This window comes from Adiantum capillus-veneris, chromosome 13 (assembly GCF_014529385.1).
Source record: "Adiantum capillus-veneris isolate H3 chromosome 13, ASM1452938v2, whole genome shotgun sequence".
Taxonomy (NCBI): Eukaryota; Viridiplantae; Streptophyta; class Polypodiopsida; order Polypodiales; family Pteridaceae; genus Adiantum; species Adiantum capillus-veneris.
This window is the reverse complement of record NC_140943.1, coordinates 41,440,467-41,512,555: the sequence shown is the minus strand read 5'-3', so window position 1 is coordinate 41,512,555 and position 72,089 is coordinate 41,440,467.

Here is a 72,089-nt window from a genome sequence, read left to right as displayed (position 1 = left end):
CTTGCTTGATTGGTTTGCATTAGTGTGATGTTCTTTTGTAGCCTAATAGGACACTCGGCTACACGATGTGGACCTCCACACTCATAGCATTGAAGAGGTGGTATCTTAGCAGTGTAATTGATATTTTGGCCTCTTGCCGCAAGAGCAGCTACTTGATATGCAGGTTTGATTTGTCCCCAATAGTCCTCCATGTAGTATTGTGGACTTTCTTCAAGCACATCCATCCCATAGGCAATATTAGGATCTATATCTTCCTCACAGCCTTCCAAACAAGAAATAGATGACTCACAACCCACTTGATTCACAGAAGTGATTCTCGGATGTGGTGGTTGCGGTCCTAGTACTGGAGGTGGTAAGGGTGTTGTTTGAACAACATTATTTAAGAACACTCCATCTAGGATTGAAGTGCTAGGGGTGTCCTTTGAGCTAGATGCAATGTTGCTTAGGGGTTGGCCCCTAGCGGTTGTAAGTGTGGAGCACTCGATTGTTCTCTTAGCAAGGATATTGACATAGGGGCTTTCGCTTTTAACTCTCTTCGTTGCTCCACCTTACGTATGCTCTCGACTTCCTTTTCCCTCATTGCAAGGATATACTGCTCAACCTCTTGCACTTCGGCAAGGCTTCTACCATCGGGTAATATGACCTCAGAGGGAAATAACTCTGAAGAGTCAGGAGGTGCAGTAAATGAAGTATTCACGTGCACATTCTCTAATGGTATAGGGTCTACGTTGGTCACTAATGGAGAATTTACTTCCCCACCCCCCTCATTTACATCATTAGCTCCATGTTCGGAGCGAGTGGCTCTACTAAAGGTTTCCTTCAGGCGGCTAAGCACGCTCGGCCCGGACCGTGGGCCCATGGCATGCATGTCTTGGCTTGAGCTATTTTTCCCACTGATGTGCCTCCTAGAGGTATTCTTTGTGTTTTCTAGTGTGTACATGAGCGTGTTGATGTTGTTAGGATTTGGACCTTCATGGAATCTTTATCTCGACTCACTCTTCAAATCAAGTGCAATTATCAACGCAAATAGGTGTTTCTTGTCCATTAGCATTGCCCCTTATCTTTTTTCATCCATGTTTGTCTGCTTTAATTGTGATTGGTAGCATAATATTCAGCACATTTGCTTAGTATCAAACATTAAATTTAATGTAATTTTTTGTCATAATCACTTGTCTAGGTTTAAAAATCAAGCAGTCCGACTAAGCTAGTTTGACCAAGCTAGGTGTTAGATATCTTCTTTTAATACCATGGAAAATGCCTTCCTAATTATCAATGGTTACTTAGGTTCTTAATCCAATTTAGGCAGCATAATGTGAAATGTACTATGGCTTTCTAGTGGGCTTAGTCCCTATTGACCTTTAGCTTAAGTATTATAAAGGGAGTTTACTAGTGTGATGAGCCTGGGGAGGTGTAGTAGTGTTATATGACCCCCCAATAGTTACAAAATTAAAATGCTAAAAAGGGACAAACAAAAACAAATCAAAGTGCCACAATGTAAAATCTTAAGCTGGAAGAGAAATCTCAGCTTGATTTGGTACTTCACTCACATGTATTGCTTATGGTACTAGAGCCCTAGAGGTTCCCAGTGTGGGCTCTTTTCCTTGAAAAGCAAAAAACCCAAGGCATACAAAATAAGCACACACATCAAAATTGAATCACTGTGACAAGACTTTGGGGGGTCAAAGAAAAGAAAATAAATCAGGCGATGATTTCATGAGCAATTCCTTTTATCGTAGCTTAAGTACAAGGTCTTCTAGGTATAGCCTCTAGTCAGCCGTCGAACATAAAATACTTGGCTCTCACGATTAAACAACTTAATTGACCAGAGAAAATTGAGAAGCTTACCCATGGTATTAATAGTCGATCTTTAGTGCCTTTCGACTGTTAAATTAGCAACCCCATACTTGTTTCATTTTTTACCTTTACAGCTGTTTATGCCTCTGATTAGCACCAAACATTAAATTCAATGTAATTTTTTGTCATAATCACTTGTCTAGGTTTAAAAATCAAGCATTCCGACTAACATAGTTTGACCAAGCTAGGTGTTAGAGATCTTCTCTTAATACCATGGGGAATGCCTTCCTAATAATCAATGGTTACTTAGGTTCTTAATCCAATTTAGCCAGCATTGTGTGAAATGTACTAGGGCTTTCTAGTGGGCTTAGTCTCTATTGACCTTTAGATTAAGTATTATAAAGGGAGTTTACTAGTGTGATGAGCCTGGGGAGGGTAAGAGTGTTATATGACCCCCCAAAGTTACAAAATTAAAATGCTGAAAACGAACAAACAAAAAATCAAAGTGCCATAATGTAAAATCTTAAGCTGGAAGACAAACCTCATCTTGATTGGGTACATCACTCACATGTATCGCCAATGGTACTAGAGCCCTAGAGGTTCCCAGTGTGGACGCTTTTCCTTGAAAAGCAAAAAACCCAAGGCATACAAAATAAGCACACACATCAAAATTGAATCACTGTGAAAAGACTTTGGGGGGTCAAAGAAAAGGGAATCAGTTAGGCGATGATTTCATGAGAAATTCCTTTTATCGTAGCTTAACTACAAGGTCTTCTAGGTATAGCCTCTAGTCAGCCCTAGAACATGAAATACTTGGCTCTCGCGATTAAACATCTTAAATGACCAGAGAAAATTAAGAAGCCTACCCATGGTATTAATAGTCGATCTTTAGTTCCTTTCAACCTTTAAATTAGCGACCCCGGACTTGTTTAATTTTTTACCTTTACATCTGTTTATGCATTTGATTATATTGCAATTTAATGTTTATTGTTGACAAATGGTTTAAAATTCTATTACCAGTCACATTTTCTGTCTACAACTGCATATGCTTTTTAATTCTATATGAGAATGCAATTACTGTGCCAATGTTGTTTGATTTTGCAGTGTGACTGAAGAAGAGTAAGGACATTCATCTCAAATGCTCTTCAACCTCGACGAACGAGCTTCAACTCAATAGCTTTCAAGGATGGAATCTACATCAGGAAGGGGGGCATGTTAACCCTCACGGCTCACGGACACCATATCACCTACGACAGACGTTGTATTATTTACTTGGTAGAGTCAGGTACCGAGCTTGTCAGTCGAATAGGAAAGGGTAAGAGTGATCGCCGATGAATGGGGCAAGCTCATATAAAAGTCAACTAAACCTAAAATTCACTCATTCTCTCATTTGTGCAATTGAAGAGTGCTCTTGCTCCATCTCCATCTTCTTCTTCTTCATCTCCTTGTGTGTGTGTGTGTGTGTGTGTATGCGTGAGAGAGAGAGAGAGAGAGAGAGAGAGAGAGAGAGAGAGAGAGAGAGAGAGAGAGAGAGAGAGAGAGAGAGAGAGAGAGAGAGAGAGAGAGAGTGTGCGATCGAGCATTGCGGCGGCACGACGGCGGTGAGGCGGTTGAGCGCGGCGTAGCGGCATCTCCCTCTTCTTTGTGGCGAGGAATCCTCCACGACAAGAAGCGTAGAGCGGTGAGTGACACACCAACGCCATCTTTGAGCTTACTAGTTTAGGCTTGTTGTGTGCTTGGAGCCATTTGTGGCTCGCACACAGTGTATCGGCAAGTTCCTAGCTGGTAGGTATTCTATCCTAAAACCAACCAAGACCTAGGTCATAATGGTTGTGTGGGATACCCCCTACCCTAGAAAATCCAGTTTCAAGCCGTATCTCCTAAGGAAAATTTTCTAAAGACTAGGTTCTGGTGCCATAGGTCTAAGACCCAAAGCACCCATGTGCTTAAGGAGAGAGTGTTTAATTCATCTATTTACAATATACATAACACATGAGACTGACTACAAAGACCAATGTCTACAGTCGAAAGTACAAAATCATGTATTCCTTTTGACTGAATATCCAAAAAAAATACATCTCAGTATCAAGCCATATTAGGGAAAGAAGGTCCTGATTAATGTTACAGTATAAGTGTACAACATTTCATCTTCTCAAATAGCAGCCAAGGAAAGGACACCCTTACCTACATCCATAGTAAGAAAACAAACTTTTAATTAGCTTCCAGACAGCATTGCAAGTAACTAGGGTGACCCACTTGTCATCCATGTCAACGAGGTACCAAAAAGAAAAATCATGCTGCTAATAAATATAGTGAAAAGTAATTTTTTGTATTCCATATGCCAGAATTTTTTTATGTTTCTAACAATATATGAAACTTCCTTGAAAAAAATTGAAGGTTTTAGTTCAAAAAATCCAATTTTAAAGTGAAGTTTTAACAGGTCAAGACAGAGTCCTGTTATAACAATCATTTTTTATAAAAAAACTACTGTGAATTCAAGCCCTGATTGGGTTCATTCCTTCAGGATTAATTCCTGGCAAGAACAGCTTGCTTGTTGCCAAAAAACTTCTATCATTAAAAAGTTTCCCCAGAAAGTAGATTTTCATGAGTGTAAGCAATCTGAAAGTCACATTCCCTTTGAAACCAACCACGGTCAGCAGATAAAAAACCACATGTGTCAGGAACGGGCTAATCCACGGAGTTCCAATTGGTTGGTAGTGAATTATTCACCAACACCTTTCTCTGATTCCTTTAATTGAGTTGGTAGAAATGGTCATAGAAGAAAATACCCTCGTCTGCAAGGCTTTTGCTAGTTCTGCCCGCATATTGCAAGACCCCAATATGAGCAAGGGTCATAGATATGAGACCTATAATGCACTCCAGTGGCTCCCATTCCTCATTTGAGGATGTATAAACATCTGTGAATGTAACAGAATAGAAATAAGTACAAACATCTGTATAACCTATTTAAATATCTGTAATAAGAGAAGAAAAAAACAGATTCACATTTGAAATGTAAGATAGCATTTATAGAGGAGTGCTAAATAATTAACTCAGTTGCACCATGGATACATCGCCGCCTGTGCGCTTCTGTCACACGTGTCAATGCAAGGAACTTGCTGATACACTGTGTGCGAGCCACAAATGGCTCCAAGCACGCAACTAGCCTAAACTAGTAAGCTCAAAGATGGCGATGGTGTGTCACTCACCGCTCTACGCTTGCTATCCTGGAGGATTCCTCACCACAAAGAAGAAGGAGTTGTTGCTACACCACGCTCAACCGCTTCACCGCCGTCGTGCCGTCGTCGCAATGCTCTCTCTCTCTCTCTCTCTCTCTCTCTCGCATACACACACACACGCACACAAGGAGATGAAGAAGAAGAAGATGGAGATGGAGCAAGAGCACTCTTCAATTGCACAAATGAGAGAATGAGTGAATTTTAGGTTTAGTTGACTTTTATATGAGCTCTCCCCATTCACACTTGGGCACCCATGCTTAGCCAACTAATCCCTTGAATGTTCCAGTTAGAGTGCACCTCTCATCGGCTATCACTCTTACCCTTTCCTATTGGATCGACCAGCCTGGTACCTGACTCTACCAAATAAATAATACAGCGTCCATCTTAGGTGATAGGAATGTGTGTGAGGGTTAACTCCCCCCCTTCCTGATGTAGATTCCGTCCTCGGAAGCTATTGAGTTGAAGCTCGTTCGTTGAGGTGGAAGAGCATTTGAGATGAATGTCCTTAGCCTCCTTCAGTCACTGCAAAATCAAACAACATTGGCACAGTAATTGCATTCTCATATACAATTAAAAATCATATGCAGTTGTAGGCAGACAATTTAATTGGTAACAGAATTTTAAACCATTTGTCAGCAATAAACATTAAATTGCAATATAATCAAATGCATAAACAATTGTAAAGATAAAAAATTAAACAAGTATGGGGTCGCTAATTTAACGATCGAAAGGCACTAAAGATTGACTATTAATACCATGGGCAAGCTTCTCAATTTTCTGTGGTCAATTAAGTTGTTTAATCACGAGAGCCAAGTATTTCATGTACGAGGGCTGACTAGAGGCTATACCTAGAAGACCTTGTAGTTAAGCTAAGATAAAAGGAATTTCTCATGAAATCATCGCCTGACTGATTACCTTTTCTTTGACCCCCCAAAGTCTTTTCACAGTGATTCAATTTTGATGTGTGTGCTTATTTTGTATGCCTTGGGTTTTTTGCTTTTCAAGGAAAAGCGCCCACACTGAAAACCTCTAGGGCTCTAGTACCATAGCTGATAGATGTGAGTGGAGTACCAAAACAAGCTGAGGTTTCTCTTCCAGCTTAAGATTTACATTGTGGCACTTTGATTTTTTGTTTGTTCGTTTTCAGCATTTTAATTTTGTAACTTTGGGGGGTCATATAACACTGTTACCCTCCCCAGGCTCATCACACTAGTAAACTCCCATACTTAAGCTAAAGGTCAATAGGGACTAAGCCCACTAGAAAGCCCTAGTACATTTCACACAATGCTGCCTAAATCGGATTAAGAACTAAAGTAGCCATTGATTATTAGGAAGGCATTCTCCCATGGTATTAAGAGAAGATCCCCAATGCCTAGCTTGGTCAGACTAGCTTAGTCGGACTGCTTGATTTTTAAACCTAGACAAGTGATTATGACAAAAAATTACATTGAATTTAATGTTTGATACTAAAAAAATGTGATGGATATTATGCTACCAATCACAAATAAGCAGACAAACATGGATGCAAAAAGATGAAGGGCCAATGCTAATGGACAAGAAACACCTGTTTGTGTTGATGGTCGCGCTTGATTTGAAGTGTGAACAAGAGAAAGATTCCCTGAAGGTCCAAATCCTAACAATAGCAACACGTTCCTGTACACACTAGAAAACACAAAGAATACCTCTAGGAGGCACATCAGTGGGAAAAGGTACCAACACTTATTGAACACAATTAAAAAACATAAGGAACCCTAACCTAATTATTTGCACTCCCCCTAGAGAATTAAAGGAATAGGATATTATAGAGATTGGGGGGAAACCCTAGGGCTAAACCCCTATCCTCGTCCTCAAGAAAAACAAAGTCATCATCCATGAGACCATATGTGCCATCCGTATAATCATATCAATCTTCTTCATCATCAGAGGCACCAATGTTTACTAAGAAGGTCACTAGACGTCTATAGTCATCTTCATCAAAAGGATAGGCTTGTGCAATGGGAGATACACTCTCTACTAAGTATGGATCAGTTGTGGTCAAGAGACGTATCAACCATTCTAACTCCTCCAAATTCCTCTCACATGCTAGCGTACCTACCAAATCCCATTCACAGGCAAGCACCGGAAAGACCATGTGAAACATTTGTGAAAAGTAACGAGGGTACCTCTCACCCAAGGCAGGAGTGGATGACTCTAGCGTACTAGCCATATCTATACACGCAAATAGATGATGGCTAGAGTGCAAATATTACAAGGATCATGTTCTTGTGCATAATGTGTTTTTATGATTTTGTGTTATGGCTCTTGCTCTTTTACTTTTTTATCTTGTTTTTGTAAGTATAAGGCTTTATATATACATTCCCTAAGATTGGAGATTAAAAGGTCAGGGAGGAAGGTCGAGACGGAAGCAAGTGAATGATGGATGTCAGTAAACACTCCCCCCTTCCTTGGGTAGATCATACCTTTTGGAATGATGTCGTCACCTTTTAAAACCAATTGTTCCAAGTTGTTATGGGTGAAGGCTTTAACCAACAGTTTCCGACCGCCCTATGCGTTTTATCTAGTTGCAAGGGTGGTAAGGTACTCTTCCATGATTTTATTTGCAACATTGTTGTAGGTAGCGAACTTACAACGGGAGGTGCAAACTCTTTCTTGCTTGTATGGATATGTACAATGGTAGGTGGAGGTTGTGTTGAAGCTTCTATTTCCATATAGGAACTACACGAAGAGCAAGAAGCTTCATTTGATTTTGTTGTTCCTAAACTAGGTGAAACAAATCGTTCTTTCTTCAGTACCCAAACTAGCTCTGGAGCAGGCGTGTAGCATTCCGTGATTTTTTCCTTTCCGCGATCTTCAATTTGTTTTGGAGCCACAGGATTGAGCTCATATGGGCCCGGTGACAAGTAAGAGCACAATTTACGTTTTGGCACCCAGATTTGGTCATTTCCTTTATAGTAGCCTTGGGCTTCCAATAGTCTTTTAGGAATCCAACGCAACATTTCTTTACATTTCTTGGGGTGACTGGGATGTTTCTTACAAGGCTTCTGTTTTTCAGCACTAGCTATGGCTGCTAAAGAAGCTTTAGGGACCCACTTGTATGTTTTCTTTGTTATATTGGGATGGATCTTGTGTGTCTCAAGATTTATTTCAACTACATCAGTTGAAGCTCTAGAGAGTTGGGCAGGACATATGGTTCAACCTCTTGGACATGCAATGTTTTGGGTTTTATTTCCTTAAGAGGCAATATCTGAGGGACTATGGCTTGAGTGGCAGGGCTAAAAGTTGGTTTATGTGTTGTGACACCCCCTGTCCCCCAATCAATAGTGCATTTGGTCGCTATCATCCACGTGAGTCCTAGGTTTATATTACCCTCCATAGTTCCAAAAGGCATGACCAAAAAGTCTTGAGCTACAACCCCATTGTCATAACTGACAGAAGTGTGCCAGATTCCAAAAACCGAAGTTTTTTTCTTGTTGACACCCTTGACTTGGATAATACTCTCAGATAGGTGGCTTTCCTAACTGACACCACACCCCGTATGATAGAAGATTATATTTAGCAGCCGTGTCCAATAAGGCAATATATAGCACTTTTCCATAGGTGTTGTTTATCTCAATAGGGTATCGTAGAGGTGTGCCAGAGTCCAACCAATCCTCGTTGGTTTCAATGTGGAATGCATGTGTGACTCCAAGGTTAGCCTCTCGTTTTTGTCTTATGCGTTGTTGTCGCTCCTTAGCCTCAGCTTGAGCTTGTATCTTCTTCAATTCTATTTGTGCCTTGGCTGCCTTTTTTGTATGGATGGCACATAGCTCCTCTTGGCTTAAAGGATCATAGTATCTTTTAAATTTTCTCCCCTTGAGGAATCCAATGGTTTCAACTCCATCAAGAGTCTCCACACGAATGGTTCCTTGTGGGGTGATCTCACATACTCTATATGGTCCTTTTCCCGCATATTTCAACTTTTTCTTTTTGTTACGCACTCCATACATAAGGACTTTATCACCAACATTGATATCTTTGTCCTTTAGATGAAGGTCAAACCATTTCTTCCTCCTATCTTTATCCACAAGTGCATTTTTCACAGCTAATTGCCTCTCTTCATCTAGTCTTACAAGGATATATAATCGCTCAACTAAGGGGTTACCAACCAAACCTTCTTGGGAAGCTACTCGAAGACTAGGAACGATTAACTCCCATGGCATACTCGCTTCTTGGCCATACACCATCTTAAACGATGTGCAGTTAATTGCAACTTTGTACGCAGTACGATAAGCCCATAGAGCTTATGTAAGCTTTAAATCCCAATCTGTGCGATGAGCTTCCACCGTTTTGGTTAAGATAGAGATTAAGGTCTTGTTGGTGCTCTTAGCTTGGACATTTGCTTGTGGATAATAAGGTGTGGACTTATGGTGAGCTATCATAAAGTTGGTAGTGAGTTCTTTTATTACTCCATTTATAAAATGAGTACCATTGTCACTCATAATCTCAAAGGGACAACCAAATCTTGTAATAATGTTCTCAAAGAGAAACTCGGCAGTTGACCTCGCATCGGCCTTACTTATCGCCCTGGCTTCTGTCCACTTTGTAACATAGTCAGTGGCAACGATAATATATCGAGATTGAGTGCTACGAGCTTCCGGACTAATTGGGCCTACAAAGTCCAAACCTCATTTTTCAATGGTTGAGTCACCTTAACAGGATGTAAGGGCATCCTATCCTTTCGTTGTGTGATCTTGTAACGTTGGCATTCATCACATCCTTTTGCAAAAAGTGATGCATCCTTAAATAAAGTTGGCCACCAATAGCCTGATTGCAACACCTTTCTAGCTGTTAGTTTCCTTGAGAAATGTCCTCCGACTATACCCATGTGGGCTTCTTGTAGTATGTATAAATACTCATCCTCACGGGAACAACGTCTAAGAATATCATCTTTCCCTAGCCTGTAGAGAGTTTCTGCAATGAGAGAGTAAGGTTCACATTCTTTTAACAGTTTTCGAGCTATGTCTTTACGAAGCTCTTTGGGTTGAAAAACATTAACTAGAAAGTTCACAATCTTCTCACTCCATTCAGGTATGGTTTCGACTAGGAATAGAGAAGTATCGGGCAACTCATCATGGACTCCAGTAGGGGCTTCACCATTGGGTATGCGAGACAAATGATCCGCCATGACATGTCTTTTACCATGTCTCACCACAACGGTAAAATCAAACTCAAGGAGAATTAACAACCATCGTGTAATTCTTCCCGTGGAACAAGGTTTATTTACTAGATACAACAATGCTTGATGATCAACATAGAAGACAAACTCATTGGCCAGAAGGTAGTAGCAAAATTTCTTCACTTCATAAATCATACCTAAACCTTCTCGCTTTGTAGTGGTGTAGTTTCTCTCGGCATCATTCAATTGACGATTTGCAAAGCTAATGGGGTAGTCCAGTTTATGTTCTCCTGGTTGAGCTAGAACACACCCAATAGCAAAGTTTGATGCATCAATGTGCACATGGAAAATTACATTCCAGTCGGGCACTCGTAGAATAGGAGCGCTAGTCAAGGTCTTTTTCAATGACTGATAAGCATGGTCACACTCCGCAGTCCATTGGAACTCAATAAGAAGCTTGTACAAAGAACAAGCTATCTCGACAAAGTTTAAAATAAACCATCGGTAATAACCAACATGGCCCATGAACCTTTGAACTCCTTTATAGTTTGTAGGTGGTGGCAATTCAGCAATGGCTTTAATTTTTCTCTCATCTGTGGAAATCCCATTTTTGGACACTAAATGCCCTAAAATGACTCCCTGCTTAACCCAAAATTGGCATTTGAAAGGGTTTAAGGAGATACGATACAATCTACACTTCTCAAACACTTTTCGTAAGCATGATAGATGTTATTTCCAAGAGGAATAAACACAAAGGTCATCTAAGAAAGGTTCACAAAACTCCCTCAAATATTCTCTAAAAGCAGTGTTTAGTAATCTTTGAAAGGTAACAGGGGCATTGGTTAAGCCAAAAGCCATAACACGAAATGCGAACACTCCAAATTTGGTTATAAAGGCTGTTGTAGCTTGGTCCTCCAGCAATTGTGATTTGATTGTAGCCAGAGTATCCATCTAAAAATCTATAAGCTTCCTTCCCTGCAACTCTTTCAAGCACATGTTCTGAATATGGCAAGAGGTAATGGTCCCTCCTAGTGGCAGCATTGACCTTCTTGAGATCCACGCACACTCTGAGTTTCCCATTCTTTTTTTGGCAAAATCACTATTGGAGACACCCATTTTGAGTGCTCAATAGGGTATCCGCATTCCACAAGCTTTTCAATCTCTTCTTGAACGATTTTTGCATATTTAGGATTCATTGGGTAGGGTCGTTGCTGAACTGATTTAGCCATGCTATTCATGGGGATTGTATGCTGCACCACGAAAGGTGGAACACCTTTCATATCATGATATGTCCAGGAAAATATATCCCTAAATTCCTTGAGAAGTTCTTTAAGTACACACTCCTGAGTCTCTGTCAGATCTTGGGCAATGAAAACAGGTTTGGACTCTTCTCCTGGGTCTGCTAACTCTATTTCCTTAACTATCGTTGGACCATCATAGACTCCATTGCTTCCATCGATAGGTTTTCTTTGAGCCTTTGTATACACAACCTAACGTTCCTCTGTGGTGTAGGATTTGAAATGTTTAGGTGCAGGGTGTAAGTCTGTGGGGTCCTGTTGTTCTGTGGACTGTGATTTCACTTCCGATTCCTTTTGTTGTTGAGCTAACTCTTGAGTTTGTCGTCTCCTTACGGTACGGCTCAACTTTGGCTTCTCTGTAGCCTCTAATTGTGCGATGTCAATGGGTTGTGGACTACACCACATAACGCTTTGAAGGTACTCACCCCATTTATCTATCAACTTCCGATGAGCATCACATGCCCCTGTATAATTAATCCATTCTGCATTAGATTTATTTTCATTTATTCTAGCATGCACATTTGCTCGATATCGTCACCTCTTATATCTCTTGCTCTTCTTGTCTAATTTTCGATTACAACAGATCTCGAGTGAAGAGTCACTAGATGAACCGCTTCTTGTGTCTTCTGCTCCCTTGGATAGATTGTCATATAGGGTACCACTGGGCCCTGAATGGTTTGTCCCCACATTCATACTAAGATTCAACTTAGATTCTTCGTCCTCAGAGTCAATTTCAAGTGATGATTCTGACCCCAAATCGTGTGGGCTATAGTCTTGTGAGGCGCTAATGGTTCCAATGCCAGTCAAACTTTCATCTTCTAGGTCATCAGAAGCTATATGCATTGATTCTAGCATATTTAAGGGTACGAGTGGTGGCATTTCATCCCCCTCAGGTGTTACCCAGGTCGTCCCCCTATTTTCCCAAGTGTCTATGGTTTTTGCTAGGTGGACCCAATCCACATTGTCCGACTCAGTCATCCCAGGTAGTACATCCATATAAGGAGAATCTTCCTTAACATCAGTGTCCGCTTTATACGTGTAACAATACTGCAATGCGGCCGAGTGAATTGTGGTGTCAGATCTATCATCAATTATAAACATGTGTCCTAGGGGATGTGCTCGACCAGTTACAATATCCACTCGAATGACAGAATCTTGGAACTGCAAGTACACATGGTTTTTAGACCAGTCATGCACCATTTTTGCTTCCCTCATGAAAGGACGTCCTAAGATCCTCTCCGATTCCATAGTGTGTTTGGAGAAATCCATAACCGTATGAAGGTAATCCTTATTTTATGTCCAAAGACCTTGATCTTGAGATCTTCTAGCATCCCAATAGGTTTAACAATAGACCCATTGGCCATCTTCACTACCATAGTTGTGGTCGCAAGGTGAGGTCTTCCCATAGTTTCCCAGCAATTTTTAGTCACGATGCTAACCCCGGTGCCACCATCAAGGATTCCCTTCACAATTAATCCCTTAATAGTGATTGGTATGGTCGCATTGGATTCATCACCCTCAAAGTATTGTCCCAACTTGTTAATAGGTATTTCTATAACAAGGTTCTCATTTGGGTTGGGTTGTGGATCTAAGTATTCCTCCTCTATTGGCATCTCCCCACCTCCATCTATCTGTGCAACTTGTGGTAGCCCAAACTTTAGTTCTCCATTGAGGAAGGCTCAAAGAGCTGAGACTAGCTCAGGGTCTTTATATAGTTTGGACATGATGGTGGTTCTATCTTTTGAAGACATGAAATCCATCAATTTGACAATGTTTAATGGCACCTTTTGGGCTTCATCCCCTTGACGTGGGGAAGATGGGATCTCCATTTCTTTGATAGGATTAGGTAGTCCCTCTATAAACATTCTTTCTCCATCAAGAAGTGCGTACGTCCACTTTCCCATGACTTTAAGTCACTTTCTTCTTGGATGACCCTAGGTATGGCTAAGGGTCTATGGACTTGGTGAGGTTGTTGTTGCGTAGGGAACACGGTGTCTGTAATCTGGATCTGCCTACGTGTTGGTTCTAGATCCCTTTGGGTATCTTCTACCAACTCCTTAATTGCTTGACTCGCTCGATCTCCTGTGTAGGGTTTGGATAAGTTCCTATCTTCTTCTTGGATCCTGACCATTGTGGCCCACGAAGATCTTCCTTGTTGGTTTCTATCTTAGTGGTCTTTTTGGTCTCCATGGTTTCACCTAAATCAGAATCCTCTTCAATGTCGTTCATATATACAACTCGTCACCAGTCCCTATGTTGGTCCCTTCACTGCTTTTTGCGATCTCTTCCTTCGTGTTTTCTTCTTTTTTGAGGTTGGGCAATTGATGCCGTGTCTCTTTCCTCAAGAATATAATGTTGTTTTTGGAGCATCGATCGTGTGAGTACGTTTACTCGTACCACATGTATACTTTGTAATGGCTCCTCGATAACCTCAATCAAGTTTAATGGCGTGATCTTCTGTGCATTTGGATTATTTGGACATTGGCAATCAAATGATCTATGCCACATCGATTACACATGAGTATCGGCATTGTATATGTGCTCGCTTGATTGGTTTGCATTAGTGTGCCGTTCTTTTATAGCCTAATAGGACACTCAGTCACACGATGTGGACCTCCACACTCATAGCATTGAAGAGGTGGTCTCTTAGCAGTGTAATTGATATTTTGGCCTCTTGCCACAAGAACAGCTACTTGATATACAGGTTTGACTTGTCCCCAATAGTCCTCTATGTAGTATTATGGACTTTCTTCAAGCACATCCATCCCATAGGCACTATTAGGGTCCATATCTTCCTCACAGCCTTCCAAACAAGCAATAGATGACTCACAAACCACTTGATTCACAGAAGCGATTCTTGGATGTGGTGGTTGCGGTCCTAGCACTGGAGGTGGTAAGGATGTTGTTTGAACAACATTTTGGGCCCTAGGGACCATGTGTTGTGACGTTTGTTCAATAGGTGGGGCCGGCATCAATGCAGGCACTCGAGGTGTGTCTGTCCATGCTAATGTTCGTCTATTGGCCATCATACGCTTCAATAATATGCAAGCCTTAGCTTGATGACCATACCTTCCACAGGCATTGCAATTCCCATTGAATTTTACTCTAAAAGTAGGGCATTCACTGGTACTATGCGGTCCATAGCATACTGAGCACCATTGTTGCTCCCTTCTTGGATATATATAATTGTTTTGCGGAGTACGATTGTCTCTAAGACTCTCTTGAATAGCCTTGGTGAGATCTGCTAAAGTCATCTCAGATATCCTTGGCTCCTTAGCAATAGGCTTTAGGGTCATTGGTTGATGCCTCGATGCTTGCGAGCTAATAGATTTAGGCTCAACAGACACTCTTTCTTCTTGAATCATTAAATTATCCTCCAATTGGATCGTATTGGTGGTGACTGCTTCCCAAGTGGTGATACCTCTAATGACTAGGCCATTGTAGATATCCTCATGTCGTAATCCCCTAATGAATCTATCAAGAAATTGGTTATTGTTGAAGCGTTCATTTGGATTGCAATGAGAATTTAAATGCTTTAAGCGACTAATAAAGTCTCTCACCGACTCTCCTTCCTCTCGTTGGGCTTTCTGGAGCTAAGAGGCTACACCCCAAAGCACTCCCTCTCGTATGTATTGCATCAAGAACAGTCTCCTAAGAGTAGGGTAAATCATTTTTTCTTCCACCCTTAGGGTTCTATACCAATCCCCTGCCTTCCCACTTAAGGTTAGGCTTAAAGCATTACTCTTATGCATGTCATTGTGTTCTCCTAGAAAATCGCATAATTGTTCAAACACTTCGATATGATTTCTCACATCCCCGTTTCCACTAAATTTTTGTGTGAGCTTGGCTATTTGTACTGCTTTACTTCTAGGCTCTCTATGAGGCGTGTTCGTACTCCCAATTATCATTTAAGAACGCTCCATCTAGGATTGAGGTGCTAGGGGTGTCCTTTGAGCTAGATGCAATGTTGCTTTCTAGGGATTGGCCCTTAGCGGTTGCTAAGTGAGGAGCACTCGATTGCTCTCTTAGCAAGGATATTGACATAGGGGCTTTCGCTTTTAACTCTCTTCGTTGCTCCGCCTTGCGTAAGCTCTTGACTTCCTTTTCCCTAGCCTCAATGATATATCGCTCAACCTCTTGCACTTCGACAAGGCTTCTACCATCCGGTAATATGACCTCGGAGGGGAATAGCTCTGAAGAGTCAGGAGGTGCAGTGAATGAAGTATTCACGTGCACATTCTCTAAGGGCATATGCTCTACGTTGGTCATGAATGGAGAATTTACTTCCCCACCCCCCTCATTTACATCATTAGCTCCATGTTCAGAGCGAGTGGCTCTACTAAAGATTTCCTTCAAGCGGCTAAGCATGCTCGGCCCGGACCGCATGCATGGCTTGGCTTGAGCTATCGGAATTAGGAATTGGGAAACCCTCCATGACATCGTAGTCAAAGAAAGAGTCACTAGCCGCTATGTTCGGGTCTTGGTTTTGTACTACCTTGGGTCCCCGCCGAGGGCCTGGAACGAGGAAGAGTCACTAGCCTCTATGTTCGGGTCTTGGTTTGTACTACCTTGGGTCCCCGCCGAGGGCCCGGAACCTAAAGTAGGTATATTGAGAACTCGCATAAGTCAAAATTCTCTCTAGTTGCTCCGTCTCTAGCACACGACCAGAGCGCAGATGCATGTGCCTTTGGCACCCTAGAAGCGTCGCGGCGAATAACCTCGAAGGTTAACCGCTTACCTTTTTTAAGCATCCGTTTTCACTCATGTTTTTTACATTTTTAATGTTTGATTTTTTGATTAAAGTGTGTGATAGCTCGAAACGAGCGTATGACTTAGAGGGTCGCTGTGTGCTTTACAACACAATTTTCGGGTATCTAAAGTTCCGTTGGTCCTCAAAAAATCGATTTTTAGCTACGTGTGAAGCTAAAATTCGTAATTTTAAAAGGCGACTGAGGCCTAGGCCTTAGCGTGAGCTTGGGCTTGGGTCTAGGAGATATTCCCGATCCCGGTCCTACCTTTAAAATGTTAATTTTTTTTTAATTTTAAAAAAATAAAAAATAGTTTTTTTAATTTTTTTAATTTTTTAATTTTTTAAATATAAATTTATTATAAAGGATAGGTCGCCACGGCCTGCGCGAGAGCACACACACACACACACACACACACACACACACACACACACACACACACACACACACACACACACACACACACACACACACACACTATCTACCTACTTCTAACTAATACACCTACTGTTACACACTAACACACTCTATTAGCTCTCACAAATCTACTTCCTACTTACTGTACACAGAAAACTAACAACCTTAATACACAGAGAATAAACACAATACCTTTGAAAACTCCATTAACAAAGAAAACTAACAACCTTAATACACAGAGAATAAACACAGTACCTTTGAAAACTCCATTAACAAAAAAAAATACACAGTATAACACGAAATCCTTCTTCTCAACGCACACACCCTCCTTCCTTACCTTTCCTACAATTGAAATTGCACCACAAAAGAAGCACAGAGTGCCATTCAAGCTTAGTGTATGGCATTCCCCGGCAACAACGCCAAAAATGTGCGCGTATGTCGCACGTGTCAATGCAAGGAATTTGCCGATACACCGTGTGCGAGCCACAAATGGATCCAAGCACGCAACTAACCTAAACTAGTAAGCTCAAAGATGGAGATGGTGTGTCACTCACCGCTCTACGCCTGCTGTCGTGGAGGATTCCTTGCCGCAAAGAAGAAGGAGTCGTCGTTGTGCCATGCTCAATCGCTTCGTCGCCGCCGTGCCGTCGTCGTAATGCTCGATTGCACACACACACTCTCTCTCACGGATACACACACACACACAAGGAGATGAAGAAGAAGAAGATGGAGATGGAGCAAGAGCACTCTTCAATTGCACAAATGAGAGAATCAGTGAATTTTAGGTTTAGTTGAATTTTATATGAGCTCACCCCATTCACACTTGGGCGCCCATGCTTAGCCAACTAATCCCTTGAATGTTCCAGCTAGAGTGCGCCTCTCATCGGCAATCACTCTTACCCTTTTCCTATTGGATCGACAAGCCCTGTACCTGACTCTACCAAGTAAATAATACAATGTCCGTCGTAGGTGATATGGTGTCCGTGAGCCATGAGGGTTAACAGTTTCATTAAAGAATGGAGAGCTTCTCCTTAGTGAATATTTTCTGCAAAGTGTGTTACCTCCTTCTGTCAAATTTCAAGGGTTGCAAGAAATTGTACAGACAGAAGGGTCTGTGACCAAGGTCAATGTGTTGCTAAGATTGGATCATGAAGACCAAAAACATTACCTCCTTGATCGTAGATTATCCTCTACTTACCACATTTTGTGTTCAGATGACTGTGTTTATGTGTCTGATAGTTTGGAAACAATGGAAGATGTTGTCAATGATTCTTTTTATGCTACTCCATGTTCCAAGAATTCAACTCCATTACATTTTAACATTGACATAGATGAAGAGGAAGATGCAGTTGTTATGAAGAGGTTTTGGGTGAGCACACCAGGCAGGAGTGCTCAAAGGATACACCAATCATTGCATGGATAAAAGGCAGAGCCACACACTGTAGATTATCCAAACTAATAGAGATTTTAGGACCTCCCAAAAGGGTAAGTGAGCTCCCAAATGTGTACAATGGCAATGTTTGTTTTGAGCTTCTCCCAAGACGCAAAAGGAAAAGGATGCTCTTCGTCATGGAGCAGAAGTACTATGGTCACCTATAGTCTCAACCTTCATCAACCAACATGGTTATATCATTCATTCATGGTCATTTGGATAGAGAAGTCAGCATGTGCAAACATGAAAGATACACATGCAAACACACAAGATTGGGGAAAACATGCAAGACACACCCTATAGTACAAAGAACCTATGGAAAAACAAAGTGGAGAGCTATGCATAGAAGGAGTCATCCTTATGTATGAGTTGTACAATCACTTCTCTCCACCCTTTGAAGTCTTTTTAGAGTCCCCTCTTGTTCTCCTCTTGTTATAGATGTATGCTTTGCGGTTCATATCTTGACAGATGTTTAAGCTCAAAGTTAGAACTTTTGGAAACTTATGCATGCTTGTTGGTGTGTATCGTATGAGTAATGGCTATTTTTTTGTTTAGCTTTTTTGTGTCGCTAGAAAAGCTTCCAAATTTAAACTTAAAAAGCTCGCAAAAATGGTTTCCAAAATTTAAACTTAAAAAGCTCGCATTTTAATGGTTTCCATTAAAATGCTCAAAATCATAAGCTTGCAAAAAAAACACACTCTTTAAAACTCATAAAATTGAATGAAGATTCATTTTCCAATTAGTTCTTCTCCAGCTTACAATCTTAGTAAGCATTGAGATCAAGATCTTGTTCGTATGTTCAGCTTGGGTATTTCATAAATATGCACTCATATAAAAATGTTGCCGTGTTTCAAGCATTGTTCTTCTTAGTGGCTCTTGCTTCTTTCCATTTGATCAAGTAATCTATGGATACAATAATGTATTGAGCTTGAGTCTTGTATGCAAGTGGTTGTATTGGACCAACAAAGTCTATACTCCACTTAGCAAATGCGCATGCTCCCATCATATGTCACAATGGCATGTTGTCTATTCTAGTTGGCATTTTTGCTCATGTTGACAAGAGTCGCATTGTTGAACCAATTCCTTCGCATCAGCGAATAGAGTTGTCCACCATATGCCAACCATCAATATAGCTTTGATCATGGTTTCATGGGAGAAATGACCTTCTGCAAGCCCGGTGTGTGCTTGATCTAAGATAGGAAGATATTTATCCTCGTTGGCACACAATCTAAGGTGTTGGTCCTTTCCTCGTCTATAGAGTTGATGGCCGATCATCACATAGTTGGCTACTTCAGTCTCGATCGCTGTGTGTCTTCATTTGCTCATGTCTTATGAGAATTTCCTATTCATCAAGTATTCAACCAAATATCTACTCCACCTTGGTCTGATGGATATCTAAAATAATATGGCATGCGGAATGGCTGCTTTTTCTTTGCACTGGGAATAATTGGTCACATGAGCGATGTGAACATTCCTTTTCATGGTAGGCCAATAAACGCCTAACCAAGTCAATTTTTGCAAAGTTTGGTCTTGAGAAAAATGGTTCTCTACTACTGTGGTATGATCTTGATCTAAGTACTTTGCTTGTTCCTCAAGGCTTAGGCATCCTTGGCTTAGGCATTTGTTTTCCCATGGGTGGTCTAGATCCCTGGTTTGCAATAAATTAAACCGATGTTGTATCAAGAGGTGCCTGATAAACTTATTCTATCATGGCAGGGGTTGACTAAGTGTACCGCTCGTCCTCTACTCCCTAGTTCTCACTTGCTTCATTATATGGTGTGGTACCAAGGCCTATTCATCCCCTTGCCCTTCAGGAAGCATAGACTTGACCGGCACAACATTATTTCCTGGCAATGGTGGTTGTTGACCCAATATCGGTTGTGATCTCTCCATAGCCATAGGCGGTTTTTGGATCGGTGCCATATTAGGTGGATACCTATACATTGGCTATCCCTGCTATCTCATTGGCACATATGGAGATTTTTGTCATATTTAGGCTTGTAATAGCACTTGTTTCTCTCATGGTTTGTCCATTTTCCTTCAATGGCACACCATTTTGATGGTCTAGGTTGTCCCATAGGTTGTCCCTGCCCTGGCCCTCACATCAACATGCATTTGAGCATGTCTTCAATAACATTCACATGAGCTGCCACAGTTGGTCCTGCCTATGCTAGTACAGTTGATGTGGTTATCTCATTTGACCCTAGCCTCCAATAAGATCTCAAAATCTATTTTTCAGCTTTCAATTGATCATGTAATACTTCATGATTTTTTGATTAAGTGCGTATGTGAAGTGTGTGGGTCTTTTCTTTGAACGTGTGTGGGTGAGTGTCCTTCAAGACAAAGGATCTCTTCACTACTCATTGTGCAAGAGTCATTGCCATTGGGACCCTCATCTTCACAAGTGGCAAAGGTCTTTTGTTTTTCCTTTTCTTTGAAAGTGTCGTCAACTTTTGAAGTTGCCCGTTGTCATGTTCCATTAATCTGCACCTTCTTGCCGAGGCCTCTGTTGGAATTAGGGTTGTAGGGAAACACACACAAGCTCAAGGCACACAATAGAGAGTGTATTACTTAGTGTACAATGGAAAGATAAGATAACCCCAGAGTGATGGGCGTATATACAATGCACGGTAAAACCTCCTAGCGAGGGAAGGGGATGGGAAACCAGAGAGCTTTTGGAGGGAGATTTTGAGTGAGCTTTTTTAAAGCCTTGTACTTTACAAGTGTTTGCATGAATAAAGCTTTTCGCACCCTGTGTGGAGAAAGCTTTTTGGAGGGAGATTTTTTTGTTATTTCCCATTCAAATTGAACCCTGAAACTAACATGTACACCATAAAAAATAATTCTTTGAACACGGGAGAAGGAGAAGAAGGCACCATATCAAATCATGAAATTCTCCAAATAGAATTACAATATCAATTCAGTAGCTCACGTGCAATAACCAAAAAATATGCTTTGCACAAGCCACCTTCTCCAATCATGAATTCCCTAAAAAAGAATTACTCCATTAAATGTGCAGTTATAATTACATTTCTACACTAGGAGATGTGAGTGAAACAATTGAAGTATAATTTTTTTTAATGCCGTACAATGACAAGTGAACAAATGAAGCAAATCTTCATTTGTCACCTTGCTCTGATGGATAAACATATTTTGGTTTAAATCCAGACCAAAGAAGTGAAGAAAGATGAAGTTAATATGCTTGCAAGCTTTATATGGTTTGCTTTGTGCCACTCGTTCTGCAAAGTCTTCACATGTACACATCGAGCTACTTGCGATATGAACCTCATACCTTCCCCCCGGAGTTGTGAAGAAGATGTCTCCACCATGAATTTTTTATGCATGCATATCTTCACGACAATGTGCTGCATAATCCGAACTTCCATAGTTACTGCCTATTCAATGCTCTTGGATGCTTAAATTGATATTCCTAGCCGATAACACACATTGCTTGTTTTCGTAACTGTAGTCTTCTTCACTGTGAAGCCTCCTATCTCTAATGCCAACAACTCTGAAGCAGTCTTGTTTGTTCCCTTTTCTACTGGCCATATACTCAAAATTGTTGCATGGCTTTGTGTGATTGTGTTACAGAACTGTCATGTGTGATCCACATTATGACTACAAAACCACATGAATTGTGCCTTTGAACCAGTATCATGTGCACTATCATCCCCTCTTTTCCATGTCCAAATACCCCAAAAGGATGGTGCAACAACACCTGTTCCTATGTTCTTCAAGTTTTTTTTTTTGCATTTTCCCACTCTAGATCCCAACCACCTGTGACATTGAACCCTACTTCCCTTTGGTATACGGTGGATTGCCCACATTGTCTTATGAATGTCTGTTTCCTCAACCACTAGCCTACGTTTGTGCTCTTCAACTTTTTGACCGGCCACTCTAGTAGTTGCTTGTACACCTCCATGATTTCATGGGATGTTCTGTGTGAGATACTCACGTCAATGTGATGCATTCTCCTCCTCATAGCTTACTATCCCAGCCTGTTTTTGCTTCCTCGCAACTGTAATATTATCTCCCGCCATTGTCGGTTGTTGCTGATAGAGTGGTGTACCTCCTACTCCATCCTCAATCTCTTTAGCAATTGTAGCAGGGCCTGGTGCTTGACCTTGTTGTGTCCAACGAGTTAGTTTTTCTGTAGAAGGCCTAGCTCGGTGATATCTACCCTCGACAAAAGCAACCATCTTCACACTTTGTAGCAAACCATTTGATAGATTAGACACAAAGGAACAAAGAAGAAGTTGGAAGTTGAACCAACAGGTTGTATGGAGGATCGTAGACATGTGCTGCCATTGTTGTCCACCCCGCTACTCTACGTACGTGATAAAAACAAACCCAACTTCTTCTCAAGTCTCCACTCTCCTCTCTCTCTCTCTCTCTCTCTCTCTCTCTCTCTCTCTCTCTCTCTCTCTCTCTCTCTCTCTCTCTCTCTCTCTCTCTCTCTCGTCGGCTCAACACAGCGAAACCCTAAGCTCAACACACCCCTGTGTCCCTCCCAGGATCAAGGGCAGCCTGTGGAGGGGCGTCAAGCCTCCAAGCCTGCCTGCAAACAAGCTCCACGACCTGTCTGCTCGCGCTGCGTCTCACCTCCCACAGAGTTCTCATCGTCGCCCTTGCACAACTCGACATTCCCTGCACAGCCCGCACAGCTCTCGCCTTCTCTGCACAGCACTGCCTTGACCCCGACTTCTCGCCCTCGCGGCCTGGTGTTCCTCCGCCAGTAGCCCCATTTGAGTGTTAAGTTGCAACCTGAGAGAGTGGTGCTTTCCCACCACTGCAAAAGCTCGCGGCGACATTCAGCCATGGTTTCACTGTCTGTTATCTCCTAGCCGAAGCCCACCCACGACAGGAAGCTCGCTTTTTGTCGGTTACCCCTAGCAGAAGCCCACCCATGACAGTAAGCTTTTGTCGGTTGGCCCCATTTCCACCAGTGCAACCCCGAACAACAGTCATGGCTACCCGAGCTTCATCCCGCAGCAAGGCCACCTTTGCAGGGATTGTGGCAACGCCTCCCAAAATGGACAGCACCATCCGACTTCAGAATGAAGTCGAAAGACTCCGCAAGGAAAATGACGAGCTGAAACAAAGGCTCGTAGCAAGCGTGACTCGGCTCACTGCAATGTAGAACTACAAGAAGGAAGAAACGGAACAGCTGGAAGCCAAGCTCAACAAAACAAAAGAAGAAGTAGAAACCACCCTCACCAAGGCGTTCAAAAATCAAGTACAGGAGGTCATTCTCCACAAAGTTGACGATCGCGTGGCATCCACGCTACGCGAACAACAACGGCAAGAGAACCTCACCCTCAATGTTCGCATTGGCGGGCTTCCAAGTGATTGGAAAAGAGAGGGAGACCTCAAGTTCCAGGAGTGCTTTACTCGCATCCAAGCAACAACCCCCATGATAGAGTGGGACCCAGCCACAATCACCTTCCTTACACATGAGCAACGCACCAACCATGCGATCTTCACTTTCAAAACCAAGGCGGACCGAATCAAAATCCTTGAGCAATCAAGGCTCCTCAAGGACACTAAAATCTGGTTTGCAGAAGACCTCACACCCACCCAACTCAAACACAAGAAGGTAGAACTACAAAAGGTACGAGAAGTGCGCGTGGCAGGAAAATGGGCAGTCTATTGAGGAGGTAAAGCCATTATCCAGGAGTTTCGAACTCCCAAAATGGCTTCCCCCTCTCTCTCTCCCCCTTAGGGTTTTTGATTTTGATTCTGTTTATCCTTTATCCCTCCACATCCATTCTTCTCTGTCTCTCTCTCTCTCTCTCTCTCTCTCTCCATGTTTTTCAATATCAATGCCTTTAATTTCTCATTTTCTATCTCGCTCTATCTCTATCACCCTCTCCCTCTATTTATCTTTCTCTCTCTATCACTCCTCCTCTTTGGTTTCTTAATCTCTCCCTCTTTGTTAACATCTCTCCAATCCTCCTCTCTCCCCCTCTGTCTCTTTCCCACTCCATCCATTCCTCTCTCTCTCTCTCTCTCTCTCTCTCTCTCTCTCTCTCTCTCTCTCTCTCTCTCTCTCTCTCTCAATTTGTTCCCCCCTCTCTCTCCTTTTCTATCTCTCCATCTCCCTTTCTTTATCCCTCCACATCCATTCTTCTTCTTCTTCTTCTCTCTCTCTCTCTCTCTCTCTCTCTCTCTCTCTCTCTCTCTCTCTCTCTCTCTCTCTCTCTCTCTCTCTCTCTCTCTCTCTCTCTCTCTCTCTCTCTCTCTCTCTCTCTCTCTCTCTCTCCCCCCATGTTTTTCAATATCAATGCCTTTAATTTCTCATTTTCTATCTTGCTCTATCTCTATCACCCACTCCGTCTATTTCTCTTTCTCTCTCTATCACTCCCCCTCTTTGGTTTCTTAATCTCTCCCTCTTTGTTAACATCTCTCCAATCCTCCTCTCTCTCCCTCTGTCTCTTTCCCACTCCATCCATTCCTCTCTCTCTCTCTCTCTCTCTCTCTCTCTCTCTCTCTCTCTCTCTCTCTCTCTCTCTCAATTTGTTCCCCCCTCTCTCTCCTTTTCTATCTCTCCATCTCCCTTTCTTTATCCCTCCACATCCATTCTTCTCTCTATCTATCTATCTCCCTATTTTCCCTTCATCTCTCTCTTCTTCTGTCTCTATCTCAATCACTCTCCAGTTATCTTTCTCTCTATATCTGTCCATATTTAGCCCTTTCTCTCTCTCCATTTCCCTCCACTCTATACCTCTCTCTCTATCTCTCTCCTTTTTCCCTATGTTCTCTCTCTCTCTCTCTCTCTCTCTCTCTCTCTCTCTCTCTCCATGTTTTCAATATCAATGCCTTTATTTTATAATCTTCTCTCTATCACCCTCTCCCTCTTTTTCTCTTTATCTCTCTATCACTCTCCTCTTTGATATCTCAATATCTCCCTCTCTGCTAAACTCTATCCAATCCTCTCTCTCTCTCTCTCTCTCTCTCTCTCTCTCTCTCTCTCTCTCTCTCTCTCTCTCCCCCTCGCTCGCTCGGGAGAAAGACCTATTGTATGTACCATGGCTGATGAGGTAAAGAGAAAGATCATCCTTGACAATGGTTGGATCTACTTCAAAGGAACGGGTTGTAATGTATATGAGGATCGCACTCTTATGCAACAAAATGTACGTCGCAAAGCATACGAGGAAAGAAGCAAGAAGGTTAAGGTATCATCTCAAGAAGAAAAGGCACTTGAGGAGGATGCAAGTCCACCCAAAAAATAGGGACACATGATCTATGAGACCAACTCACGCTTGCGAATAAGCTTTTGGAATTGTAACGGGTATCCATGGAATGCGGGAATTGGCATTGATGAGCTTACCAATGACTCCGATGTGATACTTCTTGTCGAAACATGGGAGCATGATGCGCAACGAATTCTTGGATTTGACAAATACGATGTGCATTCTTTGATGTGGGCCAAAAATTCAAAGCAACGAAGAGGCCAAGGAGGCGTAGCATGTATGACCAAAAAGGGTTTGAAAGATGTTTCCATTGTCAAAGAAGATAAGTATAAACGCTACTTATGGCTGAAAATCAGCCCACCAAATGGTCAAGTCATGTTTGTGGCCGGCTGCTACATTCCTCACTATGACTCCAACTTTTATGCTCGCTTGAATATGGATAGAGATCAGCCCTTTGTTGAACTAGAGGAAGACATTGCTCATTACAAGGATCAAGGTGAAGTCATTGTTTTTGGAGACATGAATGCTCGCACAAATATGTTACAACACGACACACAACAAGTCGACATGCCGCATGTATCAAGAAGAGTGGATGACTCATACATGTATAATCGAAGTTCTAATGATGCAAAAGACGTGGATCACTATGGAAAGTCACTTCTACATATGTGCAATAGTACCGGAATGCTCATTGCAAATGGTGTATCTCTATGGCAAGGCACCAATGACTTTACATGTAGAAAGCACAATGGGGCTAGCGTGATTGACTATATGTTATTCTCAGAAGCCACTCTAGAATGCATACAAAGCTTTACACTTGGTGAATGGAATCCGGAATCGGATCATAGGATGTTATGTATTGACCTCAAGTGTGGTAAACGGCCCGAGCATGTAGCCTCCAATCATGATGTGAATCATTTGTACCTACGTCTAGACTTCAAACGAGCACTTATATATGCTGATATGGTGGACCAAATGTTAAGCATGATAGAGCATCAAGGGAGCCCAACATTAGAATGCAAGTGGAAAGTTTTCAAAGAAGTAATTTTCTCTTGTGCGAAGGAATGCTTTTCGGCGAAACACATGTCTTGCAAAAGGTCTAAGAAGGGTAGCACCAAGAAGAAATGGTTTGACATGGAATGTAGTCAAGCCCGAAAACACTTGCTAAGATTGGATGCAATCAAAGACAAGGAAGTTTACTTGGAATGTTCACACACATACAAAGCACTTGTTCAAAAGAAGAGGAGAAGGTGGGAAGTCGAAAAACAACTTCTTTTAGCACAAGAGAAAGCACATGCATGTGGCAAGTTTTGGCAAAATCTAAAAGGCAAGCGCGTTGAGAGCTTTGGTGACTTGACTCTTGAGGATATGTATATGCATTGTAAGAACCTCTATGAGCAACCCAATGTTGATAAGATGGAGGGTTGTAGCTCCCTTCCATTTATGTCTCCCTTCTTTACCATTGAAGATGTATGCCGCGCGCTTGAGAAACTTGCTACTCGCAAGGCAGGTGACCTTCAAGGTGTCAAGGCTGAAATGATTAAATGGACAAGCAAGAAAACACGATATTGGATATGCGATATGTTTAACCTTGCACTTCAGTATGGCATGCCTCATGATTGGAGTGCAAATTGGATCAAACCTTTGCACAAAGGAGGAGATGTAAACAATGTGAACAACTATCGCACTATAATGGTTGGTTCTTTGATGGCAAAGTTATTTGGATGTATCATGGAGATGAAGATAAGTGAATGGGCTGAAAAGAATGGCAAACGTGCGCTTGGCCAAGCAGGTTTTCGAAAGCATCATAGCACTATTGATCACCTTGTCACTCTTCGAGTTCTTATGGAAGCGTCTCGATTGAAAGGAAAAAAGTTGTATTGTTGCTTTGTGGATTTCAAGAAAGCTTTTGACATGGTACCGCGAGGAAATCTTTGGAGACGTATGCAAAGCCTTCAAGTGCCGAGAGAATTTATGCATGCAGTCTTTCGCATCTACCAAAAAGTGATATGTCGATTACGTATGGGAGATGGAATTTCAGAATTTTTTGCAAGCACTATTGGTGTCAAACAAGGATGCCCACTTTCCCCAACCCTCTTTGGGCTACTCATTGATGAATTGGAATACATGGTTCTTGATTTTATGCAGCAAGAAGGCATAGAAGAGGTTAAGATTGGAAATGCGGTGATCATGCTTTTGCTTTATGCCGATGATGTAGTGCTCTTGGCACATACCTTAGAAGATGCACAAAAGCTTATGAGTGTCTTGGAACGCTTTTGCCTACATAGCGGGCCGATCGTGAATGGATCCAAAACCAAGGTTATGCTTGTAAAGACCCTCAATGACGAAAATCCATGCATTGTATACAACAATGAGAAACTTGAAGTGGTAGATCACTTCAAGTACCTTGGCCTTGAGGTTCCATCCAATCATAAATGGAAGGATTGTGCAATGCGTCGCTTGGAAGCCGGAAAAAGGGCTTATTATGCATTTGAGAACATGTGCAATGCAGGAGAGATCAAGTGTTGGGCTCTCAAAAAGTACCTCTTTGACACATTGGTGACACCGGTGCTTCTTTATGGAGTGGAGGTGTGGGGTGGAAGCATCGGGAAGTCTACTTGGAAAGAGTTTGAGAATGTCCAAAAGCGTTTTCTCACCAACTTTCTCCAAGTCAAGACACAAACACCCTACATGCTCTTACTTCTTGAGTCCGGATCGCTTCCCATTGAGGTCTTGGGCATGGAAAGGGTTATGGAGTACATGCGTAAGACACAACGTAGCCCTTTGCATCGACTTCCTAGAATCGCATATGAAGCAAGTCAAAAGGTTCAAAAGACATGCAAGAGCAAAATACTAAGTTCGGGGTGGATGCTTGATATCAAGAAATGGTTTGGAAGATGGGATGCATGTCACTTGGTCAAGGATGCGTCGATCGACTCCCAAGTTAATGAGGCCTTCTTACAACGCCAATGTATCATGGCTTGGGAGAAATCCGGAGGTTCTCGCTTCAGCCATTACACCACACACGTTGCCCCAAACTACAAATCTCTCTTCTTCTCGGAACGAGGTAACCGAACCCATTCCTACATCCTTGAGCCCATCCCGTTGAGTGCGATCCGCACCATTGCCTCCATTCGTCTTAGCTCCCATTCTCTACGCTGTGAGACAGGACGTTGGGGCACTGGCGAGGAGTGTCATCGACTTTGCACCTTATGCCCTCGTCAAGTGCGAGGGAGTGAGTACCACACACTACTTGAGTGCTCAGCTTTTGACCACATTAGGTCCTCTTTTCCCCATATATTCAGCCATGAGCTCTCCCTACATACCTTCCTCTCCCAACCACGATGTGGACTCTCTATTGCGACGCTCATTTCAACCATTTTTGAGCATCGAGAGTCACTTATGAACTCCACTCACACCACGTGACATGTTCATTTGGTCCCATAGGTCATATTTGACCTCCCAAGACGATAATAGAACTATCTATCTATCTATCTATCTATCTATCTCTCTCTCTCTCTCTCTCTCTCTCTCTCTCTCTCTCTCCCTATTTTCCCCTCATCTCTCTCTATGTATCTCCCTACTTCCTCCGCATCTGTCTCTATATCTCTCACTTTATTTCTTCCTCATCTATCTCTATCATTTATTTATGGAACAATTACCAAAATACCCCTCTAATATGTGGAAATTCCCAAAATACCCCTCTAATGTGCTCACTTGCATCAAAATCAAGTGAGAGAGAGAGCGAGATGGAGGTACGGTGAGAGAGAGGGAGAGAGTGATTGCTTCTAAATAAGCTCAAGAGGTCCCTTTGTCGAGAGTGAAACCAAGATGGAAAATATCATTCAGTGAGCGCTAGTGCTCAGTTTGTTGAGCGCATGAGATGGCATTAGAGAGAGGAAATTCCATCAAAATCAAGTGAGAGATCGAGATGGAGGTACGGTGAGAGAGCAAGAGAGAGAGTGTTGATTCTAAACAAGCTCAAGAGGTCCCTTTGTCGTAAATATCATTCAGTGAGCGCTAGCGCTCAGTTTGTTGAGTGCATGAGATAGCATTAGAGAGAGGAAATTCCATGGCGATCGCCTATTCACCAGCCAACACCTTGTTAGTGTTCTACATTTGTCATACTTCATCTTCCCATAGTGAGCACTAGTGCTTATATTAAAGGGGGCATGCGCAATAGATTTAAATAAAGGAGTGTCCTCACTTCATTTTCTTATAGTGATCAGCGTTAGCACTCATATCAAAGTCGGCATACTTCATCTTCCCACAGTGAGCGCTAGCGCTCATATTAAAGGGGGCATGCACAACAAATTTAAATAAAAGAGTATCCTCACTTCATCTTCCCACAATGATCAGCGCTAGCACTCATATCAAAGTCAGCATGCGCAGTATATTAAAATAAAGCACTTAACTCTTTAAATAGAGGGTGATGCCAACAGAGGGTAATGCAATAAGGAGCTAGTGCTTAGGAAAATTGTGCTACTATCCCTGCTTGTCTCCCCCAATTGCAAGCGCTAGTGCTCATTGTCCGATGAGATTACCCACAAGCTAAAAAACTGCCACTTGAGCTGTGTACATCTTCATGACGTCAAAAAGGACTACAACGCCTCCAAAACAAAAATGTAATGAAGCAAGACTAATTCAATCATCAAAAATATACAAAACAAAGCAATGTTTACTCAATAATGAAGTCGTGACTAGATGAGTAGTGACTAGTTAGACAAGCTAGTTGAGATAGAGAGAGAGAGAGAGAGAGAGATAGATAGATTTTATTATCGTCCTCGGAGGTCAAATATGACCTATGGGACCAAAGTTACATGTGATGTAGTATGTGTATGGCTGATGAGTGACTCTCGATGCTCCAAAATTGTAGTGATGAGAGTCGCAATGGAGAGCCCACACTTTGGCTGGGAGACGAAAGTGTGTAGGTCTAAGTTATTGCTGAAAATGTGAGAGAAGCAAGTTCGGATGTGATCAAAAGCTGAGCACTCTAGTAGTGTGTGGTACTCAGACTCTCGAACTTGCATTGAGCATAATGTGCACAATCGATTTGACTCTTCTCCATTGCCCCAACGCCCTATCTCGCATCGAAGGAAATGGGAGCTAAGCCGAATTGCTGCGATAGTGCGTATCGCGGACAAGGGAATAGGCTCAAGCATGTAAGTGTGAGTACGGTTTCCTCTCTCAGCGAAGAACATGGTTTTGTAGTTGGGGGCAATATAGGTGGTGTAATGTATGAAGCGTGACCCACCGGATTTCTCCCAAGCCGTAATACATTGGCGTTGTAGAAAAGCTTCATTCACTTGAGAGTCAATTGAAGCATCATGTAGCAAGTGTAATGCATCCCATCTCCCAAACCACTTCTTTATGTCTTGCATCCATCCCGTGCTCAAGATCTTGCTTTTATGTGTCTTTTGAACTTTTTTGCTTGCTTCCCATGCAATTGTAGGAAGTCAATGTGAGGGGTTTTGACGCATCTTTATCATGTACTCCACAACCCTTTCCATGCCCATAACCTCAATTGGAAGAGATCCCGACTCAAGAAGTAGGAGCATATATGGTGTTTGTGTCTTAACTTGGAGAAAGTTTGTAAGAAAACGCTTTTGGACATTCTCAAACTCTTTCCAAGTAGACTTTGAGATGCTCCTGCCCCACACTTCAACTCCATAAAGAAGAACCGGTGTCACCAATGCATCAAAAAGATACTTCTTGAGAACCCAACACTTGATGTTTCCCGCATTACAAATGTTCTCAAATGCATAATATGCTCTCTTTCTCGCTTCCAAACGACGCATAGCACATTCATGCCACTTGTGATTGGATGGAACCTCAAGGCCAAGGTACTTAAAGCTCTCAACAACTTCAAGTGTCTCGTTGTTGTACACAATGCATGGCTTCTCCTTATGGCTGGTTTTCACAAGCATAACCTTTGTTTTGGATTCATTTACAATCAGCCCACTATGCAAGCAAAATTTCTCAAGGACAACCATAAGCTTTTGTGCATCTTCTAAAGTGTGTGCTAGAAGCACTACATCATCCGCATACAACAAAAGCATGATTACCGCATTGCAAATAGTGACCTCTTCAATGCCTTCTTCTTGCATAAAGTCAAGTACCATTTGTTCCAATTGATCGATGCATAGACCAAAGAGAGTTGGTGACAATGGACATCCTTGTTTAACCCCAATAGTGCTTACAAAAATTTCTGAGATTTCTCTTCCCATGCGCAATTGACAAATCACCTTCTCATAGATTCGAGAAACCGCAAGCATAAACTCACTTGGCACTTGGAGTTCTTCCATCCTTCTCCACAAATTGTTACGTGGAATCATATCAAAGGCTTTCTTAAAGTCCACAAAACAACAATACAATCGCTTGCCTTTCAACCGACTTTCCTCCATGAGAACACGAAGAGTGACAAGATGATCAATGGTGCTATGGCATCGACGAAAACCCGCTTGTCCCTTTGCACGCTTGTCATTCTCTTCAGCCCAATCACTCAATTTCATCTCCATTATGCACCCAAACAACTTTGCCATAAGAGACCCAATCATTATATTCCGGTAGTTGCTTACATTCTTTACATCCCCTCCTTTAAGCAAAGGCTTAACCCAATTAGTACTCCAATCATAAGGCATACCATGTTGAAGTGCAAGGTTGAACATATCACACATCCACTCATGGGTAAAATCTCCCGTCCATTTGATCATCTCCGGCTTGATACCTTGAAGATCTCTCGCTTTGCGAGTGGCCAACTTTTCAAGCCCACCGCATACATCCTCAATAGTAAAAAAAGACGGCATACATGGGAGTGAACCATAAAATGACATTTTTTCAGTATTTGCTTGCTCATAGAATTGCCTACAATGTGTGTACATATCCACTAGACTCAAGTTACCAAAATTCTCAACCCGCTTGCCTCTCAAGTTTCTCCAAAATCTTCCACATGCATGTGCCTTTTCTTGGACTTGAAATTCTTGTTGCTTTACTTCCCATCTTCTTCTCTTCTTTTGAATCAATGCCTTGTATATATGCAAATGACTTTGATAGTTGTCTTTGTCCATAGTTGCATCAAGCTTTATCAAGGACTTTCGAGCATCTTGACATTCTTTATCAAACCACCTTTTGCGTGATCTATCTTTGTTGATACCATGGAGATGCTTTATGGCAAAGCATTCTTCCGCACAAGAACAAATAGCTTTCTTGAAAGCTTCCCATTTAGTTTCCCCTAGTGCATCACATTGAAGCTTTGTCATCCATAATTTTTGCTCAACCATTTCAATGTACATTGGTGCCCGTTTGAAATCCATACATAGTGATAACTTCTCTTTCCTTTGGCTGAGATTATCATGCTTAGTTGCTTCTCCACATGAAAGGTCAATACATAAGGTGCGATGGTCGGATTCCGGGGTCCATTGACCAAACATAAAACTCTTTATGCGATACATGATGGCTTCAGAGAGTAGCATATAGTCAATCACACTATCCCTATTATGTCTCCTACATGTAAATCCATTGGTTCCACTCCACAAAGATACACCATTGGCAATGAGCATACCCGTGCTATTACACATGTGTAAAAGTAACTTTCCATAGTGATCCGGCTCTTTCTCATCCATTGAAGTACGATCATACAAGTGAACTTCCTCCAACTCCCTTGAAATGTATGGCATATCAAATTGTTGAGTATCATGTTGCAATGTTTTTGTGCGAGCATTCATATCCCCAAATACAATAACATCCCCTTCACCTTTGAAATAAGCAATTTCCTCTTCCAAATCAGAAAATGGTTGATCTCTATCCATGCAAGCATAAAAGGGAGAATCATGATGAGGAATGTAGCAATCGGCTACAAAAATGGGTGCTCTTTTTGGTGTCATAATTTTCAGCCATACATAACGTTTGTACTTGTCATCTTTCACAATTGATACAAAATCTTCCAATCCTTTCTTAACCATACATGCTAACCCTCCTTGTCCTCTTCGTTGCTTGAGATTCTTTGACCACATCAATGAATGTACATTGTAATCCTCCAAGCCGTTAATCCTCTGTGTATCATGCTCCCAAGTTTCAACAAGAAGTACAACATCGCCTTTGCTTGTTAGTTCATCAATGCCAACCCCCGTATTTCATGGGTATCCATTACAATTCCAAAAGCATATTTTCAATTGTAACTCGGTCTCATAGGTCACGCATCCCTATTTGCTTGAGAGACTTGCCTCCTCCTTGGGCACATTTTCTTCATGAGAGATCTCCTTGTTTTTATTATTCTTTTCCTCATATGCCTTGCGACGCATATTTTGTTGCTTAATAGTGCGATCTTCACATACAAAACATTTTGTATCCCTCAAATAGATCCAACTATTATCAAGGATAATCTTTCGCTTGGTCTCATCCGGCATGGTGCATACAATTGGCCGTTCTCCCGAGCGAGGAGCTCCTTGCTTCCCCACTCTATGTGCTCCATAGACCATAACTCCGGACATGCCAAAGTGGGTTTTGAAGAAATCTTCAATAACAATGGCAAGAGAAGGAGGTGTCTCTAGCTTCTCTTCGGGAATTCCACGAATAACAATGTTCTTGGAACGTCGTTCCCGTTCCTTCAACTCCTCCACATCCACATTCTCAACATTCTTTGTTTGAGCCATAGCTTGCATGAGTGAGGAATTAGAAACCACATTGCTACCACATACATCAACCCAAGACTTGTTTGTGCATACATTTTTCATGTCGCATACATCCCGGCTCATAGTGTCAAATTTCTCCTCTTTCAATACATGGTCATGCTCTACTTTGCTCATCCGCTCCTTCAAAGCATTCAAGTCCACAAGAGAGCGTTTACATTCCTTGACTTCCTCTTCAAGTTGCATCAAACGTGTTGTTTGCATCTCAAGTGTCCTCTTGAGATTCTCATTCTCAACCACAAGTACCCTTAGTGTGCCATTCTCCATTGCAAGTGATCGTAAGTCTTCGCCTTGTTTGTTTATAGTCTCTTGCAATGATACCAAGTACGCCATGATCATGGTTTCCGATGTCGTTGGTTGGGTGGTTGTGTTGCTATCTCCATACTTAGGAGATTTTGGATCATTTTCCACAATGGTTGTGGATCTTGTTGAAGAAGAAGAACCCTTGCGAGTGCCGGAAGACATTGTATGTAAAATAGGAGATGAAAATCAATTTTGTTGAACTTGTTCACTTCGAAAATGATGCTACAGAAACGCCTTCCATAACTCTGAAAATTTCTGTCTTTACATCAATGCGTAGAGGACTTCGTGCTCTTCGATTGAGGCTAGAGAGAGAGAGAGAGAGAGAGAGAGAGAGAGAGAGAGAGAGAGAGAGAGAGAGAGAAGAGAGATGTTTTATACCTTGAAGGCCAAAATATCTCATCTGGAAGTGCTAGTGCATGTTGTCAGGTGAAAGGAGTATCCTATTGCAACGCGTACTCTCTATCTACGCCTATATAAAGGCATAGTTGGTACTTTTCCAACTCTCTACCTGAAGTTGAGGGAGACAGGGGGAGAAAGAGGGAGATAGAGAGGGAACAAGATGGATATGGTGAGAGAGCCATAAGATTTGGGGTCACAAGCGGCTTCATGGGTTAGTAGGTGGCCAACTTGATGTTGGTCCATTCCACTTTTAAGCTTTAGCTAAAGGGCATGCGGTAGGTCACCATATATTTTAGGAAACCTTGGGCGATTTGGTGAGCATGGGCAAGTTAGGAAAGAGCAATATAGAGAGAGATACATTAGTAAATGGGGATTGGATAGAGCAAGGGAGAGAGCCAGAGAGAGAGAGAGAGAGCCGAGATGGACACTCAATGTACTAGGGAAATAGATAAAGAGTGACTGAGAGAGAGAGAGATAAAGCAATAGAGTGGGATGGAGGGAGAGGGAGAAATTGGAGATGCAAAAAAAAGAATTATCAAGAAAATGTGATTTTAAATTTTCCAATCCGAGCATTTGTGATTTGCTTTAGTGCTCAGACTAAGGATGGCCAAGAAATCTGATATTGGTGCCTACCTTGAATTTGTTTACAATGGAGAGGTGATTGGTGTGGGTCAAATAGAGAAAACGTTGAACTTGGCTAGGCTACATGGTAGTAGATTGCCACTTGGTTGATTCTCTGTTGTTATGCTGCTGGAAGTATATGCTGGCAAGGATGCTCCTCTACCACATGTTCCTTTGCTTATGAGTTGGGTCTTATGAAAAAGGGATTGCAATTGAGGTGTGCAAGGCGTTGGCGGATGCAGGGAAATGATGTCTTTGCAGGCATCCACACCCCATCCACAGTGGATAATTACATTAAGTAAATGCAATATAAATTTGGTTCTTGCAATACTATTGCTTTTGTTAGGTGGTTGCGAAAGCGCAAGTTCAACATAAAAGGTGTCAAGAGCTTACAGACAATGCTAGAAATTGAGAGAGCAGACCATGTTTTTAACCCAAATCAAATAGCCCGCAACTTCAAGGGCAAATTTTACCAGGATTTTCCTTGGTTCTTGGAGTATGATGAGGGGTGCTTCCCTCTGAACAAGGACAAGGCACACAATGACGCTATGAGACGATGCCTGGTTTCATTCGCTGCAAGAGGACGATTGGACGAGAGATGCACCTATGTGAGGTACAATTCAACACCTACTATCTATGAATATACTTTTTTTGCATCCTCTAGTTCTCCACCAAACTATGCAATGTTTTGGAAATGCAAGCCAAGACTGAGATACAAAAGCGAGACAAGAGACATGCTGATGAGGTGAAGTGTGCTCTGAAGGCAACATCTCTGTTGGAGCCGCATCCAAAAATTGTAGAGTTGGATTTACCGGCCCATGACTTAGAGTAGATTTTATAAACATGAACTTGCATTATGTTAGCGATGATCTTTTTTGTGGACCTTTGTAGACGGTTTCTTTTACCCGTCTTATGAACAAAATATATGTGCTTATTTGCACGTACCCTGGTCTTGTTAATAAGTGGATTTTTTATTCTCATGTGAACCTTTTCGTGAACTATGAGAGAGATATATGTACTTGTTTGTTTTTTCAATTAGGTGTACATTTCGTATTCTCCACCAAACTATGCAATGTTTTGGAAATGCAAGCCAACCGACAGCGAGAGATACAGGAGCGAGACAAGAGACATGCAGATGAGGTGAAGTGTGCTTTGAAGGCATCATCTCTCTTGGAGCTGCATCCAAAAATTGTGGAGTTGGATTTACCGGCCCATGACTTAGAGTAGATTTTATAAACATGAACTCGCATTGTGTTATTAACGATGATCTTTTTTGGGGACGTTTGTAGACGGTTGCTTTTACCCGTCTTATGAACAAATAGATGTGCTTATTTGCAAGTACCCTGGTCTTGTTTATAAGTGGATTTTTAATTCTCATGTGAACCTTTTTGTGAACTATGAGAGAGATATATGTAATTGTTTGTTTATTCAATTAGGTGAACATTTCGTATTCTCGGAACCCTTCTCTATAAACTTGTAGTAATGTAGGGTTAGATGACTTTGCTCTTGGACATTGTCGAGAAATACTAGAGAAAAACTGAAAAAAGCAATTGTGCATGTAGCATGAAAATCCTACTACAACATGCCAATTGATGTGTGATTTATCTCTTGAATTGTTAATTACAACTCGAACCCTCTCCCTGCTGCATCAAAAAAATTATTTGCAGCACCATTTGCTTTGATCCTTGTATTTTGATTTTTTTGTGTATCCTGTCATATTTTGAGCCTTATTGTAGCTTGTGTGCAAGCACATTGTTATAAGTGCACATAAGACCTCCAACCACCCAACCATCACTCTATGAGTTGTCTTTCAATGTGGTGGTACAATTTTGTTTGACGGCAACCGACATCAACCAGCTTTTGGTGGAGGGAGCTTTTTTCATAACATTAAGGAATCCAGCACAAAGTTCTTAGAGAGAGCTTTTTCAATGGATTTTCCAATCGGTCCATTTTCAATGAAAAGATTCCTTGAAATCTCCTTCCAAAATCTCTCTCCACTCCCCTACTCGCGAGGGAAAAAATGGCCCGATAGTCCTAAGCGTGTTCATACACATCACTACCACATGTATATGGTAACAAATCCCCACTGGGAGTGATGTGGTGAACGAAAGCTGGCACATAGAGTATAGGGAAGTGCCATGCCCTATGAGGACATGATCAGTCCACAAAGGGGATTAAGCCGAAAGCAAAAAGCTTTGAACTTCTCACGAGACAATGCCTTTGTGAAAAGATTGGCAAGGTTGTCCTATGTTGGCACATAAGCCAAGCTGATCTCTCCTACTGAGAGCCTCTCCCTGACATAGTGGTAATGCACCTCAATGTTTTTTGTGCGAGCTTTAAAAACTGGGTTCCTCGCAACTGCCAATGCACTCTCACTTCAATGTAGATAGTGTTGGCAGTGTCCTGCCAACACCCAAATCAGCCATAAGGCGTTTGAGCCATACCCACTCAATCATACCTATGAGAAGACTACCTTGTACTCAACCTCACAATAAGAAGTGGACAGAGTAGGTTGCTTCTTGCTCAACCATGATATGCATGAACTGTCGAGCATGAAAAAAAACCACTCGTGAACACTTACGTGTTAAAACAACCATCCCATTCTAAGTCCAAAAAAGCATGTAAATTTGACAGCAATGATCCCCCCTTGGGATAAAACAACCCAAGATGTAGAGTGTTGCTCAAGTAGCATTGACAACTTGCCAATGCTTAGACCCTGGGATACACATAAATATGCTGACCTATGAGACTGCAAACCATATATCTAGCCTCGTGCTGCATACATAAATGAGGCATCCAACAACAATTTGGTAAATCAACATGATCACCATCATTTTGAACACTCAATTTCAAACCTCTTTCCATGGGAGTGGAAATAGGTTTGCAATTCTCAAGTCCAAACTTACATAGCAATGTCTCTATGTAACTTGTATGATACAAGGCAATACCACCATCATATTGCTTAAACTGTATGCGCAAGTAATGATGCAACAATCCCAAATCTTTCATCTTGAAAGTAGCATTCTAGTCACCCTTAAATTCATCAATATGTCTTTCATTTGGTCCAGTGATAAGCAAATCATCCATATAGAGAACGACAACAAGAAGTACATCACCCTCACGATTTCAATAAAATGTGATTTCTATTGGAATGTTACAAAAGCCTCGTTTGACCAAATGAGTAACAACTTTCTCATACCAAGCATGAGAAGATTGCTTCAACCCATACAAAGCTTTCTTACATTTGCACACTTTATCCTCTTGTCCTTTCTTGACAAAACCGCGAGGCTGCGTTACATAAACTTTCTTAAATATTTCACCATTCAAGAAAGCAGTAACAATGCCTGAATGATGTATATCCCAACCAAAATGAGGTGCCAATGCACATAGAAAACACACAGTAGTCATACGACAAGTGGGAGCAAAAGTTTCTTCATAATCTATGCCTTTCTGTTGTACATAGCCTTTTGCAACAAGTCGAGCCTTATAGAGATCAATCTCACCTTTTTGAAACTCCCATAGGATGTACATTTGCCTCAATTGGATTTACATTCAAACTTCCACCACTAAAAAGAGGCAACAAACTATCATAAATGTCCTATGAGCTTACATGATTGTCTCTAGTACATGACAACAATGGCTGAATAAAATCTTCCACAAACACAAAATCCCATGAAACTAAAAATACGCTTTTTTTGTGGATGGTAGAAACTATAACCTTTGATTTTAGCAGTATAGCCAATAAAAATACATTTGACAACCTTATCATCCAATTTTCTACACTGCGGAACCAAAGCATACGCCAAACAACCAAAAACATGCATGTGCTCGATATAAGGCTTTCTATCATGCCATGCTTCATATGAAGCCATAGACTGCAAAGATTTTTTAGGAAACTTGTTAAGTACATAAGTGGCAGACATGATGGCCTCAAGCCAAAACGAATGCGGCAAAGTTTGACTTTTGACCATACATCGTGCCATTTCCATAAGTGACCTGTTTTTCCTCTCAACAACACCATTTTGCTGAGGTGTATACGGCACTGTACATTGGTGTTTTATCCCACAACTAGCAAAAAATGCATTAAATTCATGAGATATATACTCCCCCCTCGATCCGAACAGAGGTGCCCATAGTACATTTTGAGACATTTTCAGCCATAGCCAGAAATTGCTTGAAGCACAAAAACACTTCGGACTTCGCCTTAAGTGGATACACCTATGCATGCCTGAAGTAATCATAAATGAAAGTCACAAGTAAAGGTAATTTCCCATGGACGGAGTTTGCATGGGCCCACAAACATCACTATGCACAAGCTGCAACCTGCATGTGTCCCTAACTGAACCATCCTTTGAAAATTTTGAACGATGCATCTTACCCAAAATAAAAGCTTCACAAACATGTTTGATAGGTGCTTCAAGAGGCGGGAAAGAAGCAACCATATCAGATTTTTGCAAGCGCAACAAATTGACAAAACTCAAATGCCCAAATCGTGTATGCCAAAGTTTTGCATCGAAATAGCCTTAGAATCGACAATTGCATTTGCAAAATTTTGCCCACACTTCTGATACAAAGTGAGCTTATACAGCCCATGGCATAAAATGCCAGATGCAACAATTTCATCACCAAAACTAAGATAATGTACTATACATTTGTTATCCACAAATTTGACTACAAGATCAAGTCTAGAAAGTGCAGATACAAACAAAAGATTCTTCTTGATCCCAGGTACATACAATGCATCAAGAAGTGTGAAAGAACTGCCATTTGCAACAATAATCACAATCTTTCCAACTCCTTGAACTAGATAAGAGGCATTGTTGGCACAAGTGACATATTTCCATGAGGGATAGACTCAAGAGAGGTAAACAAATCACAATGTGAGGTAATGTGCTTTGTAGCACCACTATCAAAATACCACACATGTGAGTATGCATCAACTGACATGCATGCATCATGGACAACAAGATCATAATTACACTCTACACTAAAAGCCCACTCTACATCTACATCAGCATCACAATCTCTTTTCATAGAAGACTCTACAATAGCTGCACTTGTATTGGACCCTATAGTTGATCTAGCCTCTTTTGCCTTCAATCAGACACTTCTTGATCAAGTGATCATTAGCTTTACAATAATGGCAACACATCTTATTTTTGCCCTTATCACCAGAATTTCCACACGAACTAGTGTTGCCAGTAGAAGCATTAGGAACATAAGCTTTTCCACTCGCAAAAGAACCATGAGAAGTGGTTACATTATTGTTAATGCCTTCTCTTTGAATAGCAATACAAGCTTGTTTAATTGCACGCTATATAGCCTTGTTTTTTTTTGAAAGTGACTCTTGCAAAATCGATGTGCATAATGCATCAAACTTAACAACTTCAAGATTTCCTTGTGTTATAAGTCTCAAGTACTAGCAAAAGTCTGGTAGGAATCTGGCAAAGCATCAAGAACAATTTGCACAATGGAACTATCAGAAATGATTTTGCCTCTAGAAATAAGTTACTCATTTATATCCTTGACACCAGCAAGGAAAGCGTCCATTTCATCTTCCTCATGCATGATCTTTGATTCCAACTCTTTACGCGTCAATGCAATTTTTGCCTCATTGCGACTAAGACCAACCAGAATATCCCAAGTTTCTTTTGCATATTTTGCTGAACAAATGTGAGGAGTGATGGTGCGCTTCACAAACAATGCGATCAATACATGAGCTTGTGCATCTCTTACATCCCAACGAGCTTGCTCATAGGCAAAATAGTTCTAATAGCAGCCGCTCCTTGCAAAACCAGCAGCATCCTCAACATCGTCTGTGTCCACAGAACCATGGTGTACATCAATGCCCTGTGAAATATTCCAAACGCCTTTTTGTTGCATTCTTCATCGTTGCAAGAGCCAAGATATCCGCTGCTGAGAGTCGTTTGATTTATGTGATTCGCGGCCCCCAGAGGGAGCCACCTCAATCCAAGATTTCGTTCAGCTATGTGCGTCCCCCCTCAGCCCCCCGTCCCCCCCATGGTGCGGGGAGGGGGAGGGGCAGAAAGGTTGATCGAGCAGCCCCGTGCCTCACGGCACGGAGGAGGGGGTCCATTCGCACGACGAGGCGAAGGGAAAGCATCCCTGCCCCGCGCCCCGCCACGCGGCCGATGAACGACCCGGGCCCGACGCCTCGCTCATTGTGTCTGAACATGTTGCATCATATAAACCCACATAGAGTAATTGTCCCCATCTTATCTACCCTCAGCAGTAGCAAACATCTTGAATACATTTGTGTTGTTGTCAGCCATGGCAAATGATGCACGTGATGTGATAATTGCCCGAAAAGAGGAGAAACAAAGAGGGAACAACATGTACTATATAGCACAATCGTAGAAGACTATAAGGGACCTGTTATGCAAAGAAAAAAACACTGACAAAAATTCTGCACAAAATGACAAAATAGCATGTGGAATACTGCTTGTAGTGGAAATGGAGGCCAAAATGAGCTCGAACCAAAAATCTGAGCAGACGAAGCTCTATAGTCCTTCCCAAAGTATTTGTTGACCTGCTGATGCTCGCCAAAGCTCACATATTTCAAAGAAATTGAGTAGGCATGAATTGGAGCTGCTCGCAACTAAGCCTGGGAGGATAAAATCTACTCTGATACCGATTGTTGGAATTAAGGTTGCAGGGAAACACACATAGCTTGGAGAAGACAAAGGAAGCTCAAGGCACACAACAGAGAATGTATTACTTAGTGTGCAATGGAAAGATAAGATGGCCCTAGAGTGATGGGCGTATATACAATGCATGTGGGAAAAAACCTCCTAGTGAGAGAAAAGATGCCCCGACAGTCCTAAGTGTGTTCACACACATCACTACCACATGTATATGGTAACAGCCTCCATACTCCATTCACTTTACCCTTGTCCACACCTCTGCCATCTCAAGCATCCCGCTTGCACTACTACACAGCAAGCTGCCCGACACATTACTTAACCTGTCAATCCTGAATGATTGATGGTCTCTACCTGCACACCCTACCTCAACCTCCCCTTCAGGTCCATTGGTACAAATTCCAAACCTCCACTTCACGTCGTCGCCCCCAGAGCGTCTATCATCTTGTCCCATGTACCCATTCACATGCTCGTCCTAGCTCTTGACACTCTCACGTGCTTGTCATTCTCGATACCTCCAACACAGTGGCCAAGCTCAACGAAGCACCATTCCCATGGAAATTGTCATTTCCCTCCATAAGGGTCTCTTCCCACAACCTTGCTTCCATAAATGGCTTCTTTGCACTAAAGCCCTTCTAAGGATCTCTTCCAGCCACGAAGCTTTTTTGATCTACAAACCTAAAGGAATTCACTCCCACTACCACCAAGAGTTTTGAACACCAAATAACATATGTATGCACACTCTAGAATGTATGAATCACATATCCATGAAGCTCGCATTGGATTGTATGCAAGTATCCATGCTTTGACATCTATGCACACTTTTGTAAACGGGTTCCGACACTTCCTACATACCGAGTGTACGATAAGACCGTCCATCATGGTGAGCGCACACACAAGCATCATAAGCATCATAAACATTGAAATGTATGTGTACTTTGCACTATAGCCAAGAAGGGTGCATTCTCTACAAATGGGACCAACGAACAACATCGACATAAAGATCATGACATGATGATGAAGAAATACAATGACATCAATGACATGAAGATCAAAACAAAGGTCAACAACGAACGGGGCAACAACAATGACCCTACTTCATTTATGGATTAAATTTCATGACATGAATGATGTATTAACCTAGGTCTTTAGAGAACCTATCTTAAGTCTCACTTGTGAACCATAGCAAAGTATCCGGTAGAGAGCCACTATGATGAATCATGAGGCATTCAACCATGGTGATTAAATCTTATGATAATCGCCATGATGTATCCAATTGTTGAGAACCGTGAGTGTTAAATTTAGTGAGACCCGACATGCTGAATCAGGGTAGCTAAATCCTATAAACCTAGGAGTAACTCATGACCAAAACAAAAATTTGTGTTTTTCCCTAAGCTTGGCTTAAGGGGGTGATTGTTAGGGTAATCCCACGCTTGTGGAACCACGTGGAAAATCCCCCTAGACAACTAGGATGGATAAATGATGAGATGGTCCAATGAGAAGAGTTGTGTAGCCTCTCTAGTCAATGGATGTAAAGCAACACTAAGCCTATTTGAGAGGCTCTTTTCTAATTAATCTTTGCACTTTTGAGTTCTATCAATTGGTCTATACTCTACCCTTATGTTCTTGCGCTAAGCTAAAGACTAACCCTAATCATAATAATCACTCTAACCCTGACCCTAACACCATGACCACATCCACCATAGCTTGACAATCTATCATTTGTGATAGGGAAGCTTTGTGTGTCTACCCTTGTGTTTGGGAGACTTGTGTGCTTACCCTTTGTGCCAGGGGAGGTTTATTAAGGTGCAGGGTTTGTTGCACCATAAGAACTCACCGTGATGTGTGTGTGATGTGCACGTATGTCACACGTGTCAATGCAAGAAACTTACCGATACATTGTGTGCGAGCCACAAATGGCTCCAAGCACACAACAAGCCTAAACTAGTAAGCTCAAAGATGGCGTTGGTGTGTCACTCACCACTCTACAATTCCTGTCATGGAGGATTCCTCGCCACGAAGAAGAGGGAGACGCCGCTACGTCGCGCTCAACCGTCTCGCCGCCGTCGTGCTGCCGCAATGCTCGATCACACACACTCTCTCTCTCTCACGCATACACACACACACAAGGAGAAGAAGAAGAAGAAGATGGAGATGAAGCAAGAGCACTCTTCAATTGCACAAATGAGAGAATGAGTGAATTTTAGGTTTAGTTGACTTTTATATGAGCTCTCCCCATTCACACTTGGGTGCCCACACTTAGCCAATCTTACCCAAACGTTAAACGTTCCAGTTTTAGAGTGCGCCTCTCATCGGCGATCACTCTTAACCATTCCTATTGGACCGAGAAGCCCGGTACCTAACGTTACCAAGTAAATAATACAACGCTTGTTGTAGGTGATAGGGTGTCTGTGAGCTGTGAGGGTTAACATGCCCCCCTTCTTGATGTAGATTACGTCCTCGGACGCTATTGAGTTGAAGCTCGTTCGTCGAGGTGGAAGAGCATTTGAGATGAATGTCCTTAGCCTTCTTCATTCACTGCAAAATCAAACAACATTGGCACAATAATTTCATTCTCATATACAATTAAAAAGCATATGCACTTGTAGGCAGACAATTTCATTGGTAGCATAATTTTAAACCATTTGTCAGCAATAAACATTAAATTGCAATATAATCAAACACATAAACAGCTGTAAAGATAAAAAATTAAACAAGTCTTGGGTCGCTACTTCAACGATCGAAAGGCACTAAAGATCGATCATTAATACCATGGGTAAGCTTCTTAATTTTCTCTCGTCAATTAAGTTGTTTAATCGCGAGAACCAAGTATTTCATGTTCGAGGGATGACTAGAGGCTATACCTAGAAGACCTTGTATAGTTAAGCTATGATAAAAGGAATTTCTCATTAAATCATCGCCTGTCTGATTACCTTTTGTTTGACCCCCCAAAGTCTTTTCACAGTGATTCAATTTTGATGTGTGCGCTTATTTTGTATGCCTTGGGTTTTTTGCTTTTCAAGGAAAAGCGCCCACACTGGGAACCTCTAGGGCTCTAGTACCATAGGCGATACATGTGAGTGAAGTACCCAATCAAGCTGAGATTTCTCTTCCAGCTTAAGATTTTACATTGTGGCACTTTGATTTTTTTAATTTTTTTTTTGTTTGTTCGTTTTCAACATTTTAAGTTTGTAACTTTGGGGGGTCATATAACACTGTTACACCTCCTCAGGCTCATCACACTAGTAAACTCCCTTTATAATACTTAAGCTAAAGGTCAATAGGGACTAATCCCACTAGAAAGCCCTAGTACATTTCACACAATGCTGCGTAAATCGGATTAATAACCTAAGTAACCATTGATTATTAGGAATGCATTTCCCATGGTATTAAGAGAAGATCTCTAACGCCTAGCTTGGTCAAACTAGCTTAGTCGGTCTGCTTGATTTTTAAACCTAGACAAGTGATTATGAGAAAAAATTACATTGAATTAAATGTTTGATACTAAGCACATGTGCTGGATATTATGCTACCAATCACAATTAAACCAGACAAACATGGATGCAAAAAGATAAGGGGCAATGCTAATGGACAAGAAACACCTGTTTGCGTTGATAATTGCACTTGATTTGAAGAGTGAGTTGAGGTAAAGATTCCATGAAGGTCCAAATCCTAACAACATCACCATGCTCATGTACACACTAGGAAACACAAAGAATACAGCTAGGAGGCACATCAGTGGGAAAATGTACCAACACTTATTGAACACAATTAAAGAAAACATAAGGAACCCTAACCTAATTATTTGCACTCCACTTAGAGAGTCAAGGGAATAGGATATTGTAGAGATTGGGGGGAAACCCTAGGGCTAAATCCCTATCCTCATCATCGAGATAAACAAAGTCATCATCCATGAGACCATATGTGCCATCCGTGTAGTCATGTAAATCTTCTTCTTCATCATAGGTACCCATGTTTACTAAGAAGGTCACTAAACGCCTATAGTGATCTTGGTCAAAAGGATAGGCTTGTGCAATGGGAGATACACTCTCTACTAAGTATGGATCAGTCGTGGTCAAGAGATGTATCAGCCATTCTAACTCCTCAAAATTCCTCTCACATGCTAGCGTACCTACCAAATCCCATTCACATGCAAGCACCGGAAAGACCATGTGAAACATTTGTGAAAAGTAACGAGGGTACCTCTCACCTAAGGCAGGAGTGGATAACTCTAGCGTACTAGCCATATCTGTACACACAAATAGATGATGGTTAGAGTGCAAATATTACAAGGGTCGTGTTCTTGTGCATAATGTGTTTTTATGATTTTGTGTTATGGCTCTTGATCTTTTACTTTTTTATCTTGTTTTGTGAGTATAAGGCTTTATATATACATTCCCTAAGATTAGAGATTGAGAGGTCAGGGAGGAAGGTTGAGAGGGAAGCAAGTGAATGATAGATATCAGCAAACACTCCCCCCTTCCTCGGGTAGATCATACCTTTTGGAATGATGTCGTCACCTTTTGAAACCAATTGTTCCAAGTTGTTATGGGTGAAGGCTTTAACCAATAGTTTTCGACCGCCCTATGCGTTTCATCTAGTTGCAAGGGTGGTAAGGTACTCTCCCATGATTTTATTTGCAACATTGTTGTAGGTGGTGAATTTACAACGGGAGGTGAAAACTCTTTCTTGCTTGTATGTATATGTACAATGGTAGGTGGACGTTGTGTTGAAGATTCTATTTCCGTATAGAAACTACATGAAGAGCAAGAAGCTTCATTTGATTTCCGTGTTCCTGAGCTAGGTGGAACAAATCGTTCTTTCTTTGGTACCCAAACTAGCTCTGGAGCGGGTGTGTAGCATTCCGTGATTTTTTCCTTTCCGCGATCTTCAATTCGTTTTGGAGCCACATGATTGAGCTCACATGGGCCCGATGACAAGTAAAAGCACAATTTACGTTTTGGCACCCAGATTTGATCATTTCCTTTATAGTAGCCTTGGGCTTCCAATAGTTTTTTAGGAATCCAATGCAACGTTTCTTTACATTTCTTGGGGCGAATGGGACGTCTCTTACTAGGCTCTTGTCTTTTAGCACTAGCTATGTTTGCTAAAGAAGCTTTATGGACCCACTTGTATGTTTTCTTTATTTCAACTACATCAGTTGCAGATCTAGAGAGTTGGGCTATGGGGACATATGGTTCAACCTCTCGGTCATGCAATGTTTTGGGTTTTATTTCCTTAAGAGGCAATATCTCAGGGACTATGGCTTGAGTGGCAAGGCTAAGAGTTGGTTTCTGTGTTGTGACACCCCCTATCCCCCAATCAATAGTGCATTTGGTGGCTATCATCCACGTGCGTCCTAGATTTATATTACCCTCCATAGTTCCAACAGGCATGACCAAAAAGTATTGAGCTACAACCCCATTGTCATAACTGATAGAAGTGTGCCAGATTCCAAAAATCAAAGTTTTTTTCTTGTTGACACCCTTGACTTGGATAATACTGTCAGATAGAGGTGGCTTCCCTAACTGACTCCACACCCCATATGATAGCAGATTATATTTAGCACCCGTGTCCAATAAGGCATTATATAGCACTTTTCCATAGGTGCTGTTTAGCTCAATAGGGTATCATAGAGGTGTGTCAGAGTCCAGCCAATCCTCGTCGATTTCAACGTGGAATGCATGTGTGACTCCAAGGTTAGCCTCTCGTTTTCACCTTATGCATTGTTGTCGCTCCTTAGCCTCCGCTTGAGCTTGTATCTTCTTCAATTCTATTTATGCCTTGGATGTCTTTTTTTGTATGGATGGCATATAGCTACTCTTGGCTTAAAGGATCATAGTATCTTTTAAATTTGCTCCCATTGAGGAATCCAATGGTTTCAACTCCATCAAGAGTCTCCACACGAATGGTTCCTTGTGGGGCGATCTCACATACGCTATATGGTCCTTTTTCCGCATATTTCAACTTTTTCTTTTCATTACGCACTCCATACATAAGGACTTTATCATCAACATTGATATCTTTGTTCTTTAGATGACGGTCAAACCATTTCTTCCTCCTATCTTTCTCCACAAGTGCATTTTGCACAGCTAATTGCCTCTCTTCATCTAGCCTTTCAAGGATATATAATTGCTCAACTAAGAGTTTACCAACCCAACCTTCTTGAGAAGCTACTCGAAGACTAGGAACGACAAACTCCCATGGCATAACCGCTTCTAGGCCATACACCATCTTAAACAGTGTGCAGTTGATGGCAACTTTGTACGCAGTACGATAAGCCCATAGAGCTAATGTAAGCTTTAAATCCCAATCTGTGCAATGAGCTTCCACCGTTTTGGTTAAGATAGAGATTAAGGTCTTGTTGGTACTCTCAGCTTGGCCATTTGCTTGTGGATAATAAGGTGTGGACTTATGGTAAGCTATCATAAAGTTGGTAGTGAGCTCTTTTATTACTCATTTATAAAATGAGTACCATTGTCACTCACAATCTCAAAGGGACAACCAAATCTTGTAATAATGTTCTCAAAGAGAAACTTGGCAGTTGACTTCGCATCGGCCTTACGTGTCGCCCTGGCTTCCACCCACTTTGTCACATAGTCAGTGGCAACGATAATATATCGAGATTGAGTGCTACGAGCTGCCGGACTAATTGGGCCTACAAAGTCCAAACCCCATTTTTCAAATGATTGAGTCACTTTAACAGGATGTAAGGGCATCCTATCCTTTCATTGTGTGATCTTGTAACGTTGGCATTCATCACATCCTTTTGCAAAAAGTGATGCATCCTTAAATAAGGTTGGCCACCAATAGCCTGATTGCAGCACCTTTCTAGTTGTTAGTTCCCCTGAGAAATGTCCTCCGGCTATACCCATGTGGGCTTCTTGCAATATGTATAAATATCATTCCTCACGGGCACAACGTCTAAGAATATCATCCTTCCCTAGCCTGTAGAGAGTTCGTGCAATGAGAGAGTAAGGTTCACATTCTTTTAACAGTTTTCGAGCAAGAAACACATGTTTGTGTTGACGGTCGCGCTTGATTTGAAGTGTGAACGAGAGAAAGATTCCATGAACGTCCAAATCCTAACCACAGCAACACGTTCCTGTACACACTATGAAACACAAGAATACCTCTAGGAGGCACATCAATGGGAAGAAAAAACTTTGCTAATCACTAAACTCTAAAACAAAAACATTCCTATCGTACTAATTCTACCTACCCTCCATCACTCGAGTGATGAGTATCAAAGGTGTTTGATGACATAGGTCTTTGTTTTAGTGTACCGGATGTGAATGTGTACGTCTGGGTCAATGTTTTGACTTTTATTGTGCATACTCGTTTGCTAATTGTTCTTGCTCTTTATTATTTTTGTTTTTTGTGAGTATAAGGCGTTATATATACATTTCCTAAGATTGGGAGATTGAGAGGTCACGGAGGAAGGTTGAGAGGGAAGCAAGTGAATGATGACTGCGAGCAAACACTCCCTCCTTCCTTGGGTAGATCATACCGTTTGAAATGAGCTTGTCACCCTTTGAAACCAATTGTTCTAGTTGGTACTAGGTGATGATTTTTGCCAGTAGTTTTCTCTTACTTTGCCTCATCGAGTTGCAAGGGTGGTAAGGTACTCTCCCATGATCGAACTTGAAGTGGTTCATCAGGTGATTTTTGAACACTGGGAGGTGTGGATTCTTTTGTAGCTTTATGGAGGTCCACTATTGTAGGTGGAGGCTGTGGAGACGTTTTTACCTCTATGGATGCATTACATGAGGAGCTAGAAGCTTCATGGGACTCCCCCCTTCCTGAGCTAGGTGGAACAAATCGTTCTTTTTTCGGTACCCAAACTAGCTCTGGAGCGGGTGTGTAGCATTCTGTGATTTTTTTCTTTCCAGGATCGTCAATTCGTTTTGGAGCTACAGGTGTTAAGTATGGAGCCTGATTTACCCTTGTAATTTTCTGTGGTAAAAGCGCACATTTGTAAGGCCCCCATTATGAGGAGAAGCCATCGTGCGTGATGAAAAATCACTCGCCGAAAACCAAAATTTCCACTGCCAGCAATTAGGGGCAACTTTTTTTCACGGAATTTTTTCCCCTCGCCGGAATATTCCTTTTCTCTGGAATATTATGGCCGGACGGTGGCCATAATAGTCAATGGCCGGTGGCCGGTGATCGGAAGTCAATGGCCGGTGGTCGGTGGCCGAATTCAAAAGCGGACTTGTCTTCTCAAGGGGGGCCACACATGGGCGGATTGGAGGGTCCGATTTGGAATTATCTACACAAGGGCGGCTACACAAGGACTTATCTACACAAGGGTGGCTACACATGGCTACCTCTCATGAGAGAGGGCAACCCTTTTGGCCTATAAAAGGAGGCCATTTCTACACACATTTCGTAGTGTGTGAAGTTGATGCAGCAAGGAGAGTGTGAGGTGGTGAGAGTGAAGCAAGGCGGGAGCTCCATTAAGGGTATAATCCCTTTGTAAACTACTTCTTGTTTTGAAGTACTAAATCCATTGAGTGGATGCTTTCCCGTGGACGTAGCCCACATTGGGTGAACCACGTATATAGTGTGTACTCTCTCTCTCTCTCTCTACTCTATAATCCCGTCTATGTAAATCTGTCTCTCTTCATTAAGTAATCTACTCAATTATCTATTTAGCTACGTCTGATTTCCTAATAACTGGTATCAGAGCAAGGTTTGCTTGTAGCTAAATTATCTCAAGGAAAGGATTCCTTGAATTGAGTGGGAGTTATGACGGAGGAAGGGAAGCTCAAGATTGAGAAGTTCAATGGCAAAAACTACCAACATTGGAAGATGCAAATTGAAGACTATCTCTACCAGAAGGACCTCTATTTGCCACTAGGCGGTCTTGCGAAGAAGCCTGCAACAATGGCAGATGAAGCATGGATTGTCCTTGATCGAAAGGCACTGGGAACAATCCGGTTAAGCTTGGCGTCAACGGTGGCCTTCAATGTTTCGGAGATGAAGACCACGGAGGACTTGATGAAGTCACTTGACGACTTCTACGAGAAACCATCGGCATCCAATAAGGTATTTCTTATGAAGTGCTTGTTCAATCTAAAGATGGCAGAGAATGGTTCAGTTGCAGAACACCTAAATGACTTTAACACAAACATAAGTCAACTTGGATCGGTGAAAATCAATTTCGATGACGAAGTGCAAGCTCTCCTTATACTATCATCTCTACCGGATAGTTGGGACAGCCTTGTGAAGGCTGTAAGTAATTCTATCTCTGGTACAAATACTCTTAAGTTTGATGATGTTGTGGGTGTTCTCCTAAGCGAGGAAATACGAAGGAGAAGCACAGGAGAATCATCAAGTGCTGCATTGTCAGTGGAAACAAGAGAAAGGCCTAAGGAGAGGTCCAAAAGCCAAAAGGGTCGTGATCGCTCAAGACAGAGCAAGTCACGCACAAAGTCAGTTCTTGAATGTTGGAACTGCGGCAAGAAGGGCCACGTCAAGAAGGATTGCTGGTCCAAGAAGAAGAAGGAGACTGAGTCTCAAGAAAAAATAAAAAACTTGAGTTGGTTCATCCTGATGTTTGGGGTCCTGCAAGTACACCATCACTCGGTGGCTCATTCTACTATGTAACATTCATAGACGATGCGATTAGAAAAACATGGGTTTATGTCATGAAGAAAAAATCCGATGTATTTTCCATATTTCAAAGGTGGAAAGCCTTTGTGGAGAATGAAACAGGTACCAAGGTAAAATGCCTTAGATCCGACAATGGAGGCGAATATTGCAGCCAAGCTTTTGAAAGCTTTTGTGCTAGCAATGGCATTCAGAGGCAAAGGACAACCCCAAGGACACCTTAACAAAAATGGGATTTCGAAAAGGATGAACAGGACAATCATGGAGCGAGCACGAAGCATGCGGCTACATGTAGGCCTACCGCTTGAGCTTTGGGCGGAAGCTGTAAGTACGTCTGTGTACTTAATCAATCGGTCGCCCTTAACGGAATTTGATGGGGGAGTTCCAGAAGAGGCATGGACATGTAAACCGGTGAATTATGCATTTCTCAAAGTGCTTGGGTGTGAGGCTTTCATGCACATAGATAGAAGTCTAAGATCAAAGCTAGATGCAAAGTCCAAAAAGTGTTTCTTCATTGGCTATGGAGAAGGTGACTTTGGGTATCGCCTATGGAATCCTGAAGATGGTAAAATCTTAAGAAGTAGGGATGTAATTTTTAACGAACAAAATATGTACAAAGATTACTTGAAAAGAAAACAAACAAAAGAAACAGGTGATGAGTACATGGAGCTTGAGGACGGTGAAGACTCAAGGACTGCAAACGGTGACAATGTGCAACAACGTCAACCAAATGAGGAGCCTCAACCTATTCCCCGAAGATCTACAAGAGCAAGTAGACCTCCAGAAAGGTTTGTTCCTTCCTTCAACCATCTCTTGATCTTAGATTCTGGAGAGCCAGAATCATACGAAGAAGCTATGCAACATGAATCCAAAGAAGAATGGACGAAGAGCATGCAAGTGGAGATGGACTCACTACATCGCCACCAAACATGGGAGTTGGTTGAGTTGCCTAAAGGTAAGCAGACACTTCAAAACAAATGGGTGTACAAGCTGACGGAAGAAGAAGGTGGGAAGAAAAGGTACAAGTCTAGGCTTGTGGTAAAAGGGTTTTCTCAAAAGAAAGGTATTGACTTCAATGAAATATTTTCTCCTATTGTAAAAATGAACTCAATTAGGCTTGTCTTAAGCCTTGTGGTTGCTCATGATCTAAATCTTGAGCAAATGGATGTAAATACGGCATTCCCTCACGGTGACTTAGAGGAGGAAATCTACATGCTTCCACCAAAGGGGTATGAAGTAAAAGGTAAGGAGAAAATGGTTTGCAGATTAATGAAGAGCTTGTATGGTTTAAAGAAAGCATCAAGACAATGGTACTTGAAGTTTGATCGATGGATGTTGGATCATGGATTCACAAGATACAACTTGGATCACTGCGTCTACACGCAGAATTTGGGAGATGGGAAATTCCTCATCCTAATGTTGTATGTTGATGACATGTTGATTGCAAGTGCTAACATGCAGGACATCAAAGACCTAAAAGAGGAGCTGTCCAAATATTTTTCAATGAAAGATTTAGGTGCTGCAAAGAGGATACTTGGTATGAAAATATCAAGGGACAGGACGAAGAAGACAATAAAGCTATCTCAAGAAGATTACATCAAGAAGGTACTAGAAAGGTTTGCAATGCAAAATGCAAAACCAGTTTCTACACGTTTGGCTGGTCATTTTAAACTAACGAAGGATATGTGTCCAAAGACACAAGAGGAGATAGCCTATATGTCTAAAGTTCCATATGCTGCAGCGGTAGGTTCTCTAATGTATGCTATGGTCTGGACAAGGCCAGACATTGCAAATGCAGTGGGAGTTGTGAGTAGGTTCATGGACAACCTAGGTAAAGAGCATTGGCAAGCTGTGAAGTGGATACTTAGGTATCTAAAAGGGACAACAACAAATGCTTTGTATTTTGGAGGAACTGATATTTTTGGAGGAACTGATATTTTTCTAGAAGGGTATGCTGATGCAGATATGGCAGGTGACAAAGCACTACTCGAAGGAGCACTACTGGCTATGTGTTCACGGTTGGAGGCACAGCAGTAAGCTGGGATTCAAAGCTGCAGAAAGTGGTTTCACATTCTACCACGGAAGCAGAGTATGTAGCAATGACGGAGGCAAGCAAAGAAATTATGTGGCTTCACAGATTCTTAGAAGAGCTTGGATTCAAAAAAGACAATTGTGTTTTGTACAGTGATAGACAAAGCGCTATCCATCTTGCGAAGAACTCAGCCTTTCATTCAAGGACAAAGCACATTGAGGTGAGATATCACTTCATACGCACTCTTTTGGAAGAGGGACAACTAAAGCTAGGAAAGGTGCATACAAGTGAAAATCCTGCAGACATGTTTACAAAGGTGGTCAACAAGGAGAAGTTGAGCTTTTGCTCATCTTCAATCGGCATTCAAGGATAAGAAGCCAGAATGGAAAGCAGTCACAGGTTTGGTTTGGAGATCAGTCTCCAAGTGGAAGATTGTTAAGTATGGAGCCTGATTTACCCTTGTAATTTTCCGTGGTAAAAGCACACATTTGTAAGGCCCCCATTATGAGGAGAAGCCATCGTGCGTGAAGGAAAATCACTCGCCGGAAACCAAAATTTTCACGGCAAAAAATCAGAGGCAACTTTAGGGACCCCCGAGACTTTTTTTTTCCTCGCCGCAATATTTATTTTTGCCAGAATATTATGGCCGGTTGGCGGCCGAAAAGTGGTCGAAAAACAACCGTTGGTTGGCCGGTGGCCGGTGGTCGGAAGTCAATGGCCGGTAGGTCCGGTGGCCGAATTCAAAAGCAGACTTGTCTTCTCAAGGGCGGCCACACATGGGCGGATTGGAGGGTCCGATTTGGAATTATCTACACAAGGGCGGCTACACATGGCTGTCTCTCATGAGAGAGGGCAGCCCTTTTGGCCTATAAAAGGAGGCCATTTCTACACACATTTCATAGTGTGTGAAGTTGATGCAACAAGGTGAGTGTGAGGTGGTGAGAGTGAAGCAAGGCGGGAGATCCATTAAGGGTATAATCCCTTTGTAAACTACTTCTTGTTTTGAAGTACTAAATCCATTGAGTGGCTGCTTTCCCGTGGACGTAGCCCACATTGGGTGAACCACGTATATCGTGTGTACTCTCTCTCTCTCTCTCTACTTTATAATCTCGTGTATGTAAATCTGTCGCTCTCCATTAAGTAATCTACTCAATTATCTATTTAGCTACGTCTTATTTCCTAACACAGGATTGGGCGCACATGGGTCAGGTGACAAGTAAGAACACAATCTACGTTTTGGCACCCAGATTTGATCATTTCCTTGATTGTAGCCTTGGGCTTCCAATAGTCGTTTAGGAATCCACCACCATGTTCCCTTGCATTTCTTGGGGCGAGTGGAACGTTTCTTACAAGGCTTCTGTTTTTTAGTACTAGCCATGGTCGCTAAAGAAGCTTTAGGGACCCACTTGTATGTTTTCTTCGTTATATTAGGATGAGTCTTGTCAGAAGCTATATGCATTGCTTCTAGCATATTTATAGGTACGAGTGGTGGCATTTCATCCCCCTCAGGTGTTACCCAAGTCGTCCCCCTATTTTCCCAAGTGTCTATGGTTGCTGCTAGGTGGACCCAATCCACATTGTCCGACTCAGTCATCCCAGGTAGTACATCCATATAAGGAGAATCTTCCCCAACATCAGTGTCCGCTTTACACATGTAACAATACTGCAATGGGGCCAAGTGACCTGTTTCCTAGAGGATGTGCTCGACCAGTCACAAGATCCACTCTAATGACAGAATCTTGGAACTGCAAGTAGACATGGTTTTTAGACTAGTCATGCATCATTTTTGCTTCCCTCATGAAAGGACGTCCTAAGCTCATCTCAAATGCCATAGTGTGCTTGGAGAAAGCCATAACAATGAAGGTAACTCTTATTTTATATCCAAAGACCTTGATCTTGAGGTCTTCTAGCATCCCAATAGGTTTAACAATAGACCCATTGGCCATCTTCACTACTATGGTTGTGGTCGCAAGGTGAGGTCTTTCCATAGTTTCCCAGCAATTTTTAGTCACAATGCTAACCCTAGCGCCACCATCAAGGATTCCCTTCACAGTTAATCCCTTAGTAGTGATTGGTATGGTCGCATTGGATTCATCACCCTCAAAGTATTGTCCCAACTTATTAACAGGTATTTCTATAACAAGGTTCTCATCTAGGTTGGGTTGTGGATCTAAGTGTTCCTCCTCTATTGGCATCTCCCCAGCTCCATCCATCTGTGAAATTTGTGGTAGCCCAAACTTTAGTTCTCCATTGGAAATGTTTCACGTAACCTGACGTGGGGAAGATGGGATCTCCATTTCTTCGATATGATCAGGTAGTCCTTTTGTAAACATTCTTTCCATCAAGAAGTGAGTACGCCCACTTTCCCATGACTTTAAGTCACTTTCTTCTTGGATGCCACTAGGTATGGCTAAGGGTCTATGGACTTGGTGAGGTTGTTGTTGCGTAGGGAACACGGTGTCTGTAATCTCCATCTGCCTACGTGTTGGTTCTAGATCCCTTTGGGTATCTTCTACCAAACTCCTTAATTGCTTGACTCGCTCGATCTCCTTTGTAGGGTTTGGATAAGTTCCTATCTTCTTCTTCGATCCTGGCCATTGTGGCTCACGAAGATCTTCCTTGTTGGTTTCTATCTTAGTGGTCGTTTTGGTCTCCATGGTTTCACCTGAATCCGAATCCTCTTCAACTTCGTTCATATATACAGGGTCGTCACCAGTCCCTATGTTGGTCTTTGAACTGGAGTCTGACTTCGCTACTTTTTGCGATCTCTTTCTTCGTGTTTTCTTTCTTTTCTGGGATTGGGCAATTGATGCCATGCCTCTTTCCTAAAGAATATAATTTTGTTTTTGGAGCATCGATCGTGTGAGTACGTTTACTGATACCACAAGTGTACTTTGTGATGGCTTCTCGGTAACTTCAATCAAGTTTAATGGCGTGATCTTGGGTGCATTGTGGATTGTAGGACATCTAACCAACCCACGTGATAGGTGTGACCTGTGTATAGGTCAGTGAGAGTTTTCGTTTGTAGTTCATACTCCCAGTTATCATTTAAGAACGCTGCATCTAGGATTGAGGTGCTAGGGGTGTCCTTTGAACTAGATGCAATGTTGCTTTCTAGGGGTTGGCCCTTAGCGGTTGCTAAGTCAGGAGCACTGGATTGGTCTCTTAGCAAGGATATTGACATAGGGGCTTTCGCTTTTAACTCTCTTTGTTTCTCTGCCTTGCGTAAGCTCTCGACTTCCTTTTCCCTAGTCGCAATGATATATCACTCAACCTCTTGCACTTTGGCAAGGCTTCTACCATCGGGTAATATGACCTCAGAGGGAAATAACTCTGAAGAGTCATGAGGTGCAGTGAATGAAGTATTCACGTGCACATTCTCTAAGGGTATAGGGTCTACGTTGGTCACGAATGGAGAATTTACTTCCCCGCCCCCCTCATTTACATCATTAGCTCCATGTTCGGAGTGAGTGGCTCTACTAAAGGTCTCCTTCAAGCGGCTAAGCGCGCTCGGCCTAGACCGTGGGCCCATGGCATGCATGTATTGGCTTGAGCTATCGGGATTAGGCATTGGGAAACCCTCCATGACGTTGTAGAGAGAGGAAGAGTCACTAGCCGCTATGTTCGGGTCTTGGTTTGTACTACCTTGGGTCCCCGCTGAGGGCCCGGAACCTAAAGTAGGTGGATAATGAGAACTCGTGTAAGTCGAGATCGATTTTTTTGATTAAAGTGTGTGATATCTCAAACGAGCGTATCACTCAGAGGGTCGCGGTGTGCTTTACAACACAACGTTCGGACACCTGCAGCTCCGTTGGTCCTAAAAAAAAGTCGATTTTTAGCTACGTGTGAAGCTGAAATTCGTAATTTTAAAGGGCGACTGAGGCCTAAGCCTCAGCGTGAGGTTGGGCTTGGGTTTGGGCTTGGGTCTGGGAGATATTCCCGATCTCGATTCTACCTTTAAATTTATTTTATTTTATTTTATTTTATTTTTGGGATAAGGTTGCCGAGGCCTGCGTGCGCGAGCACACACACACTCTACCTACCTACTTACAACTAATACATCTACTGTTACACACTAACACAGTTCATTAGCTCTCACAGATCTACTTCCTACTTACTGTACATTGCATTACACAAAACTAACAACCTTAATACTAAGACCTTAGAAACAGAAGACACAGTAACCTTTCAAAACTCCATTAACAAAGAAATACACTGTAGCAACACAAAATCCTTCTTCTCAACACACACACCCTCCTTCCTTAACTTTTCTACAATTGAAATTGCACCACAAAAGAAGCACAGAGTGCCATTCAAGCTTAGTGTGTGGCATTTCCCGGCAACGGCGCCAAAATGTACGCGTTGTCGCACGTGTCAATGCAAGGAACTTGCCGATACACTGTGTGCAAGCCACAAATGGCTCCAAGCACACAACAAGCCTAAACTAGTAAGCTGAAAGATGGCGTTGGTGTGTCACTCACCGCTCTACGCTTCCTGTCGTGGAGGATTCCTCGCCGTGAAGAAGAGGGAGAGGCCGCTACGCCGTGCTCAACCGCCTCGCTGCCGTCGTGCCGCCACCATGCTCGATCGCACTCTCTCTCCCTCTCTCTCTCTCTCTCACGCATACACACACACACACACACACACACACACACACACACACACAAGGAGATGAAGAAGAAGAAGATGCAGATGGAGTAAGAGCACTCTTCAATTGCACAAATGAGAGAATGAGTGAATTTTAGGTTTAGTTGACTTTTATATGAGCTCGCCCCATTCACACTTGGGCGCCCACACTTAGCCAATCTTACCCACACGTTAAACGTTCCAGTTTTAGAGTGCGCCTCTCATTGGTGATCACTCTTAACCATTCCTATTGGACCGACAAGCCTGGTACCTGACTCTACCAAGTAAATAATACAACTCCTGTCGTAGGTGATAGGGTGTCCATGAGCCGTGAGGGTTAACATGTGCCTATACCCTTTGTGTCTAGGGAAGGAAAATTTATGTTTGAGGGGATATATTTTGTGTGAGTGCAATACCTTTGTGTTATGTGCAACAATACCCTATTTGAAACCTATGTGTCAGCCATGTGAACCAAAACATAAAGTCTTTGTAAAACATCAAGTTTGGTTTAAGGGGGCGATTGTAAGGGTAAGCCCAACTTGCGAAACCATGTGGGAATGCCCTCTAACCACCTAGAAAGAGATAAATGATGACATGGTCCAATAGCAAAAGGATGCACCCTATCTAGCCAATGATTATAAAGCACTAAGCCTATATAGAGGCTACTTTCTAATCTATCAATTGCACTTTTGAGTTCTATCAATGGTGTCTATACTCTATCCTTATGCTCTTGTGTTAAGTTATAGCCTAACCCTAACACCATGATTAAGCTAACAATATATCCACCATAGCTTGATGCTAACATTGGTGATTAGGGAACACACTTCCCAACAAGTAACTTATGGTTCCAAGAAGGCTAAGACAAGTGATACCTAATCATGTTGCACAAGCGAAAGGGGTGTGTGTAAACAAAAAAGTTTACAAATGGTGAATATGATACAATGTCTATGTAAAAGAATAAAAAACTAAAAACTAAGAAATTGAAACTAAACTAAGCTAAAGTGAAATGGAACAAAATGAAATGGGATGAAATGAAAGGTTGAGATGCTGGAATCAAGATCCTATCCTATGAGATCCAGTACCGGTCTTTGGCGGAGCTCATCAATGTCCTCCTCAGTGAGTACTCTGACTGTGCATCTCCCATGTCGTGCTAGAATAGTCTGCACCCTCTGATGTAGCTTCCACCGATGTCTCAACGACCCTCCCAATCGTCAACTTGGGCACTTGAGAGTGTGAGTATGAGGTGCAAGAGAGCAAAAATTCCAGCGAGCCCTTGCTTATATGCTCATGAAAACCTCCTCAGTGAGTACTCTGACTGTGCATCTCCCATGTCATGCTAGAATAGTCTGCACCCTCTGATGCAGCTTCCACCGATGTCTCAATGACCCTCCCAGTCGTCAACTTGGGCACTTGAGAGTGTGAGTATGAGGTGCAAGAGAGCAAAAATTCCAATGAGCCCTTGCTTATATGCTCATGAAAGTTTGCAATAAGTCTTCACATAGAATATATACAACTTGACCAAAGAGGAGTGGACACTCAATGTGAAACTAATGTATGCTCATATACTCGTCCAAGCTTGCTATGCATGAAAAATCCCCCCCCCCCCCCCCCCCCCCCCCCCCCCCCCCCCCCCCTCCTTTCTCTAGGACTTGTCATGGCAAGTATATACACCACACACACTCACACACACTTGCTAACTTCACATAAAGCAAGGACATGTGGTCTACCAAAGCTTAGTAAAGAAGGACTAGAGTCAAATTTTTAAATGAGGTAGGACTGAACTAACCTTAGAATTTTTCTGTTTCCTTTCATTTATTTGATGTGCTTAATACAATTTACTCACAAAATTTTTGCGAAAAAAAAACCTTAAACTTACTCATTAATTAATTAGCTCGGGTGCAAGACCTTTGCACAAACCTTGGAGGCTTTATGAAGTTGACCCAGGTGTCAGGACAACGGCAAGGCCGGACTAGACAAGGGCAAGGCCAGGCTAGGCATTGTGGAAAGGGAGTCCAACTAGGGCAAAGGGCCAGGGGCCATGCTATATAGTGGGTGGTTGGGAGGTGGACTCCTAGGTTCTAGTTTCCCTTGTCTTACACTCGTATCAGAGCTAGGGGAGAAGGAGAGGGAAGCATGCATGGTCGTGAGTGAAAGCAAGGTCTTTCTTTCTCTCTCTCTCTCTCTCTCTCTCTCTCTCTCTCTCTCTCTCTCTCTCTTCATGGAAGCTCCGACAAGAAGGGATGAGCAGCAAGCGAGATCGAGGCTCTGGAAGAAACTTGGTGTTCTTTCTTTCTCTCATAATCGAAGTGCTTTCTCTCTCTCTCTCTCTCTCTCTCTCTCTCTCTCTCTCTCTCTCTCTCTCTCTCTCTCTCTCTCTCTCTCTCTCGAAATTGAAGTGCTCGCGGGATGTAGCCCCTGCAAACTCGAAGGGAGCAAGGGTTTTTCTTTTGGTGGGAAACGGTACTTGCGAGAAGGACGGCCGCCGGCGAACCTGCACAAAATTGACAGAGGCGGGCGTCTATGGCTTTGCATGGCTGGCGAGAGCAATTCCCATCACTGTGAGGATCCATGCTGAGCATGGCTCGTTTTGTCGATGAGCGCAAGGCCGCCATCGCTCTGCAGGCAGGTATGGCTATTTTTGACTTTTTTTTTGGGTGTTCTCACCTTGGTCGCCCATGGTAGGGCAAAGCCCTTGATTAAAATGGTTAAGGAGGGGTGCCCATGGTCGGCCCCCCATCCTCTTCTCCCGTGCTGCGACAAGACAATCAAGGCAACATCGGCAAATTAAAAAACAATTCTTAATATGCCGAGCTCCATACTAAGAACATCAGATCCGGTTCATGAGTGCATGGGCATCCGAAGATTTGCAAAGACAAAGCATGCATGTTGTTACACTAAGAAGATTACCCGAGGAGATTGCTTTGAGAGTTGTGTTTAGCACACTTTGGTTGTCCGAAGACCAATGACTGGATTGATGACCAAAATCAGTCCGAAATGCTCTCGTTTCACAGTAAGACTTCTGTCCATGCCTACCAAAGGTTAGGGCATGGTGGTGCTGGAGAATCTCATGGCGATCGGCATGGTCTGGTGCTAATCTTGATGAAGGAGGCGGCAGGTGCTCGACAAGACCAACCATTAACGACCATTTCCAGAAGCTGTCAAGCAAATTGTTACGGCTTGTTTTCTAGACATCATTGGAGCACGGCTTCATCTCTGTCATCAAGCCAATCCGGTACAGGTACATATTTTGCAAGGAATTTTTATTTTTTGCTTTTCAATACATTGTACAATTTGACAAGGTCGATTATTTGAGACTGCTCGACAAGGTCGACTTTCTTTTACTAGGACATTTGTCTATGAGCAAGAGTATCTGTAGCTCTGAGGCATGGTAGCATCCAAAGTGGGTCTACTAAAAAGTATCATGCAAAGACAAGACTTCCATGTTTGGCCTATGCTATGAGCATACAAACTTGGGATGGACTTGACAATATGCCAGAAGGTTATTTCATGAGAAACAAACGGGCGTATATGATACAAGGGACGTATCTGTATGTACGACAGACCCCACTCGTGCAGCAGGTATGGCTATGCGCCATTTTTAAGCGAGTTTTCTTCCACAGCATATCCAGCCAATGGGTTACAGCAACGACCAGGTTAGCCAAGTTTAAGTTTTTCTTGTTTTTTCTTGTTTACACCTTACTTGGCAATTACTGTCATTGTGCAAAGCAAAGTTCTTTGGCAATTTTATAGGAAGCAAGGCTTCGGGTAACTGGAAAAATAGGGAATATCAGCTCACAGAATCCCTACCAGTTTAAACTGTGCAAGACACTTATGGTTTTGGTTCTCACAATTGAGGCCATCACTCTCCACAAGGACTTACAATTCTGCATGCAAGGCATGCTAGTGAGGTGGATTCAATCCTACCACTTCATGCATTACGCTTCCGCTATCACACTTGCAACTCTATCAAGGATAGTTGGACTGTTTAATATGATTTTTGGTTGCTATCAACACACAACAACACTAGCAAGAACCTAAATCCAGGACTTATTTTACGGGCAAAGTGCCAATACTAAGTCGTCCTAAATCACGACCCCTGCATGGTAGGTGGGTCGCAATGAGTTTTTTGTTTTTCGGTTACCTCTCTCGATACGAGAGTCATACCAAAAACTATGAAATGCTTATCCGATAAGCTGCAATTTAGGCATAAGATGCGTAAGAGCACACATATTGGGCACCCACTCTAGAAATTTACAAAAAGTTCCTCGGCCCATCATGCTCTTCTTCTCTCTTCTTTTCTCTCTCTCTTTCAAAGAATAAGGAAAAATTTCTAAGAAGCTCTTTGATACATGTTTTGCTTGTGAGTCCGTTTGAGTCAAGGTGCTCTAATGCTCAACTAGAACTTGGCCAAGATGCCATCCAAATTAGTCTTCATCAGTTCATCAATTGAACACTAATTGCCATAAGGGCTATAAGCCACACACATGCTGGCTAAGAGCCATTGTCAGAACTTGGGTAAGACCCAACTGTTGGTATTCCTTGGGTGATTGTTCTTAAGATTGAACAGATCTACCCAGTGGAGTACATATCGACGTTAATGGACAAGCTTGATTCTTGAGGGATGTTTAGGGTGTCATTTTTGCACTACATGTCTTTCGTACGACATTCGAATTGAGTTTTTGATACTCTTGAACTCACATCAGCTGATATATACCATGGAGTCCAGAGGCAACATACCGTTGCGACAGCATGGCTGTCCATAAGAGCTAGACTTTCACTTGTGTGGATCTCATGATCTCTCTATAGCACTACGAGTGTCTATGGCATCACAATTTTAGAGTAAGACCCAACGGATGTTTACTAAATCACCCCATAGGCATTCAAGATCACAGTTCGATCTATCCCACTTGTACTTTCAAGGAAAGAAGTTCGTAATCTACCAGGGGGTAATGGACAACTTCAACTTTTCAAGTTGATTCTCATCATTCTGTACACAATTAACTATGTTGGTTACTGTTACCTACTAGTTGAGCAGTTTCTACAAAGGGTCTTACCAAGGGTTTGACTACATAGATGCTACCTAATGGGTTTGGATTGTGAAGGCACCACCCGGGGTTTCTAGTGCAATGTTGCTTGGTTTTTTCACAGTGGGAGATGTCCTCCTGTGCATTTGAATACGGGTAACTGAACTTTCACTTCAATCCCCAGGGCCATGCCAAGGGCATGTCGAAACAAGTATTTTGGGCCGTAGTGTCCAAAGTACATTATGTTGTTATGAATCCACTTGTAGGATTTGATTTAGCACATGTTGTCACATGGGATACAACATGGTCTAGGAACTCAAGGAGTTCGGTTTAGCCAGTGTGGAGCAAAGAATGAGGGTCCGTCTCACTCTTGTCGCGAGTGTTTAGAGTTACCTCCATACACAAGTACATCTTGTACTTGAAGGATGTTCTTTTTTACACATCCTTACATGAGACATACTCCACATGTGGAGAATATGAGTCTCTGGACTGACACTGGCGCCATTATTTCAATTATGTGTCATGACAAAGTCCCTGGGTGCTGGTCACATTTCTTTTCTAGACCATTTTTAGCACGATGTATCAGGATCAATTTCGTGACCAGAAATTGTCGAATACTTGGAATGACTTGTCCAGGTACAAGTGTTGGACGGGGGAGACTCACACACCCATGAAGTGCATGCAAACACTACCTAGATCAACATAATGTCAATCGAGGACACAGATGACACGATAGGCACACGAAGGAAATCTCTGAAGCTTGTCAGGCTGAGACCATCCTACACATACAACACTCAGGAAGGCCAACTAAACCACAATCAAGAACCTCACTGCTCTCAACTACACCACCTAGCCACATACACACATACAAAAGGTAACTCACCTAATCATGCCAGATTCGTACGAAACTTAAGGAACACCATCCGCTCACTAGGATACACCTGTCCCTAAGCTTCTACACTCAAAACCCTCACTCTAAACCCGTCTGCGAAAAACGCGTAGGATGACAGAGCTGAATTCCGAAAGTGCCCGAAACTGAAATTTATGAGTACCTATGCGTAGCTTATGTCGCCACGATTCTATAGACTACTAGCACGTAGAAAACAGACATCGTTTGATACACTTACAACCACAAATAGCTCGTAGATGCGTCGACGTGTGCGCTTCGTCTCACGTGGAATGCTTGGCGTTGTCGCGTAGCTCTCCTCGAGCCTACCGCAATGGTGCAGTCGGATCTCCAATGTGTTGAGCGAGCGGGGCGTAGCGGGAGGATGAAGCTCACACTCACTCTCTTTCTCTCTCACACACAGTAGACGGCAGCGCTAAGTTTGATTATGATAAAAGTCTCTTTACAAAATGACCTAGGTACCTTATATACTAAGGCTACCTTAGGTTTAACCAAAAATGGGGTTGAAAGGGTCAAATGGCTTTGTATTTACAATCTGGAAGTGCCATTGCACCCCGGCTTCTGAAACTAGAATAACTACTCATTACAAATGACGTTTATAGCCATAATTCGCAGCATTTCATAACTCGCAAAAGATAAGACTTTGGTACGAAACGTGAGTTATGTTGTGTTGTTGACCCAGCGGTCAACATTCCCCCCTTCCGCGTTCATGCCGTCCCCGACATGACCTGATTGTCGATGGCAATGTGGTTTTTGTTGTCGTTTTGTTGTTGGAAAGAAAGTATAGACTATAGCCTTTGCAGTAGCTTGTCTTGTTCATCCAATCCGATGTACATAGTCTTCACATGATTCAGGAAACTCATAATTGATGACGAACTTTATGTCTTTCACATCCACGCTCCGAGCAGCAGCATCTGTTTCTGTCATTATAGGTCTACTGCCAGATCTAAATTCAAAAAGAACCCAATGTCGTTTAACTTGACTCTTGTCATCATGGATAGATAAAGCTCCATCCATCATTTGCTCCAGCAAATCTGTGAATTCGGAGTATTTGTGATTCTCAGAAACAACTTCTATAATCTGTAGAATTTGTGATCCTCTGATTACACTTATGTCTGCTCTTCTTCATTGGGGACTTCTTTGTTCCTGAGTTATTTTGTTGTTAGTGTTGTCTGCAGCTTTGTCATTGTAGGCCATTCTTCGACTCGCCATTGAGGAGAAGTATGCTATGATCTGAAATTGGTGCTCCAATTTATTTGTCAATTGATTTGAGTAGCATTTCCTTATTGTTGATGTAGAAGGAATATGTACAAGAGGATGATGATATGTGTCTTTAGATTAGGGTCTAAAACCTGGATGACCAAAGGGAAAAACCCGGTGGAAAAAAAATGCCTTTGGTATACGCTCTTATTGGAGTTGAGCAGTTGAATGTGAAGTACATGTTCATGAAAGGTGTGTGCTTGGGTGAAACACGGAAAGAGTGCCTAATGCAAGTGCCAATTATGGAACACTCTATATGCATACGAGAAGTTTGTCAACAAAAGCATGCAATGTGAAAGAAGGAGATGATGGGTGCTCCGAGGAATAAATGTAGCACATGTGACATCAAAAGATGTCTCAATAGCTTCCACCTTTCCAAGAAGGGTTTTCGATGTAGAAGTTTCTCCACTCGTATCTCACAGTGCTCAGTACGTGAGTGCCTTTTGGACCTTCTCCTTCACTTCACCAGACGTAAGTACTTAGACTTCAACTCTTTTGCTCACCTATACCAGCATGAGCGACACAACGTAAATATGCTCAACTCTTCCAGCTTGAGCAGTACCTAGAATAGCTAAGACACTTAGACCACAGAGAATATTACTTGAAGCTTTGGGATTAACACCTCACTCATTTTGTGGCTTAGCTACTGGACTCTGACTTGTATGACTTGTCGGTTGGAAGTTTACACTGCTTTGTGACAAGTTCTTCGGCTGTTGTAGTGGCTGCTGAGACATACATCGTGAAGTTTCATCGTTTTCCTGTACCTTCTTCTCTTTGTAGTGCTCAGGCCTCTCGTCAGTCTTTTCTTCATGTGGACTATGGATTTTCTTTTTTCTTAATAATAAACAAAGAAAATCTTAAAACAACTTAACAAAAGAAAAATCATTCAAATAGAAATCTAAATGCTATGTACACTATACACATGTCCCTAGGGGCTCATATATGGATTTTGTCCCCATACTCCTCTGTAACACTATTATGAGGGCATATACTCTAAATTTCGTCAAAAAATTATCACAATAAAACGCAAAAATTCAATGCATCTCACAAAACATTGCCCTCTAATAGTCATAATGTTAGGTTTGCATTCAGAATGCCTCCCCCCTTCCTATTTGGAGTCATCCTTTACGACAGGGTATCGCAAAGGGTATGTGTTGTGCTTGGGAAATTAAAAGTTGTGCCTATGCAGGTCTTGTAATGTAGCCCTATTATGCATACACAGTCAATGCATGGAAAAGATTTATGTTGTGCAAGATGTGGGTATAAGCAATTTGCTTATTGGCATTTGTTGGCGAGGCTTCCTATTCTAAGCAATGTAATGGTCTTTGAAGCTCCTGTATCGTTGCTTGATTGAAGCGACTTGCTCTCTTCTAACTGTATTGTAATCGTAGGAAGAATTGTAAGAATTCAAGCGGCGATGCACTGACAACAGTTTGTTGTTCTTCTTTGGGACCCATTTCTTTGCGATTATTGGTTGTTTTGTTGCTGGCTCTCGTTTGGGAACCCATACTTGCCAGTGCTTCGTTTGTGTTTGAAGAGACTTCTTTGGGATCCACCTTTTTGTTGTGTGAGTCAACAATGGTCTTTGCTTCAGCCCTTGTACGCTTGGTTGGTGACGGGATTCAGGCTTTGAAAGTTGATACTCTGGTTGTTTTGGAATCCAAATGAATTCTTGATTTTTTTGTGCATGAATCAACTTCTTTGGAGCCCAAACCTGAGTTTTGAAAGCTTGCGACTTTGTGATATTCTTACCCGTTCGTGCACGCTTTCCTTGTTTTTGTTTTGGTGTTGGATCTTGTGATTTGTCATTAGAGATCTTTGTCTTCTTGATCCATATCTGTTTTTTGCCGATCTGGCTTTTTGGTATCCAGATTTGTCGAGCTTTTTGGCTTTGACTTGTTGTCCTGTTCTTTTGACCTGTCATGGTTGTTGCTGAAGGGGTTGGTGATAGTGATGGCCTGAGTTGATGATAGGGGATGTCGTAAGATTCATCACTATCGCTACTATCCTCAGCAAGGTTGACTTCTTGTACTTTCCCTTGATTTTTTGGCTGGTATTGGAAAGTTATTGTCTGTTTGCTCGTGGGTGGTAGTTTCTTGGAGGACTTTGGAATCCACTTTTGATGCACTTTATTCATGTAGCGTTGACATTGATTCCCGGGTCGTTGATCTTCTTGAAGCTCGAAGTGTTCTACAGAGTCATAGAACTCGTCGTCTTTGTCATCTTTTGATTCTCCACATTTCTTTGTTTGCTCCTTATTTCGAGAGCTTGTTGATGTTTGGATTTCTTCGTTTTCCTGGATTACACTCACTGCAAAACAAGGAACGACATCATAGCCATTTTCATCACAAACGTTTGTTGTGGGAGCATCCTCCACGACGCACACGTCCAGAGTAGCCAAGATGTGTTCCCATCCAAAAGGCTCTAACTCTTCTTCAGGAAATGGTTCTGGGATATATTCCCTATCCTCCATAGCTAGCTCTAGGATACATTCCTCACGTTTCAAGCTACCACATTGTGAAGCTCCACACATCCACAGTTCTTTAGGCTTACCTAACCAAGCTTTTCCTTGTGTCCGTCTGCAAGCTGCAGGGTCATTCGTGTGGATCTCAAGGCAGGTTTTCCCCATTTTTTCCAAACCTCTTTGGTTGCAATGGCCACACCAGCTCCACTGTCAAGGATTGCCATGGTTTGTATACCATTGAATTCCACAAGAAGGGTGGTGTTTCCATCTTCTCCCTCGTAATACTCGCCTACCTTGTTTAATGGCACTGGCCTAGTATTTAGTTGAGGCATTTCAAGCTCTTTGATGCCTTCCTCGATTTGAGTCATTGGGGTTTTTACACCAAATTTCTCTAGACATTTACCCACATTAGCCCACATGTTTGGTCTTATTCTAAGCAACTTGGCTAACACTATTGTACAGGTGACTGGGGTAGATAGAATATCTACTAGCCCCTTTGAATCAATGGCCTTGTTGGGAGACAGTCTCTGTGATGGGACTGCAACCACATCTGACTTGGTCTCGTACTCTCCCATGTAGGACGGTAGTGTTCTTAGCGAATGGGGTTGACTATCCATAGATTGTACAGATCCTTTGTCACCCCAACACGATCTCACGTCTAGATTCATTTGAGATCCAGTCTCAAATTCCTCTATTGGTGGTAGAAACACTCCTCGTTCATCACCAGTCTTGTCTACTCGTCTTCTTAGGTCATCGGCTTCATTGGCCTCTCTGACTTGTTTCCACAATTCGTCAAGACCATCTATCTCTTTACAATCCTCAGGTATAGCTTGGTGAAATCCCTCGGAAGACTTATCCATGGTATTCAGTACTATCCTTGGTTCTAATGCTGGGTCTTTGAGTTTTGGTCTGTGCTCATGACTAGAATTTGGCTCTTTTAGTTCCTGGTTTGGTGGGATTGCTTGTGTAGGCATGACACGGATCACATCCTCAGGTTTTGCAACTGGTGGTTCTAGTAAAGCTTGGGCTGTTTGAATCATTTTCCTGCACATTTCCAACCTTTGCTTTTCTAATTCTGCATAGGGATATGTCATCCACCTCTGTTCTTGGGTTTGGTTGTTTTTGAGCCTCCCATCATAGGCTTTCAAGAGGGCATCTAATGTCTCATTAACCTTTTCTGCCAACACAGATCCTCCTGAACTAGCACTTCTCGGTTTCTCATCTGTGGATGGTTCTTCTAGAGGTTTAACCATGTGTGTAAGAGAAGGTGCCTCCTTTTCCTCATGTTGTTTTATCTTCTCCTCAGCTTCGATAAGCTTCTCAGCTAGGGATTTTTGCTCTCGTTCCCTGCGTGCTTTCATCCTAGTCTTTCTAGCTTTCCAACTATTTCGTTTGCTCTTAGTTTTCTGACTAGGTGCGTCTGTCTTTGGTCCATTATCTGTCTTTGGACTCGTGTCGCTTTCCGTGTTCTTTGTCTCTGGATTCTCATCAGTTTTCTTTTGGGCTTGTGCTCTCGTAACCACTTGAACTGGTACAACATTTTCATTTTCTGAGCTACTAGGGAGCTGAACAATCCCTGATACATTTGTCGTGATTTTTCTGATTTGGTTTGGTTTTTTCGGGCAATCGGGGATCAAGTGAGTGATGCCACACTCAAGACAATAGGCATTTACTTCAGTGATCTCCGTATGAGGACATTGTTTGACCAAGTGGTTGTCACGACTTTTGTGACAATCTGTCTCTGGTTCAGGAGATTCTTTTAGCATTTCCTCTTGGCTATAAGCAAGATTTGACCTAGATAAGCCGTTATTTGCAATGAATCACAATGTCCTTTCGTCCATTTCATACCTTCTTTCTTTCGACTGAAACCCAGGAGGTGGAGGTTGTACCGGCCTCACCACTCCATGTGTTTCTCTCACATTTTGTTGCTCCGAAGGGTAGTACTCCCTTTGGTTGCTATACCACATTGTAGCTGGTACTGGCGTTGGTTTATTTGATGCTTCCATCATTGGCATGTATCTCATGTCTACCGGCATTCTAGCACCTAGCAACGGAGGTTGTTGTCCTAAGACAAGCTGTGGCCTTAAAACTCCTACTGGTCCTGGAGCATTCCCCGTAATGTATCTAGGTGGAACAGGTGCTTCTGGAACATGTTGTACATACCTCTCCCTAGAATTTTCCATGCTATAATAGCACTCTTCCTCCGTATGGTTCGTCCATTTTCTCTCAATTTCACACCACTTCGGTTCTCCCGAATTAGACCTTACAAGAGGAATCAACCTCTTGACCAAGTCGTCAATAAGCTTTTCTTGATCAATAGGTGCCGTTGGCTTGGCAATGGACTCACTTATCTGTGAAACACTGTTCTGAGAGGATGTGTCATCTCCTTGACTCTTTAAGTCCTTTTCTTTGTATGCCTCACAGTTATCCACTAGATAAAGAGCTTCTTTGATCAACTCGTTTAGCGTCATCCTCCTTATCATATGCAGATCCTTCTGAAGGCCCGCATGTCTCATTCCCTGGATAAAGATCAGCATCAGTCGTGCTTGCGTAGGTAATTCCGCTCTCGGACAAAGCTTAACATATCTCTTGAGTCATAATGATGCTTTGTGTACTGATTCATCCTCTTTCTGTTTGAATCTATGGATTTGCGAGACCGTGTTGTGAGGAATGCCTTTTGGCGAGAATTCTTCAATAAACTCCTCAAACAGCTCATCTAGGGTCTCAAAATCCCATATTTCCACCGAGTCGAACCAAGTAGCTGCATCATCTTCTAGAGTCAATCCAAATCCTGCAAACTGTGTCGCAAAATCTGAAACTTCCTCTGCTCTATTCACTCTTCTAAAAGCCGCTACATGATCTCTCGAATCTTCATCTCCGGAGTATTTTCTGTTTACTTATTTCTGGACTTGGGATGGTCTAACTTGTCGATTGTCTACAAGTCTAACCAGAGACTCTCCCAATCCTTCTCTCGTTATCGCTCTCGAAGGGAATCCTGGTGGCTCTCTTCTTGGAATTCCTATAGGTATTCTCGTGTTTGGTGGAGGCATTTGTGGTCCTTCATTGACCAAATATCCTCCTCTTTCTAGAACAGTGTGTGGATTTGTGCTTTTTGCAACTCTGTATTCTCGTCCATACTTGTCGACAACTATAGATCTCCATTAACAGTTGACTCCGTATGTGTAGACATATAAGAGCTTGTAATCCGTTATCTCTTCTAGGTATGGATCTGAGCACCTATAAAGATTGACCTCATTGTCGTCAATGTATCTATATAGTCATTCACTCTCATGACCAATCATCCAAACTCTCTCAACAAGATGGGTCTTTATCAATTGCAAGTTTGGAAGATCCATTGTGGGAGGATATTCCTCTATCGTCGGGCTCTCCAAGCTTGTGTAAGCTACGTTTGAATCTAGGGTAGACATGATTTCTGGGCTTAAGAGCTTTTTCTTGGTTTAAGTAGACTTAGTCCACTGTGTTCAAGTGCTTTGGTTAGGGAAAAGTCGAAACTATGTCCAAAACCGCAACCGTTTCGTACAATTCTCGCAAATTGTCGCTTTTAGACACCCCTGACTTCCGGATGAATTTTGAGGCCTCAAACGATGTTTTTTTTTCAAAGTTGAACAAAATGGTTGCCGTCGGCATACATTTAGTTCAAGTTTTGCTCTAAGATCTGTAGAGCCGCTCTCAGGCTACATTTTGATATAAAAACTTTTCCGATCCGATACTGTTTGTGAAAGTTATGGCCAAAATAGTGAAATGCAGTTTAGACTAGTCAAAATGAGTCCAAATTCAATTTTGAAAAAATATTTGGGATCTCTGTGACACTGTGAACACTCCTGTATGGTCAAAAGTACAGTTGGACCCTAAAACTGGCCTAGAGACATCCTACGCGTAGTATGTCTATATGCTCAGAATTTAACAAAATTTGGTCCAGAGACTCCCCTTAAGTCTATCAACACAATGGTATGCTCAGAATTTCATTTAGACCTAGAAATGGCCTAGAAATGGTCTTTTTGCTCCGAATGACTTGAAATTTTCACCCCAGCTTCTCCTTGATGTGCTGATCACAGCGGTGTGCTCATAAGTTGGTTTGCAGTCCTAAATCAAGCTGGAGACATCCTACACGTAGGATGTCTTTTTGCTCTGTTTCAGCTCAAACTTGCACTGTAGCTTCCCCTTGATGTGCTAAACTCACAGCTCTTTTTAC